General features: G+C 44.2%; 1 protein-coding gene across 4 annotated transcripts; it reads left to right on the forward strand.

The window, feature by feature from the left end:
- The first annotated feature begins 11468 nt into the window (after positions 1-11468).
- On the forward strand, positions 11469-60744 carry TAB3 (TGF-beta activated kinase 1 (MAP3K7) binding protein 3). Of its 4 annotated transcripts, none has more exons than XM_033949311.1 (8): positions 11469-11674; positions 13244-13284; positions 30387-30473; positions 36251-37637; positions 46787-46947; positions 49720-49813; positions 51651-51740; positions 58248-60744. In XM_033949311.1, exons 4-8 carry the CDS (start codon positions 36314-36316, stop codon positions 58394-58396), a joined length of 1818 nt encoding a protein of 605 aa, XP_033805202.1. In that variant the 5' UTR covers positions 11469-11674; positions 13244-13284; positions 30387-30473; positions 36251-36313; the 3' UTR covers positions 58397-60744. The 4 variants fall into 4 exon arrangements, with proteins under 4 accessions (XP_033805202.1, XP_033805201.1, XP_033805200.1 ...); XM_033949309.1 differs by having other exon boundaries at positions 11470-11674; positions 30387-30577; XM_033949310.1 differs by lacking the exon at positions 13244-13284.
- The last annotated feature ends 204 nt before the right edge of the window (positions 60745-60948 follow it).

The raw sequence follows: 60948 nt of genomic DNA on the forward strand, positions 1-60948 counted from the left end.
ATACAATAAGTCTAAAGACACCCCATGCATAAGTCTAAATACAGTATCGTACAATGAGTCTAAGTATTATACAATAGTGAAGAGGGGAAGTTACTGATTGGGGTTCAATGGGTAATGAGTAACTGAGTATTTCTTTAGAACTTCCATTTGAATTGGGGTACTATGGAGAGCGAATATCTGATTACATGAGGGGCATGTTGAGAGAAAGAAAGAAAGGCGTTTAAAGGGGGGGGAGTCCTAGTGCGGGGGGGGGACGATTTTAGTCACATGCACGTCTACTTCCGACTGCACGTAGTTGTCCCCTTTATTTGAATCAAAGAAGCAGAAGAAACTGGTGTCTTCACTGGAAGTTGGCCGCAAATCCCTGGACATATTGTCCTGTTCCACCTCTGACCCTGCCCGTTCTGACCCAGCCCCATCCAGTTCTACCTCCAGCCATGCCCCCACAAAGCCTCCTCTCTTCTTCCCCGAGCTCTGACCGCATCTGGAGGGCCTGGAGCATGCACAGGTGTATGTGACATCATTTGCGCATGCTCAGAGGCCCTCCTGATGTGGCAGGAGCTCGTCAGGGCTTTCCAAAACCCGTACAAAAAGCCGGGTTTTAGAAAGTCCATCGGGGCACCTGGACAGTCCCGGATGTCTGGTAACTTGGATTTCAGCAAAGCATTTGACAGTGTCCCACACCGCAGACTATTAAACAAGATGAAGTCGATGGGTCTAGGCGAGAAGCTAACTGCATGGGTCAATGATTGGCTGAGTGGAAGACTTCAGAGGGTGGTGGTCAACGGCACCCTCTCTGAGACATCGGAGGTAACTAGCGGAGTGCCGCAGGGCTCGATCCTGGGACCATCTCTTTTCAACATATTCATAAGAGACTTGACCCAAGGGCTTCAGGGTAAAGTAACACTGTTTGCCGACGACGCCAAACTGTGTAATATAGTAAGTGAAAACAATCTTAAGGATAGTATGACGCAGGATCTGATCACGTTGGAAAACTGGTCCTCGACATGGCAGCTGGGCTTCAACGCTAAGAAATGTAAGGTCATGCATCTCGGCTGCGGAAATCCATGCAAAACTTACACCTTGAATGGAGAAACACTAGCTAGGACTTCAGAAGAACGGGACTTGGGTGTGATCGTCAGTTCAGACATGAAGGCTGCCAAACAAGTGGAGCAGGCCTCATCCAAGGCAAGGCAAATGTTGGGATGTATCAATAGAGGCTTCATCAGCCGTCAACCTGAAGTCATAATGCCGCTCTACAGAACCATGGTGAGACCTCACCTGGAATACTGTGTGCAATTTTGGAGACCACACTACCAAAAAGACGTGCTTCGAGCTGAGTCAGTCCAACGAATGGCCACTAGAATGGTCTCCGGACTCAAGAGTCTCCCATACGAGGAAAGACTGGACAAACTGCATCTCTACACTCTTGAGGAGCGTAGAGAAAGGGGAGACATGATTGAGACGTTTAAGTACATCACAGGTCGTGTCGAGGCGGAAAGCGATATATTCTTCCCCAGGGGACCCTCGGTCACAAGGGGGCACCCGCTCAAACTCAGAGGAGGGAAATTTAATGGTGACATCAGGAAGTATTTCTCTACAGAAAGGGTAGTAGATCACTGGAACAAACTTCCGGTGCAAGTGGTCAAGGCCACCAGTGTACTCGACTTTAAAAATAAATGGGACATCCACGTGGGATCCCTACGGGGGTCGAGCTAAGGAACTGGGTCATTAGCACTCAGACTTGATGGGGTGGGACAGAAGAGTGGGCAGACTTGATGGGCTGTAGCCCTTTTCTGCCGTCATCTTTCTATGTTTCTATGTTTCTAACTCTCTCACCCACCCTCCCACCCCACCCTCACCTCCGATCATGTTTTCCAGCACCGCAAGCTGACAACAGGGAAGCCTGGTTTGAATCACACTCTGGTTTCTTGTAACCCTCCATTGCCTCAAGATTGTGAGTCTTCCAGGGACAGAAAAGTACCTTTGTACCTGGGGGAGGAGGGGGGGAGGGAGGCGATCCACCCTGGACACCGTTTTGCTAAGGGCGCAGCACCCCTCCCCCCTGCTTCTCTCCTTGCTGCGCACATGTCCGTTGCCCTCCCCAGAAACTTTTTTGCTTCCCTGGTATGAGGTTGCTGCCCACGTCAGCATCGGTGCTCTCTCTGATGTCACTTCCAGGCGCCTAGGAAGTGCTATCAAAGGGCAAGCCGACACTGACGTGGGCACGCCGCTCATGCCGGAGAAGTTAAAATGGTAAGGGGAAAGGAGCCCCCCCCCCAGGCAGCACTCACCCTCATTACACCACTGTTTGCACCTGAATGTAAGTCCCTTGTAAAAAGGAGTCAGCCAAATTATGGTTTATTAATCTTGTAATACCGCTCACTCATTTTACTGGTCCAAGTGGTTTACAAAATACAATTAAATATTTAAAATATTTGTATGGGCGTCGGGTCACCTTACATATTTGGGTATCGTTATCTCTCCTGACCCTGCTAAACTGTACACCCTCAACATAAACCCTCTGGTTCTTACTACTGTTCACAAATTGGAGATTTGGAGGGTTTATCCACTTTCATTAATGGGTAAAATAGCATTGTATAACATGGTATTGGTGCCTCAATGTCTTTATGTATTTCAAATGATCCCTGTTTTATTAACTGCTAGGCATGATAAAATACTTGGGAGATGTTTACAACGCTTCCTGTGGAATGGGAAGAGAGCACGAATATCTTTGTCTGGTTTGGCACGCCCTAGAGATTGAGGTAGCTTTGGTCTCCGTAATCTTTGCCTGCTATCTTGGGCGTATCAGATGAGACATTTGAATGACTGGTTTAGGGGCACAAGACATTTTTCGGCGTCCCCTCAGGAACTCTTACTTTGTTCTCCCTATCATTTTAGCTATTTGCGTCATGTTCCTCATTTGCCACGGAAAACTTCGTCTGCACGGGATCTATTCTTACTGCCTTTGAGACGTTTATGGAAGTTACTATGTCACCAACTTCAGATCTCATTCCAGACGACTCCTTATTTGCCTTTGCGGGGCAATGGTGCATTTACAGCGGGACTGGACCGTGTCCTCTGAGGTGTGGAATTTACAAACTAATCAATACGTGTTTCAACTAGTCCACTCTTCAGGTTCTCTAAAGACGTTTGAGGAACTTCAACGAGACCATGGTTGGCGACCCACTGACTGGCTTTCTTACCTTCAACTATCCTCTTATGTGAACTCATTGCCCCGTGATTCTATCACTGACCGCCGTATGGAGTCCCTCTCGGAAGCGTTGAGTTTGACGGCTCAAGTTCAGATTCCATTGAGATTTCATCATCGTCACCTTCAGGAACATTTGGGCGAGCCATCTTATGATTCTATTGCTCTCAAATGGACTCAGGATCTTTCCTGCGAGGTGACTGCTTTCATGATCCGTAGGGGCACCTTTCGGGCAGCTCGGGTGTCCCATAGTGTGACACTGTTTGAAATGAATTACAAATTTTTGCACCGGCTCTATAGGTCTACCTCTTACCAATTTCGGGCAAAAATGTGTCTGTCCGACCAATGTCTCAAATGTTTTCACTCTCCATCTACTCTGGGCCATCAGTTCTGGTCTTGCACTCGGATCTCTACCTTTTGGCAGTAGATTTGTGCTCATATTCAAACCATGTGGAATTACAAATTTGCACTGAATCCGGTGATGTTGTTTACGTTGGATCATATTCCCTTGTCTGCACCGAAGGGATTTCGCAGCTTTCTGTCTAGAGCAGTGTTGTTGGGGAAGAAGGCAATTTTGCTCTGCTGGATCTCTGCTACGTCCCCGACGCTTTCTCGGTGGCGAACATTGATGATTCACCTCTATGGAGAGACTGTGTTTTTCTTCCTTGGATTCTGCTCAGGGCCGATTATTCTGTCTTTGCTGGGCACCATTTTGGGACACTTTGACGCCTAGAGCTCGCAGCAGCTTATTGAATGTATGAGATTTATGTAGAGACTGCACTGGAATGGACTTTGTGTTTTTCTTATGTTTTGGTTGAGGTTGGGGAGGGGGAGTGGGAGTGGGGGGGGCATCCTCTGGTGTTAGGTGAAGTTGGGCTGTGTTTTGGTACTCATATTCTTCGGATGTACACCTTGCATATTTGAATGTTTGTACTTTTTCATAAAATGCAATAAAAATATATTATTGAAAAAAAAAAAATTTTAAATATATATATTTATAAAGGAACTCCTTTATTAAATAGGATAGACCTAACCCATACCAACAGCAAACATACCAGAAAACATTCATTCCTAAATAAAATAATAATATCATTAAGATTTAAGATTTCACAGGACTGATATGAGTTATATCAGATTGAGTCATATCTTGTCCGAATGCTTCTTTTAAAAAAACAAACTGTTTTTAACATAATTTTAAAAGATTTGAAATTTGCCTCTAATCTTCACTCTCGCCGCAAATGATTCCATAAGTTTGGAGCTGCAAAATAGAACGCTTTATTTCATGTAGACTCCCACCTAGCTCCGTGAACAGAAGGTATTATCAACCTATTGTCTTGAATAGATCTCAGAGTTCGTGATGGTGAATAAGGAATTAGAAAAGATTGCAAATAATCAGGCTGTGCAGAATAGAGGACTCGATGTGCAAGAAATAAAGCTTTAAATTGAATTCTATAATAAACAGGTAGCCAATGATATTGCAAATAAAGAGGTGTTACCCTATCAAATTTTTTCTTGAAGCCTAAAACTTTTATTGCAGTATTCTGCAAAGTTTGTAGTCTTTTCATTATCAGTGTAGAACAGCAGCAGCAGGAAATGTATTTCATAGGTTCAGCTTGGGATTTGCAACCCTGCACTCTGAACAGAGCTGAACACACTTCACACTGCCTTTAATGTGCAAAGGCACTATGAAGTGTGTCAAACTCAGTTCAAGAGTCAGCACTTGGATCCCCTGAAGAAGCTCCTCGAGGGCCGCAATCCAGTCGGGTTTTCAGGATTCCCCCAATGAATATGCATGAGATCTATTAGCATACAATGAAAGCAGTGCATGCACATAGATTCATTGGGGAAATCCTGAAAACCCGACTGGATCGCGGCCCTCGAGGAGGGACTTTGACACCCCTGTAGTATGTGAAACGGTCCCCATTGGGACACAAGATAAGTGCAGATTTATTATTTATATTTAGGGTTGGCAGATTTCCTCTTTGAAAAAAGATGTCTGATCCTGCCCCCACATGAACCTCCCCGAGTTTGAAGGCCGCATTTGGAAGCCTTCACGCAGACATTGACACAATGACATTACATGCATGCACGCACATGTGCAAAGGCTTCCAGACACAGCCTCCAAGCTCAGGATTTCCAAAACCTGGACAAACTCTAAAAAGAGGACATGGCTGGGTTTTCCTAGACCAGCGTATCGCAAACTGTGTGCCGCAGCACACCAGTATGCCTCCTGAGATTTCAGGTGTGCCGCGACACACTGGTGAGGATGATTCCCCTCACAGGTGTCTGTCCTCTCCCCGCACCTCCCCTCCTCCTGGATCCCTACACTGAAGCAGGTCGCAGTCATCGTGTCGACGACCACGCACTACCGAGTGCCTTCCGACTGGAGCACTGGGTTTAGTGTGTTGCCGGCCGGAAAGTTTGCGAGACACTGTCTAATACATCTGGCAACTCTTTTTATTCATTGCATCACAACCTGAGTTAGAGTAGTTATATGGAAGTTGGTTTTTTTTTTGTGCCTATGAAAAATATTGATCTTGCGGGGGTTAAGGGGTACCAGCAGGAAGGACTGGGCATCCCGCCTGCTGATAATGTTAGGGAGGTTCCAGCAGAAGGGATTGCGCTTCCCTCCTGCCGGTAGATGTCTCAGTGAGGTGGCGGCAGGAGGAATTGGGCACTCCTGCCCCAGACATTTGGGGGTGGGGGGGCTGTATTTGGGGGTTGAGGTGAGTCAAAACTCCACTTCTATGTCCGAGGTAAGAACCCACATTGCAAACAATTCTTTAGAAGTCACACTAACTCAGATGGGAAACCCCCCGCAGGGAAGCAGCAAACACAAGGTATGGAAGGCTATGTATGTTAATGCACACAGTTTAGGCAACAAAATCCTGAAATTGGAGACCGAAATAATGAATGCCGACCTTGACGTGGTGGCGATATCTGAAACTTGGTTCACGGACTCTCATGGGTGGGATATGGTTATACCAGGTTACAACCTACTCCGTCAAGACAGAGAGGGCAAGCTAGGTGGAGGGATAGCACTATACACTAAAACAGGCATCAAAACCACCAGAATCACTGATGTTAAATACTCTGGGGAATCCCTCTGGATGAACCTGGCCAGAGACAACGAAAAATGCCTGTATCTCGGAGTAGTATACAGACCTCCAAGACAATTGGAAGACAGGGACCTAGAATTAATTGAAGACATAGAAAGTATCACTTTACGGGGGGACACTGTACTACTAGGGGACTTCAACATGCCCAACGTAGATTGGAACACACTTTCAGCGACAACCAGCAACAGCAGACGGTTATTAACCTCCATAAAGGGAGCACGATTCAAACAATTGGTATCGGAGCCCACTAGGACCCAGGCAATCCTGGACCTGGTACTCACCAACAGAGAAAGCATCTCGGAAGTCTCGGTAGGTGATAAGCTAGCCTCCAGCGACCACAACATGGTATGGTTCCACCTCAGGAAGGGTTTCACTAGATCGAACACGAAAACAAAAGTATTCAGCTTTCGAGGCACTGACTTCAACCGCATGGGTGACTTCGTCCATCAGGCGCTGCAAAACCAAGCTGAGACTGATAATGTGGAGACTATGTGGTCAACCCTAAAATCTACCCTACACAAAGCGACAAACCGCTACATAAAATCAGTAAATAAACGACAAAGAAACAATAAACCCCAAAGGTTCACCGCAGAGATCTCGGACCTCGTTAAAGAAAAGAAAAAAGCATTTATTTCATACAAACAAACAGAGAAAAGGGAGGCTAAACTAGAATATATGGCCAGGTCTACAGCGGTCAAGACGGCAGTTAGAGAGGCAAAGCTTCGTGTAGAAGAAAACCTAGCAAAGAACATTAAGAAAGGGGACAAATTCTTCTTCAGATATATTAGCGACAGAAAAAGAAACACAGATGGGAATTATGCAGAATCAGATCCCGATAAAGCCGAACTACTGAATGAATACTTCTGTTTAGTCTTCACCTGCGAGGCACCAGGGTCTGGTCCAAAGTTGCAGGCCAAGCAAAGCTCAGAAGACCCGTTTCGGAATTTCGAGTTCACACCCGACGACGTCTATGGAGAACTGACAAGTCTCAAGGTGAACAAAGCCATGGGACCGGACAATCTACACCCCAGAGTGCTCAGAGAATTATGTGATGTCCTGGCGGAACCGTTATCCGTGCTCTTCAATCTCTCCCTGAGAACGGGGAGAGTCCCTTTGGATTGGAAAACAGCTAACGTCGTCCCACTGCACAAAAAGGGTTGCAGGGCAGAGGCTTCGAATTACAGACCGGTGAGTCTCACATCGATAGTGAGTAAACTCATGGAAACACTTATCGTAAATTAGACACGATCCTGAACGAAGAGAATCTACGGGATCCCCACCAACATGGATTCACCAAGGGTAGGTCCTGCCAATCCAATCTCACCAGCTTCTTTGAATGGGTAACAAAAAAGCTGGATTTGGAAGAGTCCGTGGACGTTTTGTACTTAGACTTCAGTAAAACTTTTGATAGCGTCCCACACCGTAGATTATTGAGCAAGATGAAATCGATGGGATTAGGAGAAACCCTAACTGCATGGGTCAATGATTGGCTGAGTGGTAGACTTCAAAGTGTGATGGTAAACGGTATCCTCTCCAAAACATCGGAGGTGACCAGTGGAGTACCGCAGGGCTCGGTCTTGGGCCCGATCCTTTACAACAGGGGTGCCCAACGCGTCGATCGCGATCGACAGGTCGCTCGCTCAGGCGACCCCAGTCGATCGCAGAACGGGTTCCCTTCTTTTTTTTCCCCTCCTGACTGGCCCGCTCCTGAATTCTGCTGCTGCCTCCGCTGCTCAACATTTAAAAAAAAAAACAAAAAAAGGCTTGGAGAACTTATGCTCCGGGGGCTAACATGTGCTTGTACCGGCTTCCCTTCGCTTCCCTCTGAAACCGGAAGTTATGTCCGGGGAGGGGGAGGGGGTAAGAAGGGAAGCCGGCACGCACATGTTAGAGCCCTGTTCGCGGGCTAAAGCGGGAGACAGGTCAGTGAAGCTAGCGATTTGCTCTTCTTGCTGCCAGGTCCTGCCTACTTTCTGTTTCCTCAAAGGCAGGACCCGGCAGCATTTTTCCCAAAATGTCGATCTTGGGCCGATCAGCCTTCCTCTTCCCGACCTCAATTGTGCCGTCGGAGAGGAAGTTCTGGCCAGCGGAACTTCCTCTCCGACGGCAAAATTGACGTCGGGGAGAGGAATGCTGGTGGGCCCGAAGCAAGGAGAGCTTGGCCGGCGGCGGGCGGCTTTGGGGGCCTGTTATCCGATGGCAGCGGCAGAAGCAGTGGCTTGTGGGTGGGCAGGGAGGGAGAAAGAGGGCAGGCAGGGAGACAGAAGGAAAGAAGAGAAACAGAAAAAAAGAATGGGGGCATGAAGAGAGAAAGAAAGAGAGGGCAAGGAGAGAAGAAGAAAACATTGGGGGGGGGGAATGAGGTCAGGAAGAGAGGAAGCATACAGGCTAAAAGAAGGGAAGAAAGATTGGATGCACAGTCAGAAGAAGAAAGTGCAACCAGAGACTCATGAAATCACCAGACAAGGTAGAAAAAATTATTTTATTTTAAATTTAGTGATCAAAATGTGTCTGAATTTATATCTGCTCTCTATATTTTACAATATGGTCCCCTTTTACTAAACCGCAATAGAGGTTTTTAGCGCAGGGAGCCTATGAGCGTCGAGAGCAGCGCTGGGCATTCAGCGCAGCTCCCTGCGCTAAAAACTGCTATCGTGGTTTAGTAAAAAGGGAGGGGGTGGGTATTTGTCTATTTTTGTATGGTTGTTACTGAGGTGACAGTGCATAGAGTCATCTCCTTTGACCTCTTTGAAAAAACCCCAGAATAGGAATGATAATTAACAATTGTATGCGTACAGTGTGCGTTGTGTTTTTTTTTAAAATTTTATTGTTGGTAGATCATTTTGACTTGGTCATTTTAAAAGTAGCTCGCAAGCCCAAAAAGTGTGGGCACCCCTGCTTTACAACATATTCGTAGGAGACCTAACTCAGGGGCTTCAAGGTAAAATAACACTATTCGCTGATGATGCCAAACTATGTAAATAGTAAGTAAACACAATCTGTCCGACAGTATGACGCAGGACCTGCTTTTGTTGGAACATTGGTCTTCAACCTGGCAGCTGGGCTTCAACGCCAAAAAATGTAAAGTCATGCACCTTGGCAGCAAAAATCCGTGCAGAACTTACACCTTGAATGGTGAGACCTTAGCTAGGACTATAGCAGAACGAGATTTAGGAGTTATCATTAGTGAAGATATGAAAACTGCCAATCAAGTGGAGAAGGCTTCATCCCAAGCAAGACAAATGTTGGGTTGTATCCGCAGAAGTTTCGTCAGCCGGAAGCCCGAGGTCATTATGCCATTGTACAGAGCCATGGTGAGACCTCATCTGGAATACTGTGTACAATTCTGGAGGCCACATTACCGTAAAGATGTGCTGAGAATCGAGTCGGTTCAACGGATGGCCACCAGGATAGTCTCGGGGTTCAGTGATCTCGCATACGAGGATAGGCTGAATATATTGCAGCTATACTCTCTCGAAGAACTTAGGGCGAGAGGAGATATATGATTGAGACTTTTAAATATATCACCGGTCATATCGAAGTAGAAGATGATATCTTCTTTCTCAAAGGACCCTCAGCCACAAGAGGGCATCCGCTAAAACTTAGGGGCGGGAGATTTCATGGCGACACCAGGAAGTATTTCTTCACTGAAAGAGTGGTTGCTCATTGGAATGAACTTCCGGTGCAGATAATCGAGGCCAGCGGCGTTCCTGATTTTAAGAGTAAATGGGATGCCCATGTGGGATCTCTAAGAGGGCAGGGTTAAGGGGATGAGTCATTAGGGGAGGGATGGGTTAAGGGATGGGTCATTAGGGCAGGGATCTCTAGGAGGGTAGAATTAGGGGGGTGGGTCAGTAGAGTGGGTAGACTTGATGGGCTATGGCCCTTTTCTGCCATCATTTTTCTATGTTTCTATGAGGGATTGGGCATCCCTCCTGTTGATAATCTTAGGGAGGGGGGTTCCAGCAGGAGAGGCTGGGCATCCCTCCTGCCGGCAGATGTCTTGGTGAGGTGGCGGCAGGAAGAATTGGGCACTCTTGCCCCAGACATTTGGGGTGGGGGGGCTGTATTTGGGGTTTCAAGCAGGAGGGATTGGGCCTCCCTCCTGCCGGCAGATGTCTCAGTGAGGTGGCGGCAGGAGGAATTGGGCACTCATGCCCCGGATGTTCGGGGGTGGGGCTGTATTTGGGGGTTCCGGCAGAAGGGACTGGGAATCCCTCCTGTTGATAATGTTAGGGAGGCGGATTCCAGCAGGAGGGGCAGGGCATCCCTCTTGCCGGCAGATGTCTTGGTGAGGTGGCGGCAGGAGGAATTAGGCACTCTTGCCCCAGACATTTGGGGGTGGGGAGGCTGTATTTGGGGGTTCCAGCAGGAGGGATTGGGCCTCCCTCCTGCCGGCAGATGTCTCAGTGAGGTGGCGGCAGGAGGAATTGGGTACTCCTGCCCCGGATGTTCGGGGGTGGGGCTGTATTTGGGGGTTCCGGCAGGAGGGACTGGGCATCCCTCCTGATAATCTTAGGGAGGGGGGATCCAGCAGGAGGGGCTGGGCATCCATCCTGCTGGCAGATGTCTCAGTGAGGTGGCAGCAGGAGGAATTGGGCACTCTTGCCCCAGACATTTGGGGGTGGGGGGCTGTATTTGGGGGTTCCAGCAGGAGGGGCTGGGCATTCCTCCTGCCCGGATGTTCGGGGGTGGGGCTGTATTTGGGCATCTCACGTCTAAAAGGTCTTGTTCTGGGTGTTTGGGACTTGGACGTAATTTTTGGTTGAGAATGCAGTAGTGGAAGTCTGGGCGATCGAAGGCCTTGACGTATTAGGGTTTGGAGAATGCCTTTGGTGCAACTGGGACTGTGAAACACTAAAGGCCTGAAAGCTTCTCGATGTTCTTTCAGTTTCTGGACTATTCATTGAGCCTTCCCACAACATAGACTACAAACTGAGGCAGAGCGACTTTGTCGCGTTGCACGCAGGCACTTGTAGTCCTTCTTGGCCCCTTGGTTTCGGGGGCTAACAAAATCGGAACTCCATTTCCATGCGTGCGCTGCGGCAGCGCGCGCGAAGCCAAGGGGGCGGAGACGTAAACGGCCGCCGGCGCCCCAGCGCCGTGACGTCACCCTGCCTCTGCAGCTCCTTCGGCCGCTCGCGTGGCCAGGGAGGGGGCGTGTCCTGACCCGCTTCCGGCTCCGTCCCGTGCGTGTGACGCGGCGGCCGGACCCCGGAAGTAAGCGAGCGAGAGACGGCGGCGGCTGGGATCGCGCCCGCCCCCCCCTCCTCCCCGTGACGGAAAAGGCGACCAGGCGGGGAGCCCCGCCCTCTTCCCTCCCGCGGCCCCGTGCGCCGAGCCGGTAAGCGGGAGGCTCGTGCGTTGCGCGCTCTCGCGCTGCCCCTGCGCTTCCGGGGTCTCGGCCCCTCCCCCCCCCCCCGCCAATTCTGGGCACTGAACAGCGCAGGGCCACAGAAGGGAGCCCGGGGCATGGAGAGTGGGTCCAGGGGGCCGCGTTGCTCAACTGCCCCCTGGCCAGGCAGCAAAGAAAGTGGCTGCTGATGCCTTTTGAAGTCCTACCTGGCCAGGGGGCAGTTGGCAATCCCTCACTTAAAGATCTCAAAGTCCCTCCTGGAGGGTCGCAATCCAATCGGGTTTTCAGGATTTCCCCCATGAATATGCATGAGATCTATGTGCATGCACTGCTTTCAATGCATATTCATGGGGGAAATCCTGAAAACCTGAGTGGATTCCAGCCCTCAAGGACCGGAGTTGCCCACCCCTGTTATAGAAGAAGCTCTTCCTCAGGGGTCTCAAAGTCCCTCCTGGAGGGCCGCAATCCAGTTGGCTTTTCAGGATTTCCCCCATGAATATGCATTGAAAGCAGTGCATGCAAATAGATCTTATGCATATTCATGGGGGAAATCCTGAAAACCCAACTGGATTGCAACACTCAAGGACCGGAGTTGCCCACCTCTGTTGTAGAAGCTCTACCTCAGGGGTCTCCCGCAATCCAGTCAGCTTTACAGGATTTCCCCCATGAATATGTATTGAAAGCAGTGAATGCAAATAGATCTCATGCATATTCATGGGGGAAATCCTGAAAACCCGACTGGATTGCGGCCCTCCAGGAGGGACTTTGAGACCCCTGAGGTAGAGCTTCTTCTATAACAGGGGTGGGCAACTCCGGTCCTTGAGGGCTGGAATCCACTCAGGTTTTCAGGATTTCCCCCATGAATATGCATTGAAAGCAGTGCATGCACATAGAACTCATGCATATTCATGGGGGAAATCCTGAAAACCCGACTGGATTGCGACCCTCAAGGACCGGAGTTGCCCACCTCTGTTGCAGAAGCTCTACCTCAGGGGTCTCAAAGTCCCTCCTTGAGGGCCACAATCCAGTCGGGTTTTCCCCAATGAATATGCATGGAAAGCAGTGCATGCACATAGATCTCATGCATATTCATTGGGGAAATCCTGAAAACTTGACTGGATTGCGGCCCTCAAGGAGGGACTTTGAGACCCCCCTGGCGGGAGAGGGGAAATATGATAGAGATGTTTAAATACCTACTTAATGTAAATGCGCATGAGTGGTGTCTCTTTCATTTGAAAGGAAGCTCTGGAATGAGAGGGCAGAGGATGAAGTTAAGAGGTGACAGGCTCCAGAGTAATCTCTTTTTTTACAGAAAGGGTGATAGATGCGTGGAACAGCCTCCCAAAAGAGGCGATGGAAACAGAGACTGTGTCTGAATTCAAAAAGGGATCTCTCGGAGAGAGAAAGAGATAATGGTTACTGCTGTTGGGCCATCATGTTTCTGTTTTCTTACCCTTTGTGACTCTGTACGGCGCTGCATGTATCCTGTAGTCCTATAGAAATAATAGTATTAGTTAGTATAAGTTATCTGTATTTAAAATGATGTTTTCCTTGCAGATAAGAAAACAACAAAAGGAAAAACCCCAACACGGTCTGCAGTAAGTCCAATCCAACGTGGCTAATAATAATAATAATAATAATTTATTCTTGTATACCGCCATACCCGTAAAGTTCTAGGCGGTTCACATCCATTAATTAAGGTCCGTGATAACACACGGATTTACAAAATTTTGACAGAGTTACAGGCAATGAAGTGGGGGGGGGAACTCTTTGAAGAGATTAGGTAGAGGTGACGGTAATACAGAAGGAAGGGTTGTAAGGTATGATATAGCGAGAGAGAGATAAAATCGGGGGAGGGGGGGAGAGGGAGAGCCGAAGGGGTGGGGTAGTGAGGGAAAGGGGAGAAAATAGGGGGCAAGGGGGATTAAAAGGCCTGTTCACGGAAAAGGTGCGTTTTGAGAAGTTTTCTGAAACTAAGGTAAGAGGGGGCCTCGAGTATCATTTGGGCAAGCCAAGGGTTCAGCTTGGCCGCCTGGTAAGCAAAGGTTTTGTCGAGAAATCTTTTGAAATGACATAATTTTAGGGATGGGAAGGCAAACAGCTGTATTCTGCGGGATTTCTTGTTGGTGAGGTTCAGAGTGAAATGGTGATTGAGGTATCTAGGTAATAGGCCAAAAACAGTTTTGTAGCAGAAGCAGGCGAATTTGAATAGGACTCTGGATTCGAAAGGGAGCCAATGCAGTTGGTGGTAGAAAGGTGTGATGTGGTCCCATTTGTTCAGGCCGAATATGAGGCGGACGGCAGTGTTCTGGATCAATTTTAGTCTCCTAAGGGTTTTCTTTGTGGAGCTCAGATAAATGACATTGCAATAGTCTAGTACGCTCAGGACAGAGGACTGTACCAGAAGGCGGAAAGAGGAGTCGTCAAAGTATTTTTTTATGGTGCGCAGTTTCCAGAGCACCGAGAAGCATTTCTTGACAGTAAGATCGGTGTGATTTTCTAGGGATAGATGTTTGTCTAGAGCAGGGGTGTCCAATGTCGGTCCTCGAGGGCCGCAATCCAGTCGGGTTTTCAGGATTTCCCCAATGAATATGCATTGAAAGCAGTGCATGCACATAGATCTCATGAATATTCATTGGGGAAATCTTGAAAACCCGACTGGACTGCGGCCCTCGAGGACCGACATTGGACACCCCTGGTCTAGAGTGACTCCCAGTATTTTTAATGTTTGTTCGAAGGGGAAGACCAAGCCTTTCACTTGGATTGTGGAGACTTTGATTTTTTCATTGGGGGAGGCTAGGAAGAATTTTGTTTTGTCCAGGTTTAGTTTTAATCTGTAGGATTGCATCCAGAGTTCTATCTGATTAAGTATGCTTGTGATGTAGGCTAGTAGATCTGGGGAGAAGGTGGTGAGTGGGATGACTATTGTGATGTCATCTGCGTAGATGAAGGATTTGAGTTTGAGGTTTTGAAGGAGGTTACCCAGGGAGGCGAGGTGGGGGACAGGAGGGAGCCCTGCGGCACCCCGCAGGAGTTAACCCAGCTAGATGAGGAGGAATCATTTTTGCGAACTCTGTAGGATCTGTTTCGTAGGAATCCGTGAAACCAGCTGAAGACCTGGTCGGAGATGCCAATGTAGGTCAGGCATTCTAGGAGAATGTTGTGGTCTACTAGGTCAAACGCACTGCTCAGATCGAGTTGAAGGATCAAGGTGCTGGAGCCCAGGCTAAAGAGGGTGTGCAAGTAGTCGAATAAGGCTGCAATAATGGTTTCAGTGCTGTGGTCTGTTCGAAAGCCCGATTGATTGTCACATAGTATGTTGAATTTATCCAGATATGCGGTGAGTTCAGCGTTTACTATCCCTTCAGCTATTTTGGTGAATAGAGGAATGCTAGCGATAGGTCTGTAATTAGAAGGGGCGTTTGGGGGTTCTTTTGTGTTTTTTTATGATTGGGGTTAACATAATATGGCCTTGCTCAGGTGGAAAGTATCCTGAGGAAAGTAGAAAGTTCACCCAGGATAACATGTTGGCTTTGAAATGGATGGGTGCAGTTTTCATGACATTTGGAGGGCAGGTGTCTAGTTTGCAGAAGGAGTTAGAATATTTGTTGTAGAATTTATTGAAGGTTTCCCAGTCCAGTGTTTTGAATTGGTTCCAGTATAGATCTGCTCTTGACCCTTGGTCTGGTTTGTATATGTCGGTATCAGTAAGAATGGGGAAAAGCTCAAGGGGATTAGTCGAGGCAGGTAAAGTAGATCTTAGTTTTTGAGTCTTGGAGATGAAGAAATCAGCTAAGGTGTTTGCGGTTAATGTGGAATCTTCGTGGTTGTTGGTGAGTGTCATTAACTAGCTTAAAGAGATTGCTACTGTTATTTGTAAAGTCACCAATTTTGTGTGAATAGAATTTTTTACGTTTTTCTTTGGTCAGGTTTTTATAGATTTTTAGTTTGAGTCTCCAGGCATCTCTGTGTTCCTGGGATTCGGATTTTTGCCATACTCTTTCCGATTTTCTAAGGTCCCTCTTCATCTGTAATAGCTCTGCATCAAACCATCCCTCCTGCTTTGTGGTTCTGATTTGGCGGGTTTTTATGGGGGCTATTTTGTTTAAAATGTTTGTGCTGTCGTTGATCCAGTCTGTCATAAGTTGTTCTGTTTCTTCGCTAAGTTTTGTGTTCTTTTCGTAGCGGGCCCAGAATTCCTCTGGGTCTATTTTTCCCCTGGTGGTGAGTGTTAATAATTAGCAATTATGATATATTGGTACAACTTTGCTGGGTCATATAAATAGTATCATGTTCTGCAGGACACAATAATCTCTGTTTCTCTTCAGACAGATTTCTGTGTGGTAACTTGGTTCACATTGTCACAAGTCCATCATAATTTCTTTTTTTCTACAGCTTGTTAATTACTTATAGTTTATCTAAGGGACTGGTTATACAAACTTTAAAACCATGTCCGTTATCTTTCGTTGCAGCCTATAAACGTCACGACAACGAAAGATAAGTGACATGTATATATAATACTAGCTGATGCCCCGGTGTTGCACGGGTATTTAATTATAGCAATAACACTGTAAATGGATTCAAATAAAGATATTTTATAGTGGTGAATGAAATTATTTTTTACAGCTTAATAAAAAGTACAATATTCAAATTATAATGTGAAATATTTGACAAAATGAATACAATACAACTAACGCAAAACGTGATTATAAACAACAATTTTAGTTTCACCTCCTGGAGCAAGAACATATAAATTATTGGGTGAACCCACCCTTGAGCAAGCAACATAGAGTTGTGGGCCGCGAGACCCCCAGAACATATCATCCCAGGTAGTGAGGGATCTGCATACCAAGTTTCGTTCAAATCGGTCAAGCCGTTTTTGCGTGATCATGGCACATACACACACACACACATACATACATACCTCCGATTTTATATATATAGATAACCAGTCCCTCAGATAAACTAATTAACAAGCTTAGAAAAAAAGAAATTAATGATGGACCTGTGACGATGTGAACCATAGCGAGCTACGTTACCACACGGAAAGCTGAGGTCCAAAGAGAAATAGAGATTGTGTCTTGCAGAACATGATGCTATTTAAATAAGTGACAGCAAAGTTGTACCAATATATCATAATTCCTTGCAGATAAACATGTTCTCGGTTCAAAAACAGTTCCCTCGCTGAAAACAGAGGTCCCAGGTCCAGTAATTACTGTACATTACATTACATTAGGGACTTCTATTCCGCCTATGCCTTGCAGTTCAAGGCGGATTACAAAAGAGCTAACTGGACATTTCCAGTGAAGTTACAACAGTTTTGGGTTTTGTTTTGTTTTTGTTACAAGGGACAAGAGGTACCTGGATTAATTTCAGAAGAACTTGCAAATTGGATATTAAATTGACTGTACGTTACTGTGTGATATAACAAATAGATTACAGTTAGAGTACAGATAAGATTACGTGACATTTCAGGCACAAGTGCCTGTCCCTTCTTAACAGTGACGAGGACTGCATGAAGGAGTATCAGCTGCAAAGCCCGGACCCCCTTCCCCAAATAGTGCACATAAGAGTCTAAGCACACTTCACTGCTTCAGCCTCCTTCTCTTGAAATGTAGACGTAAGAATTGATTGGCACATTTGTTTTAGCTATTAAGCTCTGACGCTTAGAAAGTTCTTCACGCTCTCTGTTATGCTGACCCTTTTCAGATTTCTGTGACTGTTGCCTGTTAGTCTTATCAGGTTTCACTTTGCCGCTTCCAAGTTGACCTCATTTATTCTATTTTTGCTTACGGTTGGTCATTTTAGTGTTGTTATGCTATTAACAAAATTGTAAGATTTTTTAATTATTTATTTCTAATTATAAATCAAAATTTACAAGAATCCATCTTCAGTCTTACTTATTCCCCTTCTTAGACCACTATAATGGGGAGAGTGGTAGGCAGTTACATAAAATGAGGGAAAGAAAGGGAAATTGATGAAATAAAAGGCTTAGTGCTTCTAAACAACTGTTTGAACTTCTAGTATCCCTCTTTCAGCATTCCTTGACGATCTTCTTAACATCTTAAAAACTCCCTCAGATGATTTGGAGAGAAAAAAGTGTATGGTCTTAGCGACATCTAGATAAATCAATATTTTCTGTTGTCCAAATAATTTTTGAAGCACAATTTCGGAATCATGTTAACATCTTGCTCAAATACAAATGATACTAAGAGCGTTGCTCTATCAGTGTCTACTGTTATTGTTTGTTCAGGAAGAGCAGTTACATTGGCAAAGTCTATTTCATTCTTCTTTTTTCCTCTTTCTTTTCCTTTTTCACCTTCTGTTCCAGGAATCTTTTTATTTTAGTAAATAATAAATCTTATTTATTGGAGGAATGCAATTTGAAGAAATTTGTAAATTTTCAATCAAATATCTTTTCAATATATCTAGAGATAACGCTCCCGGAATTTGTGGAAAATTTAAAATACAGAGGTTTAATCGTCTGTTGAAATTTTCAAAATTGTTCCAGTTTTCTACTGAGGCTGTCTTAAACTGTTGCAAATGCTGTATACCATCCTGCATTTGCTTAACTTGGGCTGTAAATTCCGATTTCATTATTTCCACAATTTTTGTTAAGGAATCTAGTTTATCTGTTATTTTGGTTATCTCTTCCGTTGATTTTCCCATTTTGCTCTCCATCCGCTGAAGAAGAAGCCAGATGCTGTTCAAGGATACCTCCGTGGAAGAGGGTGAAAATTCCTCATTCTTGCTTGCAGACATCAGTCATTCTGCCGAGGACGTCATGCCCCCACTGGGAGACCCCGCATCTCCACTTTCGGGATCACATGTCTCCTGCCTCAACGCCTCAGCGATCGCTGGACACGGAGGGTGAAGGGAAGCCCGAGGAGATAAAGATATTTCAGTGCCTCTCGTCTCCGCCCAGTGCCGGGCTCTCCACTCCGGATTGAGCAATTCCTGGGAAGGCCGAGAAAAAAAGGTCCATCGTCTGCTGAACTGGGGTGGATGCCAAGGCTGGTGAGGAAATGGCCTTGATCACCCCTTTCCTTTTCGTATGTGGCATCGGAAAAACGAGATATATTTTGTTGAGGAAAGCAGACACGGTAAGCTCTTACAGCGTCTTTCCAGACTCCTCACACTGCCGCCATCTTGCCACTCCCCCGCACAAAATTGTAAGTTTTATGTCACAAGAATACTTCAATTATTTCTCAGGATATTTTCCACTAATCAAAATAAAGTAATCAATATATATCATTAATATGTACAAGTAAAGTACTTCGTGCTCAATTTAAAAACAAGCACAGGCCAGTAAAGGGACCAAGATAATGCTTTAAATACTAACACATTAATGACACTCTGTTACTTTTAAATCACTTAGCCTTACTGGGTCAGACCAAAGGTCCATCTTGCCCAGTATCCCATCTTCACAGAGGCTAATCCAGGTCACTAGTACCTGACAGAAACCCAAATAGTAGCAGCAGTCCATGCCAGGGCAAGCATTGGCTTCTCCCATGTCAGTCTCAACAATAGTTTATGGACTTTTCCTCCAGGAATTTGTCCAAACCTTTTTTAAAACCAGCTACATTAACTGCTTTTACAACATTGTCTGGCAATGCGTTCCAGAGCTTTAACTATTCTCTGAGTGAAAAAATATTTCCTCCAGTTGGTTTTAAAAGTATTTCCCTGTAACTAGTCTTTGTAAATCTTGATGCAAAATCTTCTCATGATACCACTCAGCATAGCATTTTTCTCTCTCACCTCTGGAATGCTCTTCCCTCCACCCTTCGCTTGGAATCCTCCTTAGAGAAATTTGAAGTACGAATGAAATCCTTCCTATTTAACCCTGCCCTCTCTTCTAGTCATAGGTGATTGCTGATGAGGCTACTGGAGGTTTTCCTGTGATGACGATCTGTGAATGTTGCGTTTTCTTCCTCCTCCTTTTCTGTGGATTATTGTATTTCCCTCTACAACCCCTACTCCTTCCGTTATACTCTCTTCGTTCTTTCCCTGACTTAATAGACTTTATTGTAAACCGCTTAGACGTCCTCAATAGTCAGCATATCAAAAATTGAATCAAGAAAGCTTTTCTGTTCATTGAAGTTTGAGTTTTAATCGTGCTCCCTCCACACAAGTCAGTTCATCTTTCTTGGATACACAATGCATATGTGCTGTATACATTTAGCTTTCTTAAAAACATTTGTTGAGACATTATTGTTTTGAGGTGTTTAATGGTTTTATAGTAACATAGTAAATGACGGCAGATAAAGACCTGAACGGTCCACCCAGTCTGTCCATTACAAATACTGTAAAGTCCACCTGGTGTTGTCTTAGGTTCCAAATGCTGTACTTGCCGTCCAGAGTCACTCCAGCCTATCCAACCATCCTGTTTGCAGGATATCTACCATAAAGTCTGGCCAGTAACATCCTCCAAGTTAGTGGCGTTCCCATTGATGCCCTCCCCAGCCTAATCCTACACCAAATCGCCACATAAGGGACACAGACCGTGCAAGTCTGTCCAGTACCAGCCTTAGCGTTTTCTAATTAGAGATCCTCTGTTTATCCCACGCTTTTTTGAATTCCATCACCGTTTTCCTCTCCACCAGTTCCCTCGGGAGGGCATTCCAGGCATCTGCCATCCACTCCGTGAAAAATAATTTCCTAACATTACTCCTAAGCCTTCCTCCCCGCAACCTCAAATTATTCCCTCTAGTTTTATGTAGTTAATAATTATGTACAGTTACTTTGTTTCTATGTTTGTACTCCGCCTTGGATGAAAGTGGAATATAAATCTCTAAGAATAGATGATAGTTTTAATACAATCAGAGTTACTGCCGTTTTAGGGTTGAGAGTGCCACGCTGTGCAGATACCCACTGCGTTTGTGGAAGAACAGTTCAGCCATTCCACTGCTGTCCTGGGTGAACTGCCATTCTGTGCAGGTTACCTTAGTGCAGGGGTGTCAAATGTCGGTCCTCGAGGGACGCAATCCGGTCGGGTTTTCAGGATTTCCCCAATGAATATGCATGAGATCTATTAGCATACAATGAAAGCAGTGCATGCAAATAGATTTCATGCATATTCATTGGGGAAATCCTGAAAACCCGACTGGATTGCAGTCCTCGAGGACCGACATTTGACACCCTTGCCTTAGTGCTTCCTTAGCATTCTCTGCTATCAGGACCAGTCTGTGTTTATCCTTTGCTTTCTTGAATTCCGTAGCTGTTTGCCGCCGCCTTTTTCTCAGGATCTGCCCCACCCTCTGTGAAGAAATATTTCCTGATACTTTTGATCTTTGGTTTTATACTTTCCTTTCTGAGAATGGTTTGCCTCTTCTTCACCCTTGGAGTGTCCACTCTGTTGTAAATCTTCATGACGTCTTCGTAATGGCAACCGTTTCCTTCTAACCCCTCCACAGTATCACTTATAAAGATATTGAAGAGAACCCATCCCAAGACTGATCCTTTTTTATTTCTGCAAAGTGAATTCCATTTATCCTTACCCTCTGTCTTAATATTCACCCAGACCTGGATTCTCTAACCAGCACTAATTGTTTGTAGGCGCCCAAGTTCAGTAAAAAAACATTGTTTAAATAATGTTTTTAATTGAGTTTCAAGGCACCTAAAAAATTGGTGCAAGAATTACACCTCCATAGGTGCTTTACACTGACTAACACCGGACGTGGCACTAAGTGGCTTAAAGCACCGATGGAGGCGAGATTCACATCAACGATAAGGTGCTGGAAAACCCTGGCCTACATTTCCAGTGCCTACCTTTGCCAGAGGTGCGATTCTGTACCCGGTGCCATTGCGTGATTAAGGCGGCCGCAGACAATGGCATCGGTTACAGAATCGGTGCCCCAGTTTCTAATAAAGATCACCTCCAGGTGCTCAGTCGACAAATGAACCTCCTGTGTGACAGAATCCAAAGCTCTGCTGAAATCCTGGTAACTCAGCACATCAGTACCCATTAACCCCTAAATGGTGTCTTTCAATTGACCAGACGCATGGCAGTTTTTGAGGTCTTTTTCCTCCATTAAGGTATCAATGGACATCATATGCCACATATAGTATTCTATACTTTTGATTGCCTTGGGATTTTTAAAGTTATGTTATGTTATGTATACTCTGTATGGGTAATTGTAACAATGGTGAAACTTAAGTAGATAGAATAGAATTGCTAATCAATGCGATGGATGAGCTTGTTTTTGAGTGCAAATTGACTCAAAACGCAGCTCGATGGTTTGACATGCAAACACGTAAGAATATGAGAATAGCTTTACTGGGTCAGACCAATAGTCCATCTAGCCTGGTATCCCGTCTTCGCGGAGGCCAATCCAAGTCACAAGTACCTGGCAAAAACCCATTCCATGCTACCATCCCATATCTGTTTCAACAGCAGACTCTGGACTTTTCCTCCAGGAATTTGTCCAAATCTTTTTTTTAAAACAGTTATATTAACTGCTATTACCACATCTTCTGGCATTGCGTCCCAGAGCTTAACTATTCTGAGTGAAAAAATATTTCCTCCTATTGGTTTTAAAAGTATTTCCCTGTAACTTCGTCAAGTGTCCCCTAGTCTTTGTCATTTTTGACGGAGTGAAAAATCGATCCACTTTTACCCGTTCTACTCCACTCAGGATTTTGTAGACTTCAATCCTATCTCCCCTTAGCCGTCTCTTTTCCAAGCTGAAGAGCCCTAACCTTTGTAGTCTTTCCTCATACGAGAGGAGTTCCATCCCCTTTACCATCTTGGTCGCTCATCTTTGAACCTTTTCTAGCGCCACTATATCTTTCTTGAGATAAGGAGACCAGAATTGAACGCAATACTCCAGGTGAGGTCGCACCATGGAGCGATACAGGGGCATTATAATATCTTTAGTCTTGTTAACCGTCCCTCCTTTGTCAATTGGGTTAAGCCCTCCCTCCAGCCTCGGGGTTGGATTTGAAACCTCACTCTTTTTGCCAAGAAGAACAGATTGTCCCTTTTTGGCACAGACAGCTCTGTGCACACCTCCTTGTTTTGTGATATTCCTGAACATCATAGGGACCATGGCTGGTGTATGACAGTTTTTGTGGCTTAATGAGGGCCTTGAGAGATTGTTATCTACAACACATAATTCCTAAACTGTAAACACTCAGGAGTGCACCTATCTGGGCCTTTTTTCTTTTCTTGGTGCACTAAATATGGTTATTAAAATTTGATGCAGCACCATAGCATACAACTGTTCACATGTAAATAGAAAGGAACTCCATTAAACATAGAAACAGACTTATCTAAATCCAGAAATACAATTTTATCTTGCTGTATTTACAGGTTAATTTATTGCTCGGAAAAGATCAATAAATATGTTCATTCTGAGGAAAATCTTGTCCAAATGCTAAATTAAATAAATACATTTTCAAAAGTGTTTTAAAAGCCTTTAAATTCAATTCCAAACAAATCTAACTTGAAAGCTGATTCCACAAACTTGGCGCGAAATAGAAAAAAGCTTTTGAATATGTGAATTCCCATTTTGTCCTTTGAACTGATGGTATTACCAGCCTGTTATCCTGTAACAATTACATTACATTAGTGATTTCTATTCCGCCATTACCTTGCGGTTCAAGGCGGATTACATCCAAACTAAAACAAGAATTACATTCAAAATTTGAAGGAATAGAATAAGCGATGAGATAAAATTTCAGGTAATAACAATGTCGAGTAAAATAATTATCATTGGGAAGTAGAAGTTTTTAGGAGATAGGAATAGGGTGAATTAAGGGTTTTGGATAACGTTTGGTAAATAGAAGAGTATTAGAGAGTATTAAGGGTATAGAGAGTGTTAGATGTTGGATTGGGATTGGTCATGCTGGATAGGTTTTAGGTATTTTGTGAAGAGTATGGTTTTGGCATCTCTCTTCAAGGTTTTGTAGTTTGTAATTGAAGATAACAGAGTGGTGGTTTGTCTTTGGAGGCTATAAGGTTGTCATAAAGTTTTTTTCGTTTAACATTTTTGGATGATGGGTGGGAGAATAGTGAGTGGGTTCTTCTGTGTCTAATTGAGGAGGGTTGATTTAGTCAGTTATTCCAGTAGGTTGGGCTTTCTCCGTTGAGAGCCTTGTAAAGTAAGCAGTAGAATTTGAAGTGCACTCTCGCTTCGATTGGAAGCCAGTGCGAGTCATGGTCTGCCAATCTAAAAGTTTTCAATGGAGAATACGAAATAGTAAGAGAATTTAAATAACTTTTGTTGCAAATGAAATGATTTATGTGCCAGCATTAAAATTTTAAATTGGTTACTAATATCATCTAGAATTCAATGATGAGAAAGAAATAATGGTGTATTTGCTTTTATGAACCAAACGTTAATGACTTCAACAGAATTCAAAACAGCAGCGGCGGCAGCAGTGCTCTGAATGGGCTGCTTGCTGCCTTCCCTCTGCCGTGTCACTGGTGACATCATCAGTGACATGACAGAGGGACGGCCCCGGTGGGGAAGGCAGCGAAGCAGCCCGTTCAGAGCGCTGCCACAGCTGCTGTTTTAGAGGCTTTTGGAGTAGAGATATGTCAGGCTCACGGTGGGAGGGTCGGTGAGATTCCGCTGCACAGAGGGATGGGAGGGAAGGAGGAAGGGATAGAAAGATGCTGCAGAGGGAAGGTCCGACCCCAGGAGCTGCTTCACAAGGGGATGGGTAAGAGGCGAGGAAAGATGCTGCACATGGGGGGAGAGAAAGGAAAGAGGTGAAGGAGAGGAAGGGAGAGATGGTTGTTGTATGTGAAAAAAAAAAGATATTCCCCGAAAATAAGCCGATGGTGTGAATAACAAGAAGGAAGACTTGGCGAAGCTTGAAGAATGGTCTGAAATTTGGCAGCTATCCCAAAACCCCGACTGTTTGGGAACCACTGGTGTAGACGATCCGTTTCCCTTGCATTGAGTGACTGTTTCTCAAACTTGGCCCTACCTTCAGCCCCTACTATTATGGAAGTCAGGCCCCCCATTCCTCTTTATCCCTCTTGGACCAGTGATGAGTGATGCTTTTCAGGGCCAATGATTAAAAACGTACAAATATTCCAAGAAATACCACCTACTTGAACTCTTTTTATATGGCTACTCTCCTGGAGATGGGAAAATAAATTCAGGTACAGTACTTTAACTAGTCTTGAAGCTTAAAAAAACTGTGAGCTATATAGCTAAATCCAAAATGAAATCCAACCAACATATTTTTGAAAACTGTCAAGTTGGCTTTGGTTGTTTTTGCTTTTCCAAATGTGAGTTCAATACAATAAGAACGTCCTGCCCAATTAGACTTAGTGTAAATTGATATCGGAGGCCATGGAGGGTGAAATGACTTGCCCAATCAAGGTCCTAAGGCATGTTGGTGGGAGAAGTGTGATCCCTGGTCTTCATTTCTGTTTGGCCCCTTCCTTTTTAAGAAGTTCCATGTGGTTGTGTCCATTTTATAAACTAAACTAAACCTTAATTTTATAGACCAGATCTTCAACCAAAAGGAGCTCGACTCCGTTTACAATAATGTAAGCATTAATACATAAACATAGAGATCGAATGTAAACTAGAATGGCTTAGTTTCCAAAGTGTTTGTTAAACAAGAAAGATTCCTATCCATCACTAAAAGATACTCGGCGCAAAAAGCAATATGATAAGCTCCTAGCAACACATGCAGCAAAACTAGAATCCTCTATCTCCAAATTGTTATCTACAACATCTGACATTAAAGTATTCCGTAAAGAAATCAAAACTTTTCTATTCTTAAAGTATATTCAACCTACTTAAACTCCCCCTTCGCCTACTCTCTTTATAATATTCCCATGTATAATCTACTCCCTGGTATCATCCTCTCAATATCCTCTCATTCTTTGTTGCTCAATATCACTCAAAAAGAAAAACGACGATTGCAAATCATTCAAAACACTGCTATTAAATTAATCTATGATGCAAGGAAATTCGATCATGTAACTCCATTTTTCATTGACGCTCATTGGCTTCCTATTAGCCAGCGCATACAGTTTAAGGTCTTATTATATTTCAAACTTTGATATTCAGTGAACCTCAGTGCATATCAAAAATGTTAATTCCCTATTGTTCCACACGTACACTTAGATCATCTTCCCAAAACCTATTAGTTGTTCCCTCTTTAAAAATAATAGGCACTCGAAGACCAGATATGTTCTCTATAGTGGGTCCCCAATGGTGGAATTCATTGCCCCAATACATAAAAATTGAAAAAGATATTTCTTCCTTCAAAAAATCCCTGAAAACATTCCTTTTTAAAGAGGCTTTTAATATTTAAATTTTATCTTATTTTACGAATTCTGTTTTTAAGAATCCCCCTGCTCCTCGATTTTTTCCCTTAATTGTTTTTCTTAATATAACAGATGTAACTTTTCCCCTCCTTTCCTTCCAATTGTTGTTTGTCTTGTCTGACTTCTAATGTTTATATATATTGTATGTGTTTTTTTTAACTTAACTTATCTTATTATTATGTACATCGCTTTGTATAAAGATATAGCGATTCATCAAATATTTAATAAACCTTGAAACCTTGAATATCCTAATAAGCAACAGGTTTTCCAAATAATCAACTTATTCCATATAATCTTCCACTATAACCTTCTACTTAACATTTTATGAAAATTGGATAATCTTTTATGCAATGTAACTAGAATTAATTTTCCCATGAAATGTAATTTATTATGAAATGTAATCAGAAATAATTTCCTATGTAACATATCCAGAAATAATCTCTGATCTATTGTATCTATGTCTTTATCTATTCTATCTGCTTTTTCTAACAATTATTTTTCTTGGGTACTTTAGCTAGATTGTGAGCCTTCGGGACAGTCAGGGAACTTCTAAGTACCTTTTTTTCCATTTATTTTAATTTTTATGGCATATTTATGGTATCTATATTGTAAACCGCTTTGAACCTCACGGTATAGCGGTATGCAAGAAATAAATTGCTATTATTATTTTCGGAATAGAACGAAGGGTCCTAAACTCCAAAGTGAAAGCAGGATTTGCTTAAGTACTACAGATGATTTTACTCATATTTTGAGGAGGGCAGTTGGACTTGGCACTGCCGTGTGGCTGAAGAGAGTTTTCTGCTGGTTGCTAGTCCGAGTGTATTGTTTGCAGCACAGCATAAGGGTTGCCATACTGGGACAAAGCAAAGGTCATCGAGCCCAGTATTCTTTTTCCAACAGTGGCCAACCCAGGTCCTGAGTACCCGGCAGAAACCCAAGGAGTAGCAACATTCCAGAGCTGAGATTGTGATGTCATAACACTTCATTCCACCAATGCCTAAGAGCCAACACCATCAATGATGTCACAATAGCTTCACTGTCCTATACTTGGCTCACATAAGAACATAAGAGTTGCCAGACTGGGACAAACTGAAGATCATCAAGCCCAGTATCCTGTTTCTAACAATGTCCTTGTACCTGGCAAGATCCCAAGTAGTAAAACAGATTTTATCCAGGACTAAGCAGTGGATTTCCCCATGTCCATCTTTTTTATTTTTTTAACCCTGCTATGCTAACTGCTTTCCCTACATTCTCTGGCAACTAATTCCAGAGTTTAATTACATGTTGCTTGAAGAAATATTTTCTCCGATGGTAGCTTCATTGCATGCCCCCTAGTCCTAGTAGGAACATAGAAGGTTAGTGTAAGGAAGACTTACGTGTCCATCCTTTCATCTAGCCTTATCTATATATATAAAATCGGATGGATGTATGTATGTGTGTGTATGTGCCGCGATCACGCAAAAACGGCTTGACCGATTTGAACGAAACTTGGTATGCAGATCCCTCACTACCTGGGATGATATGTTCTGGGGGTCTCGCGGCACACCTGCACACGTGGGCGGAGCTACAAACATAAAATCAGATTTCACCCATTCATGTCAATGGAAAAAATGTAAAAAGCTGCCATTCTCACAGTAATTCAAAAACGGCTTGACCGATTTGAACAAAAATTGGTATGCGGATCCCTCACTACCTGGGGTGATATGTTCTGGGGGTCTCACGGCCCACCTGAACACGTGGGCGAAGCTACAAACAGAAAATCAGAGTTCGCCCATTCATGTCAATGGAAAAAATGTAAAAAGCTGCCATTCTCACAGTAATTCAAAAACAGCTTGACCGATTTGAACGAAACTTGGTATGCAGATCCCTCACTACCTGGAGTGATATGTTCTGGGGGTCTCGCGGCCCACCTGCAGACATGGGCGGAGCTACAAACAGAAAATCAGATTTCACCCATTCATGTCAATGGAAAAAATGTAAAAAGCTGCCATTCTCACAGTAATTCAAAAACGGCTTGACCGATTTGAACAAAAATTGGTATGCAGATCCCTCACTACCTGTGGTGATATGTTCTGGGGTTCTCGCAGCCCACCTGCACACGTGGGTGGAGCTACAAACAGAAAATCGGATTTCACCCATTCATATCAATGGAAAAAAATGTAAAACGCTGCCATTCTCACAGTAATTCTAAAACGGCTTGACCGATTTGAACGAAACTTGGTATGCAGATCCCTCACTACCTGGGGTGATATGTTCTGGGGGTCTCGCGGCCCACAACTCTATGTTGCTTGCTCAAGGGTGGGTTCACCCAATAATTTATATGTTCTTGCTCCAGGAGGTGAAACTAAAATTGTTGTTTATAATCACGTTTTGCGTTAGTTGTATTGTATTCACTTTGTCAAATATTTCACATTATAATTTGAATATTGTACTTTTTATTAAGCTGTAAAAAAATAATTTCATTCACCACTATAAAGTATCTTTATTTGAATCCATTTACAGTGTTATTGCTATAATTAAATACCCGTGCAACGCCGGGGCATCAGCTAGTTTACTTATAAAAAAAATATTTAAATAATAGCAACTGTTTGCACATTTTGGAAATTATTGCTTATTAAGTCCCATTGTGATAGATAATATAAGTGTGGGTACAGATTTTTGGTTGTGCTTTTTATCCTTGTATGTCGTGTTTAGTGTTTGGATTTCAATGATATTTAACTGGATCTTCATTTTACCTGTGATGTGTATTCTGGATTGCTAATCATTGTGTTTCCTGGCATCAGTGGCTGTCTAACCATTTTAATGTAAATTTATGAAGTTTACTCCCTTTATGCTGAAATGCAAAATGTTTGAGAGTTTTATAAAGAAACTTCATATATTTGCAATAATTTACTCTTCCAGCTTTTGGGAACAAGGTGATATTGCTTAAAAGGGCCAATTTAGTCCACAGTCTGCTGGTTTGTGCCTTAAAACTGGGCTTTCACAGATCTTAGCACCCTGAGGTTGTGGGTTCAAACCTACGCTGCTCCTTTTGACTAGGCAAGTCACTTAATCCCCCCAATAAATGCACCCTGGTACATTCTGAGCCCACTAGGACAGACAGGTAAAATGCTTGTTCTGAGCTCTCCTGGGAGAATCTTTGACTCATCTTCTCCTTCTCTTCGCATATCCAACAGATCAGCCAAAGCTTGTCGCTTCTTTCTATACAACATCGCTAAAATCCGGACATTCCTTTCTGAACGGTTCATAGACAACAACACGGAAGACAAAGGCGCGCGCCGACAACTGAGCGCAAGACGGAGGCGCGCGCCGAAGAAAATTACTGTTTTTAGGGGCTCCGACGGGGGTTTTTGTTGGGGAGCACCCCTAGTTTACTTAATACAAATTGCGCCGGCGATGTGGGGGGTTTGGGGGGTTGTAACCCCCCACATTTTACTGTAAACTTAACTTTTTCCCTAAAAACAGGGAAAAAGTGAAGTTTTCAGTAAAATTTGGGGGGTTAGAACCCCCAAACCCCCCACAACGCGGCGCGATCTGTATTCCTCCCCCCCCCCCGTCGGAGACCTAAAAACAGTAATTTTCTTCGGCACGCACCTCCACGCTGCGCTCAATTGTCTGCTCGCGCCTTTGTCCTGGCGCGCTTTTGACCTGACACCTTTCTGAACACGCTGCCTAGACCCTCATCCACGCTCTCATCACCTCTCGCCTAGATTACTGCAACGGGCTTCTCATGGGTCTTCGGCTAAGCCATCTCTCTCCCATTTAATCTGCACGCCTCAAATTCTACCAAGGTCATTATACTCACATTACCCCCCTCAAGTTGCTTCATTAGCTCCCTATCCGCTTTCACATCTTTTTACTAAGCTACATGTGTATTTGCTCTGTGGCTCCTCAGTATCTCTCTTGTCTGTAAACTAAACCTTAAGTTGATATACCGCATCCTCTCCATAGAAAGCGGCACGGTCTGTACCCTTCTCTACAGCCAGCTCTCTACACTGTCCCTTCTGTCTTGCTGTGCCGTATGCCTGGAACAACCTACCTGACTCGGTACGACGGGCTCCAACTTTGGCGGTATTGAAGTCCAGGCTGAAGGCCCACTTTTTCAAAACTGCGTTAAAGTCTTAACCCTACCAATTTATAAAGTACCATATTTGTTTATCATTCCCTCTTTAGTCCCTCTCTACTTCTCCCTTTGTATTTCCCCACCTGAACAGTATATTTTCATTTACCATTTTTTGTGTAAGCTCTTTGAGCAGGGACCATCTCTTGTGTGTTTAATGTATAGTCTGGTAGCATTATAGAAATAATAGTGGGAGTTAAAACACTTTGGAAAATTTTAAGACAGATCTACAGGTTTTGTTTGGAGCTGCTAAAATTTGCTTACTCATTGTCTATTTTTCATAGAAAATGCTGGAAGGATCTGAAGATCATAACCACTGGAGGTCCCACTGACCTGAACCCTGACAGAATTGTGGGGTGGGAGTGCTGCAGGTATGGCACATAGTGGCCAGCAGCTGGACATTCAGATACTGAATGACCTCCAGCAACGCTTCCCGGAGATCCCAAGTAGAGTGGTGTCTCAGTGTGTACTGCAGGTATGTTCTAGCACGTGGAACTGAATTCCCAGTACCTTAGGCTGATAATATCACTTTGTTATTACCTAACTTGTTATAACAAACTTAACAATGATGTAAGGGGAAAAAAGCCTCCGAGTTTAGTCGTTTGCACACTTGGTCCATGCTACACAATTCAGTATAATCTGCTGACTTTGCTCCTTTTTGCAGTCACTGGCAAAAAAAAACCCCATATACTGATGATATTCTATTTTTACTTTTCACTGTTAATTATTTTTTTCTTTCAATTTCCTACAACTAATTATATTAAGTGCTTAATCTTTTCCTCTTGCAGCCGAAGGCCAGCACAACACATAATTACCAGCAATCAGTTAACTTTGTGACATTTATAATATTTGTAACAAAGTTAAACTTATCTTGCAGCTTTGTATCACTGTTGCAATCCTCTTCGTTAGACACAGTTTTCCACTCGTATAATTCTTGCTTGTAAAATCGATAGCGGGATTATTGTGTCACTGAAGTTGAAACGGAAGGTTTCCTATTCCGCTAAGAATGAAGCCCAGGCGACCAGCGTTTTGCAGATATCATCCCCTTTCATCTGCTGCTTCAGGGCGAGATTTACTTGGCACGTATATCTTTTTCATTCAATGCCTCTGCTGGTATATTCAGTTAGTATCATAATTGCCGTATATACTCAAATATAAGTCAAGATCCACATTTTCCCCTAAAAAGGAAGAAAAATAGTTGACTTGAATATAAGTCGGGCGGCTTAATATTCAAGTGTCCTGCCTTGACAGGCTCTGCACCCAGCCCTCTTCCCTTTCTCCCCTGTTAGGTACTGCTCCAAGCCCTCTTCCCTCCCTCCCCTGTCAGGCATTGCACCCAGCCCTCTTCCCTCCATCCCTCCCTCCCTTTCTTCTCTGTCAAGCACTGCACCCTTCCTCCCTCCCCTGTCAGGCACTGCACCCATTCCCCCTCCCTCCCAGGCTCTGCACCCTGCTCTCTTCCCTGCCCTGTCCTCGTACCTCCTCTGCTGGTTCCTGGTGGCCCAGAGATGCAGCGGGCAGAAGCAAGCTTTCTGCGCTCCTGCCCTGCTGCTAACCTGATCGGTGGTGGCAGCTTTGAGATCAGGTTTCTTCAGCCGTTGAGTGCCACTGAGCAGGTGTACGCTTTGGTGCTGCTGCTCAGCGCTGAGTGGCTTTCTTTTAATTTGCAGGAGCCAGTCAGGAAGCCGCTCAGTGCCGAGTAGCCTCAACAAAGCACGCTGCTGCTCAATGCCGCTTAGCAGCTGAAGAAACCCGATCTCGCAGCAGCCACCACCAACTGGGTTAGCAGCGGGGCAGGAGTACGGAAAGCTCGCTCCTGCCCGCTGCACCTCTGGACCACCAGGGATCGACAGAGGAGATACAAGGACAGGGCAGGGAGGGGGGACAATGTGCAAAGCCTGGCGGCGGCCTGCAATAATTCTGGAAGGGGGTAGCGCTGACCCAAATATAAACCGGGACCCCCATTTTTGGGCCAATTTTTGGGCCCAGAAATCCCAGTTTATATTTGAGTATATACGGTAGTTGTAGGAAATTAAAAGAAAAAAACAATTAACAGTGAAAAGAAAAAATAGAAGAATATCAGTATATGGGGGGGGGGGGCAAAGTAAGTAGATTATGCTCAATTGTGTAGCACCCACCAACTGTGCAAACGGTTCTAAACTCTGAGGCTTTTTTCCCCTTAAAGTTTGTTAAAAAAGTTAGTAAAGGAGGGCGGGGGGTTTGTAGCGCAGGTTTTAGCACCCGCAGCGGCGGTAACTGCGCTGACGCTCATAGGCATTCTGTGAGCGTCTGAGCAGTTGCCGCTGCTCCTGGCGCTAAAACCCCCGCTACGCATTAGTAAAGGAGGGGTAAGTGACATTATCAGCTGCTTAAAAATAATGGCATAAAATGGCATCGCGATCTCGGTAGGTCTCTACTTCTGAAATATATTGAAGGTGTTGCTGTCCTTAAATCTTGTATCAAAATAGTTAAATGCCATGTTTAAATATCAATTTGAAGTCTAGTCTTGAAAGAGAGCAGTCATCTCTACTGTGTTATGTCCTTAACAGTTCTGGTTTTTTATAATATCCACAGTGAAAATGCATGAGAGAGGTTTGCTTGCAAGACCAGGTTGGAAATACTCCTCCGAAGCTTCATAGCCACATTATTACCCTGAAAAGAAATGGTGGTCAGATTTTATTTGGGCCTCCCACTGTGCATCTGATAGGTGATGTCTCATAGAAACATAGAATATGACGGCAGAAAAGGGCCGACGGCCCAACAAGTCTGCCCACTCAAGAACCCTCCCTCCCAACTAGTCTGCCCACTCAAGAACCCTCCCTCCCAACTAGTCTGCCCACTCAAGAACCCTCCCTCCCAACTAGTCTGCCCACTCAAGAACCCTCTTTCCCAACTAGTCTGCCACTCAAGAACCCTCCCTCCCAACTAGTCTGCCCACTCAAGAACCCTCCCTCCCAACTAGTCTGCCCACTCAAGAACCCTCCCTCCCAACTAGTCTGCCCACTCAAGAACCCTCCCTCCCAACTAGTCTGCCCACTCAAGAACCCTCCTTTCCAACTAGTCTGCCCACTCAAGAACCCTCCCTCCCAACTAGTCTGCCCACTCAAGAACCCTCCTTCCCAACTAGTCTGCCCACTCAAGAACCCTCCCTCCCAACTAGTCTGCCCACTCAAGAACCCTCCCTCCCAACTAGTCTGCCCACTCAAGAACCCTCCCTCCCAACTAGTCTGCCCACTCAAGAACCCTCTTTCCCAACTAGTCTGCCCACTCAAGAACCCTCCCTCCCAACTAGTCTGCCCACTCAAGAACCCTCCCTCCCAACTAGTCTGCCCACTCAAGAACCCTCCCTCCCAACTAGTCTGCCCACTCAAGAACCCTCTTTCCCAACTAGTCTGCCACTCAAGAACCCTCCCTCCCAACTAGTCTGCCCACTCAAGAACCCTCCCTCCCAACTAGTCTGCCCACTCAAGAACCCTCCCTCCCAACTAGTCTGCCCACTCAAGAACCCTCCTTTCCAACTAGTCTGCCCACTCAAGAACCCTCCCTCCCAACTAGTCTGCCCACTCAAGAACCCTCCCTCCCAACTAGTCTGCCCACTCAAGAACCCTCCCTCCCAACTAGTCTGCCCACTCAAGAACCCTCCCTCCCAACTAGTCTGCCCACTCAAGAACCCTCCCTCCCAACTAGTCTGCCCACTCAAGAACCCTCCTTCCCAACTAGTCTGCCCACTCAAGAACCCTCCTTTCCAACTAGTTTGCCCACTCAAGAACCCTCCCTCCCAACTAGTCTGCCCACTCAAGAACCCTCCCTCCCAACTAGTCTGCCCACTCAAGAACCCTCCCTCCCAACTAGTCTGCCCACTTAAGAACCCTCCCTCCCAACTAGTCTCCCTACTCAAGAACCCTTCTTCCCTGGAGTATCTATCATTTGAGCATAACTCTGTAGTACTCTCACCTGTTTGTCCCATCGACTCTTGAAGTCGAGCACGCTACTGGCCTCGACCACCTGGCGGGGAAGATCATTCCATCAATCAATCACCCGTTCGGTGAAGAAGTATTTCCTGGTGTCACCATGAAATCTTCCTCCCTTAAGTTGTAGTGGATGCCCTCTTGTTGCTGTGGGACCCTTCAGAAAAAAGATTTCCTCCTCCACTTTCTTGTTTCTGAATGGTCTCCATCCCATCCCTTTTGAAATGTCCCCTGTATTGCACCTACCACCTTTTTCACAGGCATACCATGAAGCTCAAGTTACTGCATTGTGTAAAATAACTGAAACTTGCTTTTGTACCTTTCACTTACTTAAAAAAATTTACTTTCATTGCAAACAGGGACAAACTGTCTTGTTACAGCACTGGAACATAATGAAGAATATATAGAACCCACACTGTTCACCTCTGCATTATACAAAGCTAAACATCTGAAATTATACCGTGAAATTGGATCTAGACTATTAAACTGAGAGATGTGACCAAGAGTTTTTGAATAAATGGTATTCTATATTAAATAAATATTCACTGCATCTGATTATCCTTCAATACAATCCAGTGTCTTGTATCCTGCAATTCTCTACAAGAGAACTCGATCCACTGTGACCAGTCCTACCTTTGAGTGGAGTAGAACGGGTACAAGTGGATCGATTTTTCACTCCGTCAAAAATGACAAAGACTAGGGGACACTCGATGAAGTTACAGGGAAATACTTTTAAAACCAAGAGGAGGAAATATTTTTTCACTCAGAGAATAGTTCAGCTCTGGAACGCATTGCCAGAGGTTGTGGTAAGAGCGGATAGCATAGCTGGTTTTAAGAAAGGTTTGGACAATTTCCTGGAGGAAAAGTCTGTTATTGAGAAAGACATGGGGGAAACCACTGCTTGCCCTGTATTGGTAGCATGGAATATTGCTACACCTTGGGTTTTGGTCAGGTACTAGTGACCTGGATTGGCCACTGTGAGAACAGGCTACTGGGCTTGATGGGCTACTGGGCTGTTCTTATGGTAGTGCGCCTTTATGTCCCTGCTGTCCCAAAGGCAGAGAGAGCATTAGGAGTGCTACCATTTTGAAGTCTCCAATGATCTCCCAGCTATAGTCGTCATACTTAAAGGTGAACTGAGTGAGCCAGTGGAAGAGATGAGCACTTGTTCCTGTTATGGAGCAAGCACGGCTTTGATGCTCCTAGAGAAGTTGTCAATGAAGAGATGTTTATGTTTATTAGCATTTGATATTCCGTTAAAGCTTTCACAAGTTCTCAGCGGAGTACATAAAAATATATATCTTAAAATAAATTGCATGAGATAAAATAAAAGGAACTCCATTATAAGATCTAACTCATCCACACTCAAGATACACTCATAATCCAAACTCATACTCATAATCAAACACATACAAAAAAACCTCGTATATGTCAGTCATGTGCTTGTTCAGCATTCGAATGAATGAATATGCTCATTTGGAGTTGCATCAACTGAAGGCCTCTTGAAAAAAATATGTTTTCAAGAGGTCTTCGAAGTCGATGCCACTCTTTTGGGTTACAGGCGATTCCGATTGCCTCAAAAAGACTGGTCACATCTGGATGGGTGAAGAAGGTGAGAAAAGTTTGGCAATGCTTCCTCTTTCATCCAACAAGTTCCACTGCTTGAGCCTAGACGTCAAAAGCTCGGCATTAGACTTGGTGAGGCCAAGATATTTGATCAAGTTGTTGAGATGTTTTTGGTTTGAATAATATAGGTTTCTCTCATCACCTGCACTACTGCTACTGTAAACTGGATTTGCAGTGTCTCCCTCACTCTCTGACTTGCTGTTTTCTCTTGGGGAGTAGGTATAGGGAGCTCAGGGCAAAGGATGAAGGAATGTCTGGATATGTGATTGCAGATGCATGCTTGCCAGTTTGATGTTTGGAAGGATCCACCATGCGTTGCTCCCTGCGGCTTCTGCGGCCTTTTCCTCCTTATAAATGAAGTATTTATTCTAAATGGGAAACATTAAGGCATTATACTTGGTACTAATTAACTGGGATTTGGATTGTATGCTTGTTGCCTTAGAAATATTACCATTATGAATATTCAAGCTGTGTTTTCTTAGAAGTCAAGTTGCATTATAAGTGAGTACGTTCACTGAGAATAGATCAATAACCTTTCTCTCCTTCTCCCCTAGAACAACAACAATGTTGAAGCTTGCTGCCGGGCCCTTGCTCAGGAGAGTAGCAAATATCTCTATATGGAATACCACAATTCCGATGAAATCAGAACTACTAGGAATCGCTTTTTGCACATCAACCTGGGTATACATCCTCCCGGTAGCTACCAGTCAGGGGAAGGAACTCAGGTGAATGGAGGTCGAGCGCTGGTACACAGCTCGAGTGATGGCCACATTGATCCACAGTGCACAACGGCGAAGCAGCAGATTTGCTTGGTTCAGGAGCCACACTCCGCTCCTGCAGTCGTTGCAACGTCTCCAAGCTATAATCCCTTCTTTCGGAATGATCAGGGCCGGAACACGCCCACGCCTCCTCCCCAGCCCACATCCTTGCAACCAGGAATGAATACGTCTGCTCCTTTATATATGCCCATACCTCGCTATGGTACAATGCCTATAACAGTCAAGTTGTCGCCCAACATGACTTCTGGACCGAATGTACCTCCAGCTTTACAGATCTTTCCACAAGGTCCAAGTAATCTTTATAGGCATCCAAATGCCATCTATATTAGACAGACCTCGCAAAGTTCTCCAGGAAGACAAATGCCTCAGAATGCGCAATGGCATTCCACACCACAGGGTCCAGTTCCGCATTATCCTTCACATGGTCACTTGGTTTATGCGCCTCAGAATTATCAACCTCCCCAGTATTCTCCAAAACAAACTCAGATCCCTGCTTTTCAGCCATCACCCACTTCTCAGTGCTCCCCTTCCTTTGTTTCCCCTCAACACCAGGTTCAGCCAAACCAGACTTCACAGGTTTTTATGCCACCATCTAGTCCATCCCATTCGTATCCACACACGCCACCAAACTATCCAAAACAGGGAGGCCACTCGGTATCTTACCTCCCTTATGGGCCTGGCTTGCCCAAAAGTTCCATGAACAAAATAGAAATTACTGTAGAGCCATCTCAAAGACCTGGCACAGCAGCAAATAGGAGTCCTTCGCCAAACCCAAGTCAACCATCACAACGGAGTCAACACCCATTGTATCCCGTGACTGCTCCATCTTCCAATTCTCCATCAAGAGGAATAGCTGCCCATTCAAAACCCCCATTTGGTATTAATCCATTATGTATCACATATACCCAAGCACCTGGACATACAGGGACTCCCACTCCCTCACAGGTGGTGTTGTCGCAGCCAAATTCAACCGTTCTTAAAATCACAGTAGGCCCAGCCCTACCTGAAAACATTTTAAATTTAGTGGACCAAGACCAGCAAGCCGGAGCCCCAGAACCTATTCAGCCTATTTCACTGGTGACAGGATCTGGCTCAGAGCGAGGACACCATAAATACCAGCGAAGCACCAGTTCTGGATCCGATGAATATGCTTATATGCAAGGTAAACGTTGCTGGCAGCTGCCAAAGGGGGAAACTATAAGAGGCATCTAAAGATAAGTGCATGAAGAAAAGGTGCCTAACTTACTGTATATACTCGAATATAAACCCATTCCCTCACAAAGGAGGAAGAAAGGTTGACTTGAATATAAAGCAAACTCATGGCAGTCTCACAAGATTACTGTGGAGTGGAGATGTGGCCTAGTGGATAGAGCTCCTGCCTCAATCCCAGCATGCTCCTTGTGACGCTAGGGTGAATCTCTTCATTAAAAGGCAGTTAATAAATCCAAATAAATAAACCTGTGCCAACCATTTTGAGCAGTGAAACTGCATAAGGCAGGAGCATAGGAGGATCGCTCTTGCCAGCCTGGCTCACCGCTGGATCAGTAGGGTTTAAGGTAGGCCCGAGGAGAGGCCTGTGATGGGTTCAAGAGGGGGGAGGACTCAAATATAAAATGAGACCCCCATTTTTGGGTCAATTTTTTTAGCCCTAAATCTAGGTTTATATTCGAGTATATAAGGTAATTAGTAAATTGGCTTCAATTATGCGCTTTAACAAGCTCATAATTGAAAAAAATTAATTGGGTGATAGGCGCCTATCTTCTTCGATTGATTGATTTAATTTTCTATACCGTTCTCCCAAGGGAGCTCAGAACGGTTTACATTAATTTAGTCAGGTGCTCAAAAATTTTCTACAAAAGATAGGCCTAGCAGGGCCTAACTCCAAAGTAGACATATTTACATTACATTACATTAGTGATTTCTATTCCGCCTGTGCCTTGCGGTTCTAAGCGGATATTTAGGGGTGCAGAAGGACTTCGGTGCCACTAGATGTGATTCTCTTAAGCACCTATTATATAGGCCAGTGTTTTTCAACCGCTGTTCCGCGGCACACTAGTGTGCCGCGAGATGTTGCCTGGTGTGCCGTACAGTCAGGGCCGCCATCAGGGCAGTACCACCAGTCTAGGGAGAGGGGCGGTCTGCCCCACGTGGACAGGAGAGAGCTGGACGGGGGACCCGCGGAGTTCAATACATCTCGAGCCGCGAGGCTCGTCTTCTGTTCCTGCCTGCCCTGCAGCTAACATATAGCTGATCGCAAGTGTTCCCCGATGTCAGCGCTGACGTCGGAGGGAGGGCTTAAGCAAAGCCTGCCCTCCGACGTCAGCGCTGACGTCGGAGAATACTTCCGTTCGGCTATTTGTGCGCGGCAGGGCAGGCAGGAAGCAGAAGACAAGCCTCGCGGCTTGAGCTTCGTTTTGCTGAGAAAGTTGCAAAGATGGGCTGGGAGGCAAACACGGAACACAAAAGGGGGGAGGGAGTACGTTTTGGACACAAGGCATGAACTTGGGAGAGAGGAAGGGAGGGAAAGAGATGCTGAGGTGGGGGAGGGAATGGGTTTTTGGACACAGAAGGCATGGACTTGGGAGAGAGGAAGGGAGGGAAAGAGATGCTGAGGTGGGGGAGGGAATGCGTTTTTGGACACAGAAGAAATGGACTTGGGAGAAAGGAAGGGAGGGAAAGAGATGCTGAGGTGGGGGAGGGAATGCGTTTTTGGACACAGAAGAAATGGACTTGGGAGAGAGGAAGGGAGGGAAAGAGATGCTGAGGTGGGGGAGGGAATGCGTTTTTGGACACAGAAGAAATGGACTTGGGAGAGAGGAAGGGAGGGAAAGATGCTGAGGTGGGGGAGAGAATGCGTTTTTGGACACAGAAGAAATGGACTTGGGAGAGAGGAAGGGAGGGAAAGAGATGCTGAGGTGGAGGGAATGAGTGTTTGGACACAGAAGGCATGGACTTGGGAGAGAGGAAGGGAGGGAAAGAGATGCTGAGGTGGGGGAGGGAATGAGTGTTTGGACACAGAAGGCATGGACTTTGGAGAGATGAAGGGAGGGAAAGAGATGGTTGTGTACACGGGGAATAGAAGAAAGGAGAATTTTTGGTCATAGGGAGGGAGTGAGGTACAGACAGTGGCATACCAGGGTGGGGGGGGGGCGGTCTGCCCCACCCCGGGTTTACGTCCCAAGGGGGTGCACAGCTGGCCACCCTCCAGTGTTGTCCCTAGGCTGGCAAACTGCGGCTCTTTAGCCACTTGAGTGCCACCGCCGCCAACGGTGTTGTTGGCGGTGGCAGCATTATAAAATACTTTCTTTGTGTTTATTTGATTCCTATTCAAGAGAATTACTTTATATATAGTCAATATAAGCACAGAGTTAAATTTTTTAACATTTTCTAATGGCGGTGTGCCTCGTGATTTTTTTCATGAAACAAGTGTGCCTTTGCCCAAAAAAGGTTGAAAAACACTGATATAGGCCAGTGGTTCCCAACCCTGTCCTGGAGGACCACCAGGCCAATTGGGTTTTCAGGCTAGCCCTAATAAATATGCATAGAGCAGATTTGCAAGCCTGTCACTTCCATTATATGCAAATCTCTCTCATGCATATTCATTAGGGCTAGCCTGAAAACCCGATTGGCCTGGTGTTCCTCCAGGACAGGGTTGGGAATCATTGATGTAGGCCTTTCAAACCCTGGCCTACATTGCAGATGCCTAAGTTTTAAGTTAGACGCAATTCTGTAATAGCTGCCTACGAATGATTGACAAGAGCTAGACACCTATCTTTCTAGAATTTTCCCTATAAAGTCTTTTTTTCTTTGTATAGGACTTTTATTTTAATAATGGAGTGACCCTAACTTAGAAGCAGCAAGGATTTGTCTGCTCTGGAAGTGCAAAGTCATTAAGATGTTTGAAAATATATATATTTTTTAAAAAGAGATGCAAACATATTCTGTGCCTTTTGAGTATGATGATTTTTATTGAGTACAGTACTTGGTCTACAAGCTGTTGAATTTTATCTCCTAGACTACAAGGAAGCACCACCACCCACTTCAATTGGTTACCTTAAGAGGAACATACGTGTTGGGCTTTCGTTTGGTCATAAGTAAATATTCATACATTTAGACTGAAGTGGATTACAAGCTTACCTTACTTTCAAGAATGTTCTCCACTGCTGCTACTTTTTGGGTTTCTGCCAGGTACTCGTGACCTGAATTGGTCACTGTGGAAACAAGACCCTTGGCTAGATGGACCATTGATCTGATCTAGTATGGCTAGTCTTATGTTCTTATAGATTATATGGGGGGGGGAGCCACTGTTTGCCCCGGAATCAGTAGCTTGCAATGTTGGGACTCTTGAGATTCTGCTTGAAATCTTGTTATTGTTTGAGATTCTACCTAGAATCTCGATACTCTTGGGGTTCCGGAATCTTGCTATTCGTTGAGATTCTGAAATGCTGCTATTCTTTGGGGATTCCACATGGAATGTTGTTACTATTTGGGGTTCCGGAATCTTGCTATTCGTTGAGATTCTGAAATGCTGCTATTCTTTGGGGATTCCACATGGAATGTTGTTACTATTTGGGGTTCCGGAATCTTGCTATTCGTTGAGATTCTGAAATGCTGCTATTCTTTGGGGATTCCACATGGAATGTTGTTACTATTTGGGGTTCCGGAATCTTGCTATTCGTTGAGATTCTGAAATGCTGCTATTCTTTGGGGATTCCACATGGAATGTTGTTACTATTTGGGGTTCCGGAATCTTGCTATTCGTTGAGATTCTGAAATGCTGCTATTCTTTGGGGATTCCACATGGAATGTTGTTACTATTTGGGGTTCCGGAATCTTGCTATTCGTTGAGATTCTGAAATGCTGCTATTCTTTGGGGATTCCACATGGAATGTTGTTACTATTTGGGGTTCCGGAATCTTGCTATTCGTTGAGATTCTGAAATGCTGCTATTCTTTGGGGATTCCACATGGAATGTTGTTACTATTTGGGGTTCCGGAATCTTGCTATTCGTTGAGATTCTGAAATGCTGCTATTCTTTGGGGATTCCACATGGAATGTTGTTACTATTTGGGGTTCCGGAATCTTGCTATTCGTTGAGATTCTGAAATGCTGCTATTCTTTGGGGATTCCACATGGAATGTTGTTACTATTTGGGGTTCTGGAATCTTGCTATTCGTTGAGATTCTGAAATGCTGCTATTCTTTGGGGTTTCCACATGGAATGTTGTTACTATTTGGGGTTCTGGAATCTTGCTATTCGTTGAGATTCTGAAATGCTGCTATTCTTTGGGGATTCCACATGGAATGTTGTTACTATTTGGGGTTCCAAAATCTTGCTACTCTTTGAGATTCTGGAATGTTGCTACTATTTGGGTTTCTGACATGGATTGGTCACTGTGGAAACAGGTTGCTGAGCTAGATGAAGCCAGTATGGCTAGTCTTGTGTTCTAGCAGATTGTAGTAGGTAGTGCCAGCCTATGCATTTTCAGGGGTGGATGAGATCTTGATCTCTGCTGTGTTATCTAAGCATTAAGCATTTCCATTTAAGCTAACTGGACTCCCAGGCAATGCATTGTATAAAGTGGAAGAGGTCTTCCAGCTGAATTTTGAGCATCGAGAAGCTTTAGGAAAACTGAAATATATTTCTGCTGCTTCTTCTTGAAGTCCTGGCAATTAATATGAAGCTCAGTATCTTACGATTGTTGCTGGTGAAATATCTGAAATTGATATGGAAATATTAGGCTTTGAAAACTATTCTGAATTTATTTATTTTATTTATTTAAAACATTTCTAGCCCGCTTAAACCTAAGCAGTTCACAATATACATACATAATTGTCAAATAGCAATACAACAACCGAATTCTGTTTTGCATTCGGGTCCCCTTCCACTGAGTACCCTCTCATAAATGCATTCAGTGGGTGAAAAATATTTCTTACAAATACAGTTTATCTAGAGACTTTCATAGTAAAGATTGTAAAATGAGTTTTGTAACATTTACAGTTTCTTAATGTTTTTATTTGATCTTTGAGACGTCAACTGAACCAGCTCAAGTCAACAAAGGTGAAATAATACCCCCTGCTTGTAAAAGGCAGAAAGCAGCTTTTAAATACATTACTTTTCCCAAAAATTCAGTGCTTTTTACTAAGTGATAAGATGTTCTACATCTCATTCAACTCTGATTCACTGGGGACAGCAGAAGCACCTCTGTGATGGACCCAGCAGAAACCTGGGCAAAGGAAAAGAATGGTCTTGATGTGCACCAGGCCTCAGAACATGGAAGGCTTAGGGCCTCTTCTATTAAACTGCGGGGAGTTCCTATGAGCGTCGGGAGCAGAGCGGGCCATTCAGCGCTGTTTAATAGAAGAGGGCCTTAATGGTTTATGGAGCGTTGATTTTTTTTAATTAGAAAAGTAACATTTGAGCAGAGGTGACTTTAATGTTAACAAGGCTTAGTACTTCATAATGGAGGATTAAGGTCTGTTCGGTTTTTTTTTAGTTGCACATTGATCTTTTGAATTCTCTGAGGTCTAGCAGGACTGTGAATCCTCACACATGGGATGATGTCGCCAATGGAGGCCAGTGGAGGAAAGTGGCTGAGGATCTCAAGACAGCTAAACACCTCGACAAGGTGCTGGCCAAAGTTGGAAGAATGCTAGGCTACATAGAGAGAGGCAACCAAGAGAAGAAAGGAGTTGTCAGTGCCCCGTACAAATAATTGCTTAGATCCCACTTGGAGTATTGTGTTCAGTTTTAAGAGATTGTCTCTCACTAAGGATGTAAAAATACAAAGACATATAAGAAACGGTGATCTGAAGAAGTAAACCACAGAGGAAAGGAGGGAGAAGGAGACATAATATACATACCGTGTTTCCCCGAAAATAAGACATTGTCTTATATTTATTTGGGGCCCAAAAAAGGCACTAGGTCTTATTTTCTGGTAGGGCTTATCATCTCTCTCTTGCTCTCCTTCACCCCAATTCTTCCTCTTTCCTTTCTCTCCCCCACATGTACAGCATCTTCCCTCCCCTCTCACCTATCTCCTTGTGCCTTCCCTCTATCCCTCCCATCCCCCTGTGCAGCAGAACCCTTGCCCAGCTTCCATCCTTCCCTCCTTCCCATCCCTCGAACAGCAGAACCCTTCAGCACCTGCCGCCGCACCCAACGCACAGTCGAACCCCCGCTGACCCTCCATCCTTCCCTCCCATCCGATCCCCACCAATTGTGACCATAAATACCTTCCTGCAGAGGAGCGTCGCAGCTTTTTCGCTGGGGCCTTCTGTGTACTAATGACATCATCAGTATACAGAAGGCCCCAATGAGAAGGCCACAAAGCAGCCTTTGAGTGTTGCTGGCCCGACGCTTCTCTGCCGGAAGGTATTTATGGTCACGGTTAGCAGGGATTGGTTGGGAGGGAAGGATGGAGTGTCAACAGGAGTTCGGCTGTGGGGCGGGAGGAAGTGCGACTGCCTACGATTAGGGCTTATTTTCAGGGGTAGGGCTTATATTAAGACCTACCCTGAAAATCATGCTAGGGCTTATTTTCAGGGAAACACGGTAATAAATCATTTTTAGAAAAAAGGAAATGGTAGAGCTAGAGAACATGATTTGAAGTTGCAAGGGGCTCAACTTTTAGTAAGATCAGATCAAGTATGTCACACAACATACATATGCTATGACTGTATCTCAGGGGGAAAAGGGAAAACATTTATAGGGAGTAAAATTATTACAGTTATTGGTTACTTCCCTATGAGGAGAGATTAAAGCGGCTAGGGTTCTTCAGCTTGGAGAAGAGACAGCGCTGATAGAGGTCTATAAAATAATGAGTGGAGTGGAAATGGTAGATCTGAAACACATGTTCACTCTTTCCAAAATGCTAGGACTAGGGGGCATGCGATTAAGCTATTAAGTAGTAGATTTAAAACAGACCGTAGAAAATATTTCTTCACAGAATGTGTAATTAAACTCTGGAATTCATTGCCAGAGAATGTGGTGAAATCAGCTTAGCGGGGTTTAAAAAAGATTTGGCTTATTTCCCAGGCCATTTTTCAGATTGCTTGGGGGGAATCAAGTGCTTATTCCTAGAATAAGCAGCATAAAATCTGTTTTTCTACTTGGGACCTTGGTTGGCCACTGTTGGAAACAGGATACTGGGCTTGATGGTCCTTCGGTCTGTCCCAGTATGCCAGCGATCGGGGGTGTTGGGGAGCTTCCTCTGGCAGGAGGGGTTGAGCACCCTCCTGCCGGCGATCATGGGGGGTGTGGGGGACAAGCGGCCACTATACTTATCACGGCAAGGAGATCCCTTGCCGTGATAAGTATAGTGGCCACGTCTACTTATAATGTAGGCCAACATTTTGCTGTCCTACTTTGTAAGCGTCTCTCGCTCTATTAGGGAGACGCATAGGGCCGCCTAGGTTCACCTAAGGCCCTTAGGTGAGTTTAGGTGGTCTTGCGGGCCTCCCTAGGCTCCTGGAGGCGCCTTCAATATAGGCAGCCTGCCTGGGAAGCATTTTTTTTTTTTTTTAACGTGTATTCCAATTGGCTGATTAGACAGCTTTAGGACGCCTACAGCTGCCTAAAATCAGGACGCACTTTGCAGAATCCGGGCCCAAAGGTTGCCCACAAAGAGAAAACAACTGGTCAGTAATGATGACAAACACACACAAAAAGAATCAAAGCTGGTACCACGACAGATTCCTTATCCAGCTGATGAAAGCTCCTTTTGAGCTGCTAGATATCTGCTACTTGAAGTACTCGACCTGGAAGATCAAGTAATTATTTTTCAAATAACAGAATGTATGCTGTTGTCCAAAGTTCCTTCGTAGAAGTTCCACCTTGACCAGTCAATAGTCCTTCCAACATGTTTTCCTAAATAAAAGTGATAGCACACTTTGGACTATGAGAGAGCCTTGGCCTTCTGTCTAGAGTGGAGCAGAGGCCGTAAAGTCTACCCAGCTTTTTGTTTGTTTGGATTCAAAGAGGATGGGGGCCTGCCATCAGCAAATGTACACACTTTCTAATTGGTTGGCAGACCGCATTTCCTTCACATGCCCTGGTTGGATGACTCTTGAGGATCATATCATGGCTTATAATGTCAGAGCTAAGGTTCTGTTGGTAGCCCACTTGAGATCAGCCATCACAAGAGGAAATTTGCAGAGCTAATCTAATCCAATATTTCTGAGTTGCACCAAACCTAATTAGGTTCAAGGTTCATACAATATAAGGTATACAACATTATTAGGACCGAATTATGAGCAAATTATGTAATTGTATCAGTTGGGATTTAGCAATATTGGGTATTTTGAGTTAGTTGTCAGACCATACAATCCCATTCCACTGTTGCTCTTGATGCAGTGGTAGGTTTGGCTCGACCGTCCTCCAGAATCTTTGCAATATGCAATAGATCATTTAAGGAAAAGGCAAAATTTCATAAAACGTTTAGAACTTGGTAATTTGCTAAATATTTAGAAGGATCCTTCTCATTTGCTATCTGTTTGGAATTGTATATGAAATGATTCTGTTGTATCGATGATCTATCTTTTCAACTGTAAAAATTTTTGAGTGGTTTAGGCAGTATAAAAGTTTTATGAGGGGTTCAGAATCCTTCCCTCCCCCCTCCGACCCATTGCTACCAAAAATATTGGTGTCTGCCTTCACAAAGCTGCTTGTTCTTGGTCTTCCCCCTTTTTCTGTCGAAGGCAGCTTGTAGCTAGAGAGTCTCACGAGTGAGCATTCAGTATCCTGGCTTGTCCTTGGAGCAAATATTTAGCTGTAGCAGACAGTCTCCAAGGATTTGAATCCTTGCAACTCTCCCACCTTTCCAAAGGTTTATATTTCTTTATCTAGTAATGGACTAAGTCCCACATGGCTACAGCAGGTGGCGGAATAGGTCACGTGTGTGTGAGATAGACCAGAGAGGTTGCTGGGGTACTGTTTCTCCCATCGAGCCCCTTTGTGTGAGGATTCACGTTCTCCTGTCCTCAGAGAACACCTGCTACAAGTAAGTAATTTATATTGCTTTTGTGTTGTTTGTATCTGATTTTAGATTTTGACGGTTTATTTCATTAACTAATACACTTTCAGGCCTATGTGACACTGAAGCAAATGTATTTTTCTTAATTAAGTTCATTCTAAGGTATGCATGGGATTCTTTATTACTCTTTGAATTTGTCATGCACATTCAGATCTTACAGAACTGTGGTTTTTATGTTCAAAACAGCCTAGTTTGATTTGTCTGGTCCCTAGAGTGTCGTGTTTATAAATAACACGTTTGCTCTTTCTATCAATTCGTATTTGCCCGTAATGTCGTAGCCTTGCTGCTGCATCAGCGAGCAAGAATGGAACGTCTAGCAAAAGCATTGGCATTCGAGAAGGATGCGCTTGAAATTCTGAAGTTGGACGTGAATGGTATGGAGCATGACCTAATGCAGAGACGTCTAAGGAGAGTGAGCTGTACCACATCAAACCCAACGGTAAGAAGGCCATGTACTCTTTCCTCCTAAACCCTCTGCTCCTCCTCCTTTCTCCATCTCTGTAAATAATACTGTCATTGTTCCAGTCTCCTCTGCTCGCAACCTTGGAGTGGTCTTCGATTCTGACCTCTCATTTTCTACGCATCTCCTACAAGCTGCTAAGACCTATCGCTTCTCTCTTCAGTATCGCCAAAATTCGCTCCTTCCTCTCTGAGCACACTACTCGGACCCTTGTTCAAGCTCTCGTAACCTCATGCTTAGATTTACTGCAACCTACTTCTAACTGGTATCCTTCAGTGTCTCCTCTCCCCCTTGCAATCTGTGCAAAACTCTGCTGTTCGACTCATCGTCCACCAACCTCGCTACGCTCATGTCGCCCCTCTCCTTAAATCCTTCACTTGCTCCCTATCTGCCATCGCATATGGTTCAAGATCTTATTGCTGACCTACAAGTGGGTTCATTCTGCTGCCCCTCAATATCTCTCCTTGCTTCTCTCTCCTTATACACCTCCCAGAGAACTCCGCTCCTCATCTCCTCCACTGCCAATTCCAGACTTCGTTCCTTTCATCTAGCTGCCCCCTATGCCTATCCCTTCCCTTCCCTTGTTTAAAAGCAGACTGAAAACCCACCTTTTTGATATAGCCTTCAATCCTTAACCCTGTTCCTCTGCCCTCCAACCCAGCCAGCAGATTAACCGTTCCCCTTAACTGTATCCATGACATCCTGCTTGTCTATCTTCCCTGTCTAGATTATAAGCTCTTTTGAGCAGAAACTGTTGTCTTACTCTTTGTGACTCTGTGCAGCTTAATGCATCTGGTAGCGCTATAGAAATAATTAATAGTAGTAGTAGTGTTGGATGTCTTTCATTCTGAGAAATTTACTGGTTGTTACTTATTTCGTATGAAGGCGTCATTAAGATTAGACTTCTATATGCTGACCAGGAGTAATGGCTGTATCTCGGCCATATGTCGTGCTCCATCCCACTTTTTTTGACTCTGTTTTCAACTCTTAACTCCCACTCGCTGCTGTCAACCCACTGTATCATTTTCTCTACCGTAATCTCCCCAACCCTGACATGTCCTGTCTAAATTAGATTGTAAGCTCTTCTGAGCAGGGTTTGTCTATTGTACGTTAAAAATGTACAGCGCTGCTTACGCCTTTCAGATGGCCACTCGTCCATTGATCTTGAAGGGCAGCGGTTTGCTACCCGTTGAAAAGAGAGACCCAGCCACAAGCTTTTGCTGCTGTGTCATCTTTGTCAGGTGTAGAAGAAAAGTTGGAGAACTTAAGTGGTAGCGAGGCCTGGGTTTTTGATTACAGGCAAACGAGGAACAGTTAGGCAGTTTTTGCATTGAAAGAGAAATGGTTCTGCATGAGAAACTTCTCTGAGCTATGCGACTTTCAACAGGTTCAAACAAATAAGATGAGTGATGGCAGAATATTTTGTTTTTGGGGGGAGGTGGGTGGGTCTGGAAGCTTCTTTTGTGCTTACTAGGCTTATGGAGCCATAGGGCTTCAGGGTTGTTCTCATGAAATAACCCCCAATCAAGTTCCCATACTGCAACCTAAAGGCTGGGTCTTTTTCAGGCACTCAGATTTTAGCCACTAGATGTCACTGATGTACTAGTGCATCTGTTAAGTAAAATTGTATGTATGCTGTGCATTTTTACTGCATATAGTCAAAAAAAAACCAAGATTTCCCCTGCCCCCCCCCCCCTCCTGGTACCTTTGCAGGCCTCCCCCAGGCCTGCCTTGAGCCCTGGTGGTCCAGTGGTATGCCAGGACAGGAGCGACCCCTCCCATACCGGCCAGCTCTGCACCACCCCTTGTGCCTCCCGGACTCTACAAAGACCAACCTTGCATGCCCTGGTGGTCCAGAGGTGAACAGGGCAAGAGCGATCCTCCTACGCTCCTGTCCCATACAGAGCCCGCTAAAAAGAACGGCTGTCCTGAGTTGCGGCTGCAACCTCACAAGTTCCCATGGTCTCCCTACCTTCTGCCATTTGCCTGAGGTTTAAGTCAGTTTTTAACAGATTTGCATAATGGAACCCAGTGGAAAATGGCAAGTCATACGCCCAATGTGTCCTGAGGCAGTGCTGGGGTGGAAACTATACAGGTCCTAGTGACAAAATACCACTGATTCGACAGATGTTCCTACAGGTTTAGAACAAACGCTAGGAAGTTCTTTTTCACCCAGAGGGTGGTGGATACATGGAATGTGCTTCCAGAGGCTGTGGTAGACAGGAGCACTGTACAGGGCTTCAAAGAAGGTTTGGATAGGTTCCTAGAGGACAAAGGGATTGAGGGGTATAGATAGGTGTAGAGATGGGTTGTAGGGATAGGAGTAGAGGTAAGTTACAGGAACAGGAGTAGAGATAGGTTATAGAGCTAGTCAGGGACCACTGCTCAGGCAATGGGCCGCTGCGGGAGCGGACCGCTGGGCGAGATGGACCTCTGGTCTGCCTCAGTGGAGGCAACTTCTTATGTTCTTATGTACTCCACGTCCTCTATGTTCTGGAACTGGTTTGTTCGTCCACCTCATGTAACTAATTTACCTTATCTGGGTCACCCTAGATCACTTGTCCTAAGTTACCCAAACTCAAGGATACAGTGGCCATTTTGATATTCTTGCCAGGTGCTTAAATGGGGAGAATCCAGAGTCATTTCAGGGTACCTTAAATTTGCCAGCTGTTCCAGTTATACTCTGATAGACCTAATAAATGAAACTAACTGGCTTTTTCCCTCTTTGCTCTTGGAAATATTTTTTATTAGCCAGAGGAAATGACCAGATTGAGATGCTTGAACAGACAGCTGCAGATAAACATTGACTGTACCCTGAAAGAAGTTGACCTCCTTCAGTCGCGAGGTAAGGAAACGACTTTTCAAAACCTTTTAGAGGAGTAAGAGAAGAAGACATTTTGAAGGCTAAATTCCCGAGTCCTCTGATGATCTGTCACCGGCTGGTTTTGGAATAGTGTGAACAATTTTTCTATGGTTTTCCATAATAAAAATGTAGAATTAGATACTTGATAGATTTAATATTCTTCAGGTAAGAGACTCGTTATCGGCCCCCTCTTTTTGGTAATCTTGAGCAGCACATTAACCCTTCATTAAACGTGAGAGTTGTAGAGAACCTACTGCTTTGTTTTCATGCTTCACTAAACTAAAACTTAGATTTATAGACTGGGTCTTCTCTGTGTAATAAAGCTCGACTTGGGTTTACATTAATTAAAAAGAAAGAGAATATAAAAAGGGGATATAATTTTATAGTTTAGGAAATAGCCAAGTTTTTTTACGGAAAAGTTGAAATGAACCTTAAAGGGATATCGTTCCATATTTCTGTTAGTTTGAAAAGATAGGATTTCCCTAGTTTGCCAGTGGAAACGATTCCTTAGGAGAAGGGAAAGATAGTTTGAGTTTTTGCATGGTCCTAACAAAGCCCATTCTTTGAAAATGCCAGGAAAGAGGTACAAGTGATCCCTCTTGAATGAGCTCCACCCCCTCTTGAATGAACTCCACCCCCTCAATCTTACTCTGTACAAACAAGGAGTAGGGAGTCTGTCTGTTCTGCACGAGTTTAATCTTTATTATTTTAGGGGAGTTTTATTATCCGGTCAGAGGCTTTTGGTGCTGCAGAGGAGCCTGGTCACCCTGGGGCATCTCTGGCTGCGAGAAGATAGAGACTCTCAGAGCTGAGGTCTAGAACCCACACTGGGTATCTGGCTCAATTGAGGATGGATACCAACTACATGCCAATACTTTCTAATTATATTTAGCTCACTTAAATGCTGTTAAGAAAATAAGACTAGCCTCACTGGGTCAGACGAACGGTCCATCAAGCCCAGTAGCCTATTCTCACGGTGGCCATTCCAGGTCACTCGTACCTGGCCAAAACCCAAAGAGTAGCAACATCCCACTGCTTGCCCTGGATTGTTAGCAAGGAGATAACCATTCTCTGCAAATCACCATGAACATTTTATATACTTATGAAGTCAGGTGAATTATGAGAACTCTCTAGATGGCTTCAAGAGCTTCTGCAGCTCCTACTGACGCTGGTAGAGTCTCATGAGTGTAATGTTCAGACCTTGATTAAAAGACAGAGGAAAAGTTTGCCACTGTGCTGTGAAGCAGGGACGTTTTCTTCAGAAATTAATAAGAAAACAGGGCTCTTTGATGCCAGCATAAGCACCCAGAAGATGAAAGAGGGATTACCTACATGTAAAAGTCCTCTCTGTTCTCCCCGCCCCAGGCACTGGTGCATGTCTGTGGAGTGGAAGGGAGATCACAGGAGAGAATGGAGCAGAGCCATCAGCTGCCTGAGGCAACTATGATCTCCCTCTTGCTCCAAGGTCCGTCTGGTGCTTCTACTTGCCAGCCCAGCAGAGAGAAATAGAGAGGGTGTTTAGGTGCTAAAACTCCAGCTTTGGTACAAAAGATTTTCCTTGACAGAATTTTGCCCATTGGTGGCTCGTGGTGAAGTTTGTTTGAACCAACTGGTCTTCAGCCAAAAAGCAAAGTCATTTCCTTAACACCGGTAACACTATAGAAAGTACTTACTTGTAAGAGATGTTTTCTGCAGACAGAAGTCCAACCCACTCTACTCTCGTAGGGCTTAAGGCTCTGCTCATGTGACTAGTGAGTTGTCTTTTTTTGTAAATGCATCGCTGCAATGGTAAATTTTTTTTGGTTTTGTTTTGTTTTAGGAATCGAAAACTTTGATCCAAAAGCCATGAGCAACTTCTATGACAATTTGCCATCTGGTCCTTTTGTGCCACCAAAGCCATGTAAGAAAGGTCAGTCTTCAGCCCTCAGACGTGATTTCAGATTGTGATTGCTTTTTTGATTTGGTCTGCTTGGCTTTTCTTCCTGCATTTCTACCCTTTGCCAGTTGCTCTTGCTGGATGACAATAAGATAGTGCTCAATAGATGGCTGAGTTAAGGGCCTAACTTAATTAGTCTATTGGCTTCGATTCTGAGCTTTAATGAGCTCAAAATTGAAAGAAATAAAAGGATTGGGTGATAAGCGTCTAACTCCAAAGCAGGCGTGTTTAGGGGCGGCGAAGGACTTGGGTGCAGTTCTCTGAAGTATTTAGGCACCTATAATGTAAGCTTTAAAAACCGTGGCCACCAACCCCCTCTTTTACTAAGGTGCATTAACCGATTAGTGCACGCTAAACGTTAACGCGTCCATAGACTAATATGCATACGTTAGCGTTTAGTACGCACTAATCTGTTAGCGCACCTTAATAAAAGAGGGCCTAGGTGTGATTGGCATGAAATAGGTGCCTGGCTTCGGGCCCCTGTCTTTTTAGGCACCCAGTTAACCGAATCTGTCCCTAAGTGTGGTTAGAGAGAATGAGGAAACACTAATAGACCAAAATCTCTCTAAGTCAATTCTGTTGTAGCACTTTAGCACTAATTTCCATGATAAAATGAAAAATATAAATTTATGTAAGGAAACCCTCAGCGATTAGGAGTGAGGAGTGTGTGGTACAGTGGTTAGAGCTACAGCCCCAGCACCCTAGGGTGGTGGGTTCAAATCCCGCATCGCTCCTTGTACATTAGATAAGAGTGTGAACCCACCTGGACAGATAGGGAAAAATACTTGAGTATCCGCATAGAATTGTAGGCTATGCCGAGTATAAATAATTAAATAAATTAGCTTTAATACCCACTCTTTGGAAGTATAATCGGCGGTTTGCTCAGAATCTTGCCCAGCTCATATTCAGAGCTTTAAGAGCTTCTGCCTAATAACATCCTACAATACAAAACAGTTTATTGATTTAGAGAGTTTTTTTGTCTGTTAGTGTTTCAGCCACAAAAGTGTCACAAGGAGAACTGGCATGAGGAAGGGTAAACCTGGACAATCCATCCTTTTCGACATGGACGCTCATTCCCCTCCTGAAACGGGGCACAAAGGTCTCTTAAGCTCACCTCATCCTATCTTAACTTTAGAAAACTAGTTAAAACAAACCTCTTCAATCGATTTGTAACCCAGAACTCTTAATGCCTTACCATGAACGCTTCCTACACCTACTCGTTGCCTCTACTCTATGCTTATCACTTGACTTACTCCCACTCTACTTGTAACCGCCCTTCTCCAATTGTACTCGATGACATCTTTGTAATTTCTTTTTGCTGATTGTCCAGCTCTTCTTGTTGTAAACCGTTATTATTATTTATTGGGCTTGCCCTAGGTCATCAAGGTTTCAACCCAGGAGTCTGTTTATCCTTCATATGCATTCCTATTCAATCATATTTTTAAAAATCGATCCAAAGTGACGATTACCTCACTGGCTTCTGCAATTGCTGGGCACATAGGCTGCAAACTCTTACAGAATTTGTTTTATTGTAATGCTGATCATCATAATTACCATATTTGCCGGCGTATAGGACGCACTTTCTTACCCTCAAAATAAACTTAAAATAAGGGGTGCGTCTAATACGCCGATAATCTAAATTAAGAGCTCTGCGCCCTGTCCGTCCTACATCCTCTGCCGCTGGAATCCCTGGTGGTCCAGAGGGCAGAAGCGAGCTTTCCGCGCTACTAACCCGGTTGGTTGGTGGCTGCCACGAGATTGGGTTTCTTCAGCTGCTGAGTGGCACCGAGCAGGAGCGCACTTTGCGTTCCTGCTCGGCGCTTAGCGGCTTCCTGACTGGCTCAATTCACGGAAGCCAGTCAGGAAGCTGCTCAGTGCCGCTCAGCAGCTGAAGAAACCCGATCTTGCGACAGCCACCAACCAACCGGGTTAGCAGCGGGGCAGGAGTATGGAAAGCTCGCTCCTGCCAGCTGCACCTCTGGACCACCAGGGATTCCAACAGCAGAGGAGGTAGGTCAGGGAGGGGGGGCAGGGTGTCAAGCCTGGGAGGGAAGGGGGCTTTGAGTAGTGTCTGGCAGGGAGGGGGCTGGGTGCAGAGCCTGACAGGGGATGGGGCACTGTACATGTGCATAAGTATTTTTTTTCTTAAAAACTGTTTTTAAAAGGGGGGTGCGTCTTATACACCAGCAATTACGGTAACTTCTCACCAAAAAAGTACTACAGAATACAAGGAGTATGTGGGAGTGTTTGGTGCAGTGATTAGAGCTACAGTCTCGGCACCCTGAGGTTGTGGGTTCGAATCTTGCACTGCTCCTTGTGACCCTGGGCACGTCACTTAATCCCTCTTTCCCCAGGTACATTAGATAGAGTTGGGAGCCCACTGGGACAGGTAGGGAAAAATGCTTGAGTATCTGAATAATTTGTAATCCGCGGAATATACAGTAAGTTATTTTTAAAAATACAGAAAAAAGCCCATTATACAGTTAAAACTTAGTAGCTCTATTTAAGAGAGTCAAGCAGCTAACTAGCTTGTATGAACATCTAGATCTTCAGTTTCTTTCTAAATTGTAAGTACTGGCTCTCTGCAATTCTGTGACCTGCAAGGAAACAAATAAAAAGCAGAACAGCAAGTTAATAACCTCATAGTAGCTGTAGGAGGAAGACTCTAGGATCAGTGTGATCTTGAAGGAGAATTAATGCTTCAGACAGTTGGGTTTTCAGGATCTCCACAATAAGTATACATGAGAGAGATTACCAGGCGACGCATGCAAATCTGGAGTCCACCAGTACAGGTTCGGGAACCAGTGTACCAGATTTTGAGCATCCTGATTTAGACTTCTAAAAACACTACCTAGAAGTTTAAACAATCCATATCGAAATAGGCCTCTGTCAAGAACTGGCATAAATAAGTTCCATCACTTCTGACTCTGTTCGTATCATGGCACCATGTTCGGAATAGATTGGAGATTATAATACAGAGACAGGCAAGAATGTAAACAGCCTCCATGGCCCTCAGTGACAACGGCAAAGTTCTATTCAATGGAATCGGCAGGTCTCGCTCTTCTCCAATCTCCTCCAACCACATACGCTCCTCTCCAGTCTCTGTTTTTTATGTGGAACTAGCTGATCACCCGACGTTGCCTGGATATTTATGTATCCCAATCTTCCACAGCACAGCTATGCTTCCTTATATACTATTGAATGACTGTGTGACATCATTCCCAAAGCTTCACACAATTGGTCAAAGCAGCTCCATCTATATATATAAAATCTCTATATAAAACATGTCACCCCCTTCCCACCCCACAGTATTTTTTCCCAGATAGTTAGTGATATGTATATCAAGTTTGGTTGAAATCTTTCCATACTTTTAGAGTTATGCTGGAACATACATATAATCCAGATAACTGCACCTTATCTATAAGTTATGCTCAACATTCAATCATTAATAAGCCTATATCAAACTAGTTCCACTTTTTAGAAACATACATATACACACACATCCGATTTTATAGAGAGAAGGATTAAAAAAAGTAAAATAATTAAATTCCCTTGGTTATGTAAAGAGCATGTGAAGAACAAAAAGGATGCTCTACACCAATGCATGACTTGTACTGAGTGTTTTTTTTGTGATTTTTAGCTTTAGTTGCCAGAACAGCATCCCAGCTAGCTAAAAAAAAGATAACAGTGGCCAACACTCATTTTGGTGCCTCAAATGTTAGACCTGTTTCTGGGTATATTTGACCTGCTGATTCCAAAAATGGCACCAGTTCTCTCCTGTCAGATACAGAACATGTGCCATATACCACTCTTCACTCTGCTCGCCCATTAAAAAATCAGGGTATTATAATGTAGGGTTTAAATTACTATATTTTAAGCATGAAGGAAACGTATTAAAAATTAAAAGAAAAGTGTACATTTCATTTCATACCAAAAGCACAAGTTTATGATGCAAACTTTCCAGTCATTTGACGCACAAGAAGCTCCTTTTGTAAGGATTCCATCATGTGTGCATCCCATCTTCCTTGGTATCTGGCTTCCATTGGTTTTATGTCTTGGTGCAATCTTTCACTTTGCTCTTCGTTTAAGTCACCAAGGTTTTCTCGAAAGCGATCTAAGTGACTCTGCAGATAACACAGGCCAACAAAAAAATAAATAAATACATTTTCTTTGGTGCCTTGGGTTTTTAACCTCTTCCTGGGGTTATTTGGGGCTGATTCAGAAAATTGCATTGGATAGACATCAGCTCTAGTTTCTTAGATATGGTTTAATTCATTAATTGAATGGAACATTTGCCTACTTTTTTTTTTTTAGTAATTTAAATACATAAATGTCCCATTCAAAAAAGAAAACTTTTTATGACATCCCGATTCTGCAGAAGAGATCTTTTTAAATAGCGGTAAAAAAAATTAATAAATTCAACCATATCTAAGAAACTAGAGCTGATGTGGTCTATCCAGTGCAATTTTCTGAATTAGCGCCCTAAATATCCCCAGGAACAGGTAAAAAAAAAAAACAAGGCACCAAGATTTTTTTTGTTGTTGTTCGCCTGTGTAATAGTAATAAAGTAGAAGGCATTCAGCTATCTTTTAAAACGATGGCATCTGCCTACAGAGTTGTTCCTGTTTTTATATTTAAATTTCTCAAGGAAACGCCTTAATACTTTGCAGCCTGAATATCGTTGAGCCATTTCTGAGCTATGAGATTCCTCTCCATCTAAAGATTAAACAGGAGAAGAGAGTTAAAGGTTTGAAAAAGATCCCAGGGTGAACAAGGAGTAGCTTTGTGATTTGGAGAAAGACAAGGAGCTTCCATTTTGGGCATAGTAAGAACCTAATGAAGAGAGTGAAATCAAGCATCAGAGAGAATGTGGCAGTCATCAACATGGTCTTTTTCCAGTTGATTAGATGAGGTTTCCCTAAAAGCTAAGATACGAGGGTCATTTCATAAATAATGCACACTATTTTAAAAAATTTACATGTTTTATTTATTTATTTGTTTTTTCAAGTATTTCTTTACAATCCTTCAATATAGTCTCCCTGCTTTGCAATGACAGAGTCCCAACGTTCGGGAAGCTTCATTATTCCATCCAAGACACCATTTTAGTTCAGTTGCCGAATGGCTCGGGTACCAGCGGAAGAAAGCTCTTCCAGAGATGTAAAAAGATGTCCACGCATAGGTTGTTTCAACTTTGGAAAAAGGTCGAAGTCTGGTGGACTCATGTCTGGACTGTAGGGAGCATGAGGTAACACCTCCCAGCCGTATTCGCGTAGTTTTTCAATGATGACATTCCCTATGTGCGGGCGAGCGTTGTCATGAAGAATGAGTGGCCCAGCCAAGAGCAACTGAGGTCAGGTTTTGTGCATTTTTTAAAAAAAATCACGATAATACACTGCTATGACACTTCTTCCACATGGAACTTTGTCTGTGATGATGATGCCTTCATGATCATAAGCAAAAATTATCATTTGTTTGACTTGATTGAGCTCGTCGAAATTTTTTTGGCCATGGAGAAGATGGCGCTCTCCACTCGTCATTGAATACGGCTGGGAGGTGTTACCTCATGCTCCCTATAGTGCAGACATGAGTCCCCCAGACTTCAACCTTGTTCCAAAGTTGAAACAACCTATGTGTGGACATCGTTTTGCATCTCTGGAAAAGCTTTCTTCCACCAGTACCCAAGCCATTTGGCAACTAAACTAAAACAGTGTCTTGGATAGAATAATGAAGCTTCCCGGACATTGGGACTTGGTCATTGCAAAGCAGGGAGACTATATTGAAGGATTAAAAAGAAATACTTGAAGAAGAAAAAAACATAAATTTTAAAAAATAGTGTGCATTATTTATGAAATGACCCTCATAAAATAAGTCATATATTCCTAAATTCTATATATGGTGCCTAAAATTGGACGTGCAAACTTTGGAATTTCTCCAGTTTGTGTGTGCAATTTAATTAATGTGCCGATAGCATTAATTTGGGGATTTATATACTGCCTATCAAAGATATCTAGGCGGTTTACAATCGAGTACTCAAGCATTTTCCCTATCAGTCCCGCAGGGCTCACAATCTATCTAACGTACCTGGGGCAATGGAGAATTTGAGTGATTGCCCAGAGTCATAAGAAGCAGTGCAGGATTTGAACCCACAACCTTAGGGTGCTAAGGGTTTAGCTCTAACCACTAGGCCACGCCTTCCAAGTAGCAGTAATTGGGTTTCTTTTTGCGACTTGCTAAGCAACATTCTATAAAATTTTGTAGCTTGCATCTGAAAAGGGGGTGTAGCCATGGGGTGTTCACTAAAGATGCACGCGGTATAATAGAATTTGAGAGATCCATGTTCTGTAAAAGCTGTCCAGCTCGGAGTGCTTTTTTTTTTTTTAGGGGTGCCATTTATTGAATCTAATGCATATTATGCATCATATCAGTTTGCTTTATTATTCCAGATTCTCAAAAGAATATAATTTTTCTTGTCTGCCACAGATCACCAGCCGAGCTCCAAACAAAGAGCTGGAGTAGAGCAGAGGGAGGAGGACTTTGAAGGGGCTGCGTGGAACTGCGATAGCTGCACCTTCCTGAATCACCCCCTAATGAACCGTTGCGAGCAGTGCGAGATGCCACGCTACACTTGAATCTACTGTGTGCTTGGAGGCTCAGTGCTTCCCTGGATATCTTGGAAACCTGGGAATCGGTCTGCCTGCCAGACACGGGCCAGAAAACTCATTTCTTGCTATCGCAAGTTCATGGTAAAGCTGCGTTCATCTGTGCCACCATAATAGATATCTTATCCTAAGCTAGTCTGCCTATGGACACGCCCAGTCGCCGCGGGAGCTCTTCAAAGCATGCGTCCAAGAAGACGGGTCTCTGCATCACTTCATTCTTTTGTGTGCGTGTTGGGGGGTGAGGGGTGTCTGCATTCGAAGGTTCATACTTGTGCTTCCACGCTGACCAGCGGCAGGTTGTGGGTGTCGAGTTGCAGGTGTGCACGGCGAAGTGTCGCCAAAACATACAGGCAGGAGGACTGCTGCTTTTTCATCAGCAAGCATTTGAGAACCTTTCCAGTTCCTTTTGCGTATCTTATGTTGAGCAAACACTAGTAAGTGAGAGCTTTCGTCAGGGGCTTGAAGGACTGCTAGGAAGTATGGAAGCTATGTGTGGAAAGCGAGGTACAACGCAGGGAGGGAGTGTGAAGGTACCTGGTGTTTGACAGATAAGGGGTTCTAGACGCTAATGGTTGGAAAGCAGTTTTCGGCTTAAGTTGCATACTACAGTTCTTGGGTTTTGAAGGGAGGGTTAGTCAAGAAAACATTTGGTCGAGAATGGGGAAACCCGCAATCTCCTGCCACTTGAAACCCTTGCTGTTACTTTCCTGAATTGAAAGCTGGTTTTGATTCATTTCATTGCTCTAAATTGAATTAAAAAGCTCAGTCCTTGGGTGAAATTGCAGCTATTGGGTTGGAGCAGCCGAATGATTCTCCAAGATGTTTTTAGACTGGTTTGAGGCAGGTACACTGTAGCCTACTTACTGCTTTCTTTTTTTTTAATGTCAATTATTCGCCAAGAGAAGAATCTTCAGTTCTGGGGAAATTCTGGCAGCTTCAGGGTAGGTGTTTCCTTTCCTGTAACAATAATATAATGGGCAAGATTTGAGGTTTTCTGCTCATGTGCTGCTGAAGATCATTTCCAATTGCCTTCTGCTACCAATCGTAAGGGGGATTTCTGCCTTCCAGAAGAACTTTCACACGCTGAGGTCCAGGTACTGCTTACATGCAATTTCATTTCTTTGGCTTCCAGATGTCCAGATTTACCCAGACATGTGAGGACTGATGGATTCTTGAAAAGCAGCAGTTTTCAAGCTCGGGGCCACGTCTGGAGAGCCTCCGAGCACGCGCGGGTGTGACGACATCATTGCATCACATCTGCGTGTGCTCGGAGGCCTCCAGACGCGGCCTTGAGCTGGAGGAAAGAGGAGAAGAGGATTGGGGTGGAGGCCACGTGTCCGGGTTTTATCGGATCGAAACCCTGTTCCTAAGAAGTAAGCAGAACCCTTTTGGCGTGGCATCTTTGTTGTTAAAGTTGGTCAAACTGTGAAAACCAGCCTGAGACATGTTGCCAAAATCATGTTTCTTGCTAGATGGGTGGCAGTGTGCCATCTGTACTGGTGACTGTGCCTGCAATTGGGCACTGGCATCACGCCAGACCTGTGCCACATGTCTTATTAAGAGTCTGCCATGAATGTTACGCAGCTTCTCCCAGTAAAATGTTTGTGTTTTTGCTTAAATGTTATGGCTGGCAGTAAATGGAAAGGGAGGCCCAGGTGGCAGCCTGTTTTTGTTTTAAAATGTCTATGAAGCCATTTAATGAACTGGGACTGTACCAATTGCACATCCTGGCTGTAGCTTTTACCCACCTACCCTAGGAAGAATCTTAGCAGTTCCTCCGAAGTGCATCTTAACGTGTTCTAAGCCGAAGTCTTTAAGAAGTACGGCTGAGGTGCAGAGTCTGGCTGGCTTGATCTGTGCAACACCTTCCGAGGTGAAGAAGAAAGAAAGTTACCCGGCTTCAGTTGGGCAAAGTGAGCTGAAATGATTTGCTCAAATCACTCGGAGCAGGATCTGAACGCTCCTCCTTACAGCCAGCAGGAAGACAGTGTAGAAAGTAGCTGACAAACGAAATGGAGCTCCGCAGTGTCTGGGTGTCCTTGAAAGTCCCATGTCTGACATTTGAAATATAAACCAACGTACCGTATGCTTTTAAGGGCTCAATTGCCAGTGAGTGAGTCCCTCTTCCTAAAGCAGTTTTTTGCAATAAAAGGTGTGACCACTTTGTGAGACCCTACGGTGAAGCTGGTTCTCAAAACGGTTTCTCTCTGTAACGGGGGGAATTGAATGAATATTATATGCAATTCAATTCGGCAAATAGCGATTTTAAATTCGAATAATTGTGCTAAATCCTACTGACATAAACACTTGATCTTTGATTTCACGTTGCTTCTTTTATTTCTTGTTAAAGCTCCGTGCCCATTATTTGTACAAATTATAATGTTCATTATTTGTATTTGGCAGTTCAGCTTTAGTGGAAATTACCTGACAAATCTGATCTTAAAATGATCCTCTGCTGATTAGAGAAATTCTGTTTGGCCAATTCACTGACCTAAAAGAATTTGACGAGGCGACATTTGGTA

Source organism: Geotrypetes seraphini, chromosome 6, assembly GCF_902459505.1.
Source record: "Geotrypetes seraphini chromosome 6, aGeoSer1.1, whole genome shotgun sequence".
In the NCBI taxonomy this organism is placed as follows: Eukaryota; Metazoa; Chordata; class Amphibia; order Gymnophiona; family Dermophiidae; genus Geotrypetes; species Geotrypetes seraphini.

Bases quoted from the DNA above. Each gene is read 5' to 3' on its own strand.
- TAB3 (XM_033949309.1), top strand. From the start codon at position 30,476: ATGGCACATAGTGGCCAGCAGCTGGACATTCAGATACTGAATGACCTC. The intron at 37,638-46,786 runs GTAAACGTTGCT...GTAATGTCGTAG, and splicing joins TGAATATGCTTATATGCAAG to CCTTGCTGCTGCATCAGCGA. The intron at 51,741-58,247 runs GTCAGTCTTCAG...TGTCTGCCACAG, and splicing joins ACCAAAGCCATGTAAGAAAG to ATCACCAGCCGAGCTCCAAA.